General features: G+C 41.5%; 2 protein-coding genes, 1 long non-coding RNA gene and 2 other non-coding genes across 10 annotated transcripts; 2 read left to right on the top strand and 3 right to left on the bottom strand.

Annotated features, from left to right (window-relative positions):
- The first annotated feature begins 32,868 nt into the window (after positions 1–32,868).
- On the top strand, positions 32,869–32,941 carry trnav-uac (transfer RNA valine (anticodon UAC)). Its single transcript has one exon. It is a non-coding gene; the product is annotated as a tRNA-Val (tRNA).
- A 5,661-nt stretch (positions 32,942–38,602) lies between these two features.
- On the bottom strand, positions 38,603–41,464 carry rps16 (ribosomal protein S16). The gene is made up of 6 exons (XM_026147994.1): positions 41,383–41,464; positions 41,241–41,292; positions 40,357–40,458; positions 39,919–40,015; positions 39,775–39,822; positions 38,603–38,795 (listed from the first exon to the last, which is right to left on the bottom strand). Exons 2-6 carry the CDS (start codon positions 41,286–41,288, stop codon positions 38,650–38,652), a joined length of 441 nt encoding a protein of 146 aa, XP_026003779.1. The 5' UTR covers positions 41,289–41,292; positions 41,383–41,464; the 3' UTR covers positions 38,603–38,649.
- A 7,080-nt stretch (positions 41,465–48,544) lies between these two features.
- On the bottom strand, positions 48,545–53,709 carry LOC113009745 (forkhead box protein M1-like). 6 transcript variants are annotated; one of them, XM_026148237.1, is made up of 10 exons: positions 53,482–53,709; positions 52,520–52,992; positions 52,219–52,364; positions 51,940–52,131; positions 51,725–51,853; positions 51,406–51,465; positions 50,943–50,991; positions 50,647–50,819; positions 49,667–50,435; positions 48,545–49,089 (listed from the first exon to the last, which is right to left on the bottom strand). In XM_026148237.1, the coding sequence occupies exons 1-10, from the start codon at positions 53,583–53,585 to the stop codon at positions 48,737–48,739; spliced, it is 2,448 nt and encodes an 815-aa protein (XP_026004022.1). In that variant the 5' UTR covers positions 53,586–53,709; the 3' UTR covers positions 48,545–48,736. The 6 variants fall into 6 exon arrangements, with proteins under 6 accessions (XP_026004022.1, XP_026004023.1, XP_026004026.1 ...); XM_026148238.1 differs by having other exon boundaries at positions 52,550–52,992; positions 53,482–53,708; XM_026148241.1 differs by lacking the exon at positions 53,482–53,709 and adding an exon at positions 53,252–53,398.
- Positions 52,893–54,383, top strand: LOC113009746 (uncharacterized). The gene is made up of 2 exons (XR_003270242.1): positions 52,893–52,953; positions 54,025–54,383. It is a non-coding gene; the product is annotated as an uncharacterized LOC113009746 (long non-coding RNA).
- Positions 54,384–56,717: 2,334 nt separating this feature from the next.
- On the bottom strand, positions 56,718–56,790 carry trnav-uac (transfer RNA valine (anticodon UAC)). The gene has a single exon. It is a non-coding gene; the product is annotated as a tRNA-Val (tRNA).
- Between the last annotated feature and the right edge of the window lie 15,299 nt (positions 56,791–72,089).

Genomic DNA, 72,089 nt, shown 5'->3' with positions numbered 1-72,089 from the left:
CTCCAGCTAAAAAGTTCATTTACACTTTCTTTACATGCCAGTCACACAGGACGTCATATATTCACACATTTGCAACATATATTATATTTACACCAAATGTTGGTGTAATTGATCTGCTAAACTGTTACTGTTATTTTGATAATATGGGGTAAGGAAGCTCGAGGTCATTGTGCTCTAATGCACAGTGCGTAGGCTGGAAATTCCTAAGAGCTTTTCTGCACAGTCTGGAAGAGTGCCATACGAGGCTAAAGTCTTGAACAAACAATGGCTCCTCTCCGTGAGCCAACAGGAACTCTGAGACAGTCAGCAGCAGACGGTATCACGGGCCCTGCTGCCCTCATGATAGCATCTCCCTAATCTTTTTGGCCTGGCTCTCTCCAGTGTGCAGCCTATAGATTCAACGGTGGTCAAACAAAGCAGAGAATAACGGTCTCGTCAGCTAAGCTAACAGACGGGTCCTCTCACTCGTGCCCTGAGCTGTGGGTTAGAGTAGCGTCTTGGGTTTCAAAGGCAAAAGGGGAGGGGACACTGATGGCATCTGCCCTCTCTCTGGTGGACGGTGCAGGGATTCAGTTCAAAGGCTCAGCGGCTGAAGTGCATCAATTAGCGAGGGGAAAAAGCTGGCTAACTTGCCAACTCTCTATGACCTCAGAGCATTACATTATGAGGCACACTGAGAGTGTTGCACACTGGTCAGGCAATATCAATAGCCCCTTGCAAATGGACTGGTATTGATGGACTGGCTTAAAGGGTTGTTCCTGCAAATGGATGCAAAGAATAATACAGAGCGTTTAGCATGGAGAAACTAGGAAGAAACACTAGCAAAGGGTGGGCGGCTTTTGCCAGCTGTTTGCTTGGTTGTTCCATCACTGTTTCAACAGGTCTCCATTGTAGTAAACACTAAGAATGACCCTGTGCGACTTATCACCTGACATCCAATGGCAATTTAGTTTGGAGTGATCCGAAGGCCCCTCCTGATTGATTCTGTCCTCATTCGGGGGAGTGATGGATTAGCCTTTTGCCATTTGGCCGGTGCGTGTTTGGGGCTGTATCCCCTTCTGTCTGCCAGATAGAGCCACTGATGAAGAGTTAGAGGGGGCACTGGCCTTGACCCAGCAGCAAATGATATGAAACCCCTTGTCTGGCCAGTGAGGTGAGGCGCTGACCCCACTGGCCTTAGCCTGTCTCGCCTTCAGCTCTTATTCATGTACTTTATGACTATTGCCTTGCATGAGAGAGTGGCACCATGAGAGGCATTTCTAAAAACTGGATTTTCTTGCATAAAGAATCCAAATAGAGGGTGTTTTTTTAAAGCAGTCTGAGGGATTTCTTTCTCGTCTTTTTGTCCTTCTTTTTTCCCTTTTTGCCGAGTCGCTTTGATGTTAGAGCCTGTAAACGATATGGTGGCGCATCGCTATCATGAATATCACACTGCCTCTGGGAGTCGGGGATGTAGCCAGCGATAACACAAAATGAATCCAATCATCAGCAAGTGTGACTGCAGTCATGGCAACCTCAGGGACAATGATCCACCAATATTAGTTTTTTTCTGAAGTATCTCAGCCAAGAACAAAGCGTGTTTTGTTACATTGAAAATTACACTTTTGAATAACAACAACAGCAGAGTTTTCTAGGGCAGGATAAAGTGTCTGGCTCCAAGAGAAACTAATAGGATATTGATGAATGTCAGTGTTGACGAGCGGGAACAGGAGCACTGCTGCGCTGTATAATTGGTTATATGGGGTTCTATCATTAAAACAACAGATAGGAAGGGCACACGAGCTTCGGCTGGATGCAGGTAATAACACGATAGCCATAAAGTCACAGTGGGTAAAGCGCACAGCCATGTCCGGCTCAGCTGTTACGAAGAGCCTTTGTTATTTAAAACCGATGCTTTATCCTGCTGATTGAAAAATGTAGTTGATGTGATGGTTCTTCCAATGGCGTATCATCCAAAGTCAACATTATTTCACTTGAGCTTTGTGAGGCATTTTCCTCCAAACTGTCTGTGTGACTGCTTTAATCGTCAATCCAGCAACAAAGAAACACATTTTAATATCCTTTACTTCCAATTAGTAATCTTAGATTTCTTGTGGGGCTGTACGTGTTTCTTTTTTTATTTCTGATCTCCATAATGATACACTAAGAGCTTAAATATTGTTAGATATCCAAGGATGATGAAAGAAGTGTGTGTAGATAATATTAGGACTGTAGCATATCACAATCTATATCTGCTTTGCAGATATAATATGGATAATAGTGTCACAATACGGCCGTGTGCAGGCAAGAGTAGGACCCAAACGCAAACTCACAGAGTCAAAAGGTAAACTCAAAAAACACAGCTTTATTGCTGGCGTGAAGTGGGACATGAAAAACAACACAAAATAAACTAAACTGGGAAAAACTAAAGCACAAGGAGCCACAGGGAAAAATCACACAGCTATGATGGAGGACGCAACACTGACAAAGAGAAACATGGGGCTTAAATACACTGAGGGATAACGAGGGGGAATGAGCCACAGGAGGAGAGCACAGCTGAGAGTAATTAAGCAGGACGAGGCAAGGGAAGCAAAACTAGAAACATTAACATAGAACAGACTGTGAAAGTAAAACAGGAAACACACTGACGGAACTCAAGACATGTGGACTTAACAGACTGGGGGAGACAGAACATAGGGATCTGAAACATGGAACAGAAAGGCACAGTAGATCAACATGAACATAACAACGCCACAGGGGAAGAGTAAAACTGAACACGATGAACACAGAAACACCAGACCTCTTCACAATAAAACAGGAAACATAATGAGACGTAGACATGACAACCCAAACTTCACAATGTAAGACACAGACATGAAACACATGAAAAGCAGGGGAGATTTACCATAGTTGGAAACACGAGGGGGAAATAATAAGAACTAGAAACACTTAAGCATGATAACAAATGAACTTAGGAACCTGAAGGGCTTACATAAACTAAAACATCAAAATGAACTAAAACTCAAAACACTGGGTCATAAGACCCAGGATCGTGACAGAGCCCCCCCTTCAAGGGCGGATTCCAGACGCCCAAAACCATGAACAAAGAAACAAACACGAAACAAAACCAAAACAACCCGCCCAGGGCGGGCAGTGGGGGTCCAGGATGGAGGGCCCGAAACCGACCAAAACCAGAGCAAAAGTCCCACAAAAAGGGCGCAAAAAGCCCATGAAAGGCACTAAAGCTCTGGAGACAGTTCTCAAAACTTTCCGGGGGCCGACCTGGAGGGTGACAGCACAAAAGTCCACAGTTAAGTAGTTCAGGGGGCCGTCCTGGAGGTCGATAGCATAACAGTTCATAGTTCAAAGGTTCAGGGGGCCAGCCACGAGGAAGGAGGCAGTGGCGAAGCAGGTATGGCTGGCCACACTCGGGCGGCTTGGCTGGCGGCCGGCGGCGACGTGGACAAGACCCGTCGGGTGGCTTGGCTGGTGGTCGACAGTAGTGTGGATGTGGACGTGACACCTCGGGTGGTTTGGTGGGTTTCCATGAACAGGCTGTTTTGACAGGCCCCAGAAACAGCCATGCTGGACGTGGCTTGGCAGGCGAGACGAGCAGAGGTGTGCTGTCGACCTCTGGCTGGGCCGTGGCAGGACCAGGCGAGGCAGGACCAGATAATGGCGCTGCAGTTGACGGCATGGAAGGATGCTGGACGGGCTTGGCTGAACCTCCAGCTGGCGCAACAGGACCAGGCGAGGCAGGGCCAGCAGGTGCGGAGACCTCTGGCTGAGGCGAGGCAGGGCCAGACGCAGCAGAGGCAGAGGCCGGACCTGGCGAGGCTGAAGACTCTGATGAGGCCGGACCTGGCGAGGCTGAAGACTCTGATGAGGCCGGACCTGGCGAGGCTGAAGACTCTGATGAGGCCGGACTAGGCGAGGCTGAAGACTCTGATGAGGCCGGACCAGGCGAGGCTGAAGCAGAACCAGGTGACAGTGAGGCAGCCGCAGGTGGTGGCTGGACGGGCTCCTCGGGCCCCCCAGCTGACGTGGCAGGAGGCTGTGTAAGTTGCAGCAACACACAGTCTATAGTGGGTGAGATGAGTTCGTATAAGTTCTCAGACTGAGGTGTAGCAGAACCAGGCGAGGTGTCGTCCTCAGGCTGAGGCGCAGAAGCAGCAGGCGGTAGCGCAGCAGGTGGTGGTCCTGCAGGTGGCGGCACTACAGCCACAGGTGGTGAAGCAGAAGGTGGCCGGACGGGCTCCTTGGGCCCGCCAGCTAACGTGGCGTGAAACTGGACGGGCTCCTCGGGCCCCCCAGCTGACGTGGCGTGAGGCCGAACGGGCTCCTCGGGCCCTCCAGCTGACGTGGCGTGAGGCCGGACGGGCTCCTCGGGCCCTCCAGCTGACGTGGCGTGAGGCCGGACGGGCTCCTCGGGCCCTCCAGCTGACGTGGCGTGAGGCCGGACGGGCTCCTCGGGCCCTCCAGCTGACGTGGCGTGAGGCCGGACGGGCTCCTCGGGCCCTCCAGCTGACGTGGCGTGAGGCCGGACGGGCTCCTCGGGCCCTCCAGCAGTGGAAGAAAACTGCTCCGCTGCTCGGGATTGCTGACGGCGTGAACGCCGTTTTCTCCGGGAAGGAGGGGGAGGAGACGTGCCAGCCCGCGAATCCTCGAGCGGACCGGGCTGAACCTCCTCCGAGTCTTCATAGTGGAGAGGCCGATCCGGGCGGATGTGTACGGTGGAAACGAGGAAGTCCTGGATGAGAGGGTTTAGCGTGCCAAATAGCCAGGGAAGTCCAGAAACCATCCTCTGCAGACGGATGGCTAACTCCTCCTGGTACTCTTCAAAGGGCAGCGCAAACCATTCCTGGCATAGAAACTCCACCGCATAGATCATGTCCTCCCGGAGCTCAGCGGAGGGATTATGAGTTGCTGGGTCCATTGTCTGGTTGCGTCCTTCTGTCATGGATCGCTGTGTGGCAGGCAGGATGAGGACCCAAACGCAAACTCACAGAGTCAAAAGGTAAACTCAAAAAACACAGCTTTATTGCTGGCGTGAAGTGGGACATGAAAAACAACACAAAATAAACTAAACTGGGAAAAACTAAAGCACAAGGAGCCACAGGGAAAAATCACACAGCTATGATGGAGGACGCAACACTGACAAAGAGAAACATGGGGCTTAAATACACTGAGGGATAACGAGGGGGAATGAGCCACAGGAGGAGAGCACAGCTGAGAGTAATTAAGCAGGACGAGGCAAGGGAAGCAAAACTAGAAACATTAACATAGAACAGACTGTGAAAGTAAAACAGGAAACACACTGACGGAACTCAAGACATGTGGACTTAACAGACTGGGGGAGACAGAACATAGGGATCTGAAACATGGAACAGAAAGGCACAGTAGATCAACATGAACATAACAACGCCACAGGGGAAGAGTAAAACTGAACACGATGAACACAGAAACACCAGACCTCTTCACAATAAAACAGGAAACATAATGAGACGTAGACATGACAACCCAAACTTCACAATGTAAGACACAGACATGAAACACATGAAAAGCAGGGGAGATTTACCATAGTTGGAAACACGAGGGGGAAATAATAAGAACTAGAAGCACTTAAGCATGATAACAAATGAACTTAGGAACCTGAAGGGCTTACATAAACTAAAACATCAAAATGAACTAAAACTCAAAACACTGGGTCATAAGACCCAGGATCGTGACAAATAGTGAACATTAATTAAATACATGGCTATATGCACTGCATACCAAGGCCATAATATTTTAAATACAGCATCTTTTTACATCTAGGGTTGTAAAAGTTTTTTTAATAACACACCACATCTGCCTTAAAACAAAAACAATTTGAGTATGTAATAGTCAGTAGATCTTCAATGTTTTAGACAATAACCATTTGAAATACACACACTTGGCACTTCATTGGGTATACCTTGCTAGGGTTTGGTCCTCTTTTGCCTTCAGAACTGCTGTAACTCTTTGTTGCATAGACTCAACAAGGTGCTAGAGGTTTTGGACATGATAGCTTCACATAGTTGCTGCAGATTGTCAGCTACACATCTGCTCCAACAGATCCCAAAGGTGCTCCATTGGACTGACATCTGGTGACTATGGAGGCCATTTGAGTACAGTGAACTCATTGTTCATTGTAAGAAACCAGTTTGAGCAATATGACATGGTGCGTTATCGTGCTGGAAGCAACCATCAGAAGATGGACACAATGTGATAATAACAAGATGGACATAGTCAACAGCAATTACTGAGCTGGTAATGTTTAAACAATGCTCAGTTGGTATCAGACCAGAGAACATTTTTCTGATCTCCTATTATCCACATTTGATGAGCCAGTGAAAACTGTAGCTGGCACAAGCGGCACGTAGTGTGATCTTCTGCTGCTGTAGCCCATCTGCTTAAAGTTCGGCGTGTTCAGAGATGCTCTTTTATAATTAGTTACTATATTTGAGTTACTGTTTCCTTCCTATCAAGTAAAATAAGTCTTAATATTCTCCTCTGACCTCTGATATTAACGAGGCAGAGCATTGCCAGTGAGTGGATATTTTCTCTGTATACCCTAGAGATGGTTGTGTGGAATAATCTTAGTAAATCAGGAGTTAATAAAATGCTGAGACCGACCCATCTGTATGCCACAATTATGCCATGTTCAAAGTTTTTTTTTTGTGCCTCACCCTCGCTTGCCTTTTTTCAATTCTTTCACTTCTCATTAGCACATGGGGATCTACCAGACCCGGGAGCCGCTGCCAGTCCCCATCAAGGACGTCCCCAAACTGCAGCTCAATTCTTCATTAAGCTATATGTTTTTATCTACTAGAAAACGCTGCCAAAGCTAAAATCAGGATGTGGGCCCAGCTAGTGAAATGCAGACATGTTTAAGTTACTACCAGGTGACTGGCTAAATAGATATTGGAAAGAAGTTGAGCATGTTTATCTAATAATGTGACATAATCATGGTCACATAATCATTATATGAGTCAGTGAAGAAAGGGATTCTTTCAGGCCTAATTTCATTAACAGTATGAGAGTTGAGCACATTGTCCAGACAAAAACGAATATAGATTGGTGAAGTCAACAAACAAATGTGGTTTATTATATTCGTTCTTCATTTTGAATATTCCACAGAAAACATGAAGTGGACATTTAGAATGTCTTCCTTTTAAAATGCAGATGACAACACTTTTCATGATACTGATGACGTTTATGTTAACTCAATTTTAAAAAGTCTTTACATTAAGATTTTTTTTCATTCGATATTTTAAATTGGATATTGTCTTCACAGCAAAACTCACCTTTAGTGGTTTTAAAGTTTCAAGTTTGGCATCAAGTCTGGCCATCAGTTCAGATAAAGGCATGGCAAAGAGAAGTGATCAATAGTTATCCCACTAGCTAATCATGGCGCATCTATAATTCACTGTGATATTAAATCAGATTTGCGGTGAAGTAGTTATGGGGTCAGCGCCAGGTGGTGTTGATTTGTACAGCTGCTGCATATCTGTTAATCAGCTTTTCCTTTTTTATGCAGCAGAATGATGGAACCTGGAGACATACACACACTATGGAGCAGCCATGCTAGGCTGCACACCAAGCCCAAGAAAGAGAGTTATCTGAGGTGTTGTTTAGAGTGCACTCTGCCATGCTGGGTTTAGCAGAGTACACAGCTTTTATTTGTATGTGTGTGTGAGGGCAAGAGCAAGTAAAATAAACCGTTGCAGTGACTGGCTCTGTGCCAGTCACTGCAACCCATGGGTACTAGAATCCTTGTTGCAGAATGCTAATTTTGCCTAGAAAAACTATCTTTCACTATAACTGAAGGCTGAACTACATGAACTAGAAGCAACCTGTCACTCAGTGATGCAAAATCATTGAGCATCAATACTATTTATGTTGGGAGGGTTATCAGTTTTAATGAAAGAGGAAATGGGGACAGCGCTGGGCTATAAACTTTTTTATTTCTGCTGTAAAGCTGTAAATACATTTTACCATTGAGCTGGTTCACGAGGAAATCAGTAGTTAATCTGTTGACTTCCTTTCTGGAGGCAATGACTAATATTTTAAAGGTCATGGTTTAGCAAGTAGGTATCCAGGCCAGTGGCGTCTGTATCTTTGGGCATAATTCAAAAGGACATAGGAGGGCAGATTAACTCTTTTTTTAAGTTAAATAATAGCTAAATCTTTGTTAGATGGCAACATAATGTTAGATGGTGATGTAATGGTATAAACAATGAAAGGTGGTGGATTAGCCAATTGGTCATGATCAACTCTGGGCTGGACCAATTACAATACATCCGTATTGAGGGGGAAAGGAACGCGATTCATCCCGGACTTCAGCTAGAATGAAAAAAAAGACACAAAGCTGGAGTTATTCTGTCTTTATGCTGTCAGCTGCATCTTCTTCTCTCATTCTCTCCCCTCCCTCTCCTGTTGCTACTTCAATCATGAAACTGATCAATGATCAGCCGATCGTCTCTCTTGTTTGTTTATCTCCCACTTTGCGCCAGAAAGAGGAAACCAGTGGATGTCGCGCTAAACAACAGCAGCACGTTCAAGCTTGATAAGCTGTTGTATTTAATAGTATCAGCTGATGTTTGCTGGAGCCACAGCTGTAGAAGCTGCTGCTCATGATATCAGTTTGGATATGTGGTGAGAGGGAAACATGAAGGTGATATAAATCATACATATATACCAACAAGACAGTGTACATCACTGTCACAACAGCGTTTGTTTTAGTTCAAAGGCTTTATGGTTTTTCCTATAATACCTGGTGGTGTAGTCAGCCGATTTTTTGTCAGTTCATCCTTATATATTATATTTAACGCCAGTGACCACCCGGTCAGCTGGTGGGTAACGAGCATCTCCGAAAACATTAGAGCACTTATGCAAATATGTGATGTCTTGACAAATCGAGCAGACATTTGAAGTTTACACAGCACCATTCTCGCATGAAAATATCTTAAAAGTTTATTTTGTGACCCAGAAAGAGTAATATTTCAAACTCCGCCACTCTGTTTCCTCTGCCACTGCCTCGTTTGAATTTTGGACGAAATGGATTCTGGGATATTGTATTTTTCAGCAAACACTGAAATAAATTTTTTGCAGGCAGCTCAATTTTTTTTTAACTTGCGCTCAGAATAGTGGCACAAAAATAACGCCATAGTCATAAAGGGATGGACATGGTCAGCAACAATGCTCAAGTTGGCTGTGGTATTTTTAAAGGGTGCTTACTTGGTATTGAGGGGCTCAAAGTGTGCCATGTAAATATCCCCAAGCCACTACAAAAACAACAGTACCAGAATACAGGCTGAGCAGGTCCTATAGTTTTTGCAAAATTCTGACCCTACCACAAAAAATTAAGACTTCTCAACAACTTAGCAACTTTTTTCAGTCTTCTGTTGACTCATTTTGATGAGCTAGCACAAACTGTAGCCTCAATTTCCTGTTCTTAGCTGGTCTCCTGCAGCTGTAGCCCATCTGCTTCTCCTTCCCCGTTTTGGGGTCCAAACTTAAAAACTGTGTAAATTCTTTCATCTTTAATAAAATGATCAGTGTAGCTGCTCTACCAGGTGTAACAGTTAAGTTTGACATCCAGGCATCCATGAAAACAGGTTTTATGAAATTTAACTGAGTTAGAAGTTAGCAGGGAGTTAGCTCGATAGTTTCCACCTAAACATAATATACACTGTTTTGACTGAGGGATTTCTGAAAAAAATAAAAAATACAGCTTTGCTATCACTTCCGACATAAATGAAGTCAGAAAAATAAACAACAGTGACTTTTGTGGGGTTACTGCAGCTGGGCTAGCTGGTGTATAATGATGTGCTAGGTGGCTAGCTACAGAGCTATGGTTAGCATAATATAAACACATTAGCACAATGAAGCTGAAGGATGAATGCTAACTTTTTTCCACTTTATGAAAGCTAACTTGAGGGTTCCCGATGGCTCAAATTAATGCAAATATGCTAAACCATATTTGCATTAAGGAACAGTTGAGTACAATGAAATTTAATGAAGTGACTGGTGAGTGAAAAATTAAAAATACATGGCATATGTTAGATTAGTGTGCTCTTTCAACATTTCAAAGAGTTTTGCTTAAAAAGAAAAATCAAGATGATTAATTCTAATGTTGTAATTATGTTTTTGAGATTAGAAATCACAAAAAAATTACAAGTCAAATTCTTACCTGGTCTTAAAGTAGAAGTGAGGACAATTTTGGGAGATAATAAAAGTTGTAGCGTGGTTCTGTGCTCACTGACACTATCACGAATTAAACCAAGTGAAACCCCTTGAAGAACTCAAGTTTGTGGCTTTATTTTTCACCTTGTTACTTTGCCTTCTCTAGGAATTACCTCAAAGATCTTGAAAAAAGAGGACAAAGATCTCAAATATTTTCCGCATAATATGATATAACCCAAATAACCACCAGCACCTTTTGACTTGAATATTTATGATTTTCTGACTTGGTTGAAAGCAATAAATTAACTGAGATTTACAATTGATCCCTACAATGTTGACAAATGGGCCCAGAAATGTGTGTGGCCCTGAAATGTAAGTGAACCCCGAGATTCTCCCTTTTGACACTCGCATGAATTATTCTCAACAGGTTGCTCTCCACACCTAAAACCCTTCAGACTAGCATTACTGTCTAAACACAAGTGAGGGTAATTGAGCACTGATAGTTCTGCTTCTGCAGCATGCCAAGTTAAGCACACGCATTGTGTGGAATGCTCCAGGCACTTTAATCCGGAAGGTGCGTCGGTGTTGTTGGTATGCGGAGCTGCCTCGCGCCACGGCAAAAGGTCTTCTTAAAGCAAACTGCCACACATGTACATGAACACACGAGTCCTACAGCATGCTTGGTGCTGTGCCTTTCACTGGCCCTGAAGGTCATCACCACCTGTTTGATTCAATAAAAAATCTAGTATTACTGTTGTGGAAGTTATTGGGTTTTGAGTTTCATTGTGTGAGTGTAATAGTAGTGCAGGTGCATGCGGGGAAATGGTCCGATGGGTGTAGTATTATTGATAGGAAAGCATCAGTCTGAACTTTCGAGCTATTTCATTTCATTGTCCCATGGTGGGGGGATAACCAGGATGGCATTTACTGAGACAGTGGTTTTGCAGAGAAACAAAAAAAGAGGTTAATGGTGAATATAATGAGTCATAATCCACTGCAAAAATTAATTGTGGATCCAAAATAAAGGTCAGGACAGGCCTGCCAGCTCACACAGAGAGAGAACATCAATTGCTGTGAGAAGAGAATATCTTTTTCCAGAGAAATTCCCTGGCTGAGGTTTTAGGGAATGGTTACCCTTAATGACTTAATCCAAGTTCAGTCTCAGTGGTTTCAGCTCTTTGTATGTGTATGTGTGTCTGTGTAATCCTCACTGTGAGATGGAAGCCCAGAGCTGACCTCATTGTTTGGTTTCACAGGGTCTCCGGGGGCCCGGGGAGGTTCTGGGGGCTGGTCCTTACAGCAGAGTGGTCTGAAATACTGACATGCAGGCCGAGGTCCGTGGGGACTGCCAGCCCCAGCTCCTGTTACCACCAGGTTAGTCACGCTCTGTGAGATTTATGTGTGGAACAGTAGTGAGGGCTTGGGTTGCACGATACCACCAAAGTGTCGCGATATTAATCCCCCCCTGCAGAAATGAACTTGTAATGCCAAAACGTCTGAGTATCATAGATTTGGGGTGACTTTTGACTAATACAATGCATCACTTTTCCTGGAGACACCAGATGGTTTAAATTATGGAAGGAAAGTATGTTTTTAATTAGGTCTCTGCACTTTAATTAAAGCAGTGTTAGCCTTTTGGCTCAAATGGCATTTAGGTGATAAAGCAAAAATAAGGCAGAGAAGAAACAGAGACACATGATTCTTCATTGGTCTGCAGATGTACCAAATATCAGAAAAAATCCCATTAAACTGCATTATTAGCAAATTCAAGAAATCGAAACCAAATATGTTCATTAAACAAAACCGTGGCCTCATATGCTTGTATTAAAACTGGTACATTTTTGCTTTAACTTGTAATTATGATATGAATGTTGATTGCACAATGTAGTGGAACAATGGCACCGTCTGTGTTTAGATTATTTGCCTGTAAAGCTTCACTTTCACCGTGCGCGTCTGTCTGCCGCTGGGTATGAAATCTCCTGGGAAAATGAAGGCTCAATTGTGAAGCCAAAACAGGAAAAGGATAACATTTTTGTTTTTACCCAGTAGCTATCAGCAGCTTTCCTCAGGTAGCAGTAATGGTGGATGCTATAACAACCAGACTAAGTGTGGAAACTCTACCCAGGGGAAGGAAAAGAGGCAAAACAGGTGAACATAGAGAGTGATTAAAGCTGAAACTAAAACAAGAGCAAACCTCAGACAGGCATTTTCTATACCGAGACAGCTCTGGGACTTGAGAAGTTCAGGTGCAACATCCACTGAGCGTTATTTCCTCTAGATCAATAAGAAGTTGGCAAGACCTGGGTTGTTTATTGCCAGTTTAAGGTGGAGACAATAATAACTACAGTGTATTACACACCCTTGGCTGATATAGCCCATAACAATGCATCATATCCCTCCTCTGTAAAGTAGCTAGTGACGTTATCTGTTGAATCGATTAAACAGAAATTGAAAGTTACTATTTATATAAAGAGCATATTAGCAAATGCACTTTGTTTCATCACATTTTTACATTAATGGGGAATATAATCACATCACATTTAAACCCAGTAAGATACAATAGAGTATTATTTGAATTTAAATGGAGGTTTATTGAATGCAAGTGTGGTACTAATGGCAAGTCCACGGTGTGCACTGCCTAAGCAATACCTCTCCATAATCCCCCCTCCACCAAACTTTACCCTTGGCACAGTGCAGTCATGGGAACTGCAAAACCCAGATTCATCCATTGGAATGCCAGACTGAGAAGCGTTATCCCACACTTTGCATTGTGCTTGGTGATATAAGGTGATAGCTTTTTTCACAACTGGACATGTTGTACAAGTGGCATCCTATCATGTGCCATGCTGGAATTAACTGGTCACCTGACAGCGACCAATTATCTCAAAAATGTTTGGAGAAGTCTGCATGTGCTTGATTTTAAACCTGGGGCCATGAAAGTGTTTGGAACACCTGAATTCAATTATTTGGATGGGTGAGTGAGTTTTTAGCAGTATAGTGCTTACTATAATAATACTTCATCTATCTGAAATTACAGTTTTAAGGACTGACTTTAAATATAATCTTTTGGTTAAAAGAGCTAACTCTAGTGTATTTATTCTCAATTAATGCACCAAATCTGTCAACTTCTACTAATTGCAGAGGTTAAAAAAAACTGGCACTGTAAATCCCTGGAATGTTCACTTTGCATTGCTACAAAAGGCATTTGAATGAATATACCTCGGATGTTGATGCTGACACATACTGAAACATCATAAATTGCAGGCATGCAGGATGCACCAAGACCACAAAATTCTTTTCAATTTGAAATTAGTTCAGCTTAAAGTTGTTACTGCTCAGCGATTCGGCCGTTGCCCAACTGAGGATTTCAGGCAGGTTATAACAACAACCCAACAAATATCTAAAAACATAACTTCATGTGGAGACCACACAGTTAGATAACTGGATTGGTGCAGGTCGTTTTTAAAGCAAGCACTTGTCCTGGATGACATTTGGACAGGCCACTAGTTAATGTGTTGTTTCACACTGTTTAGCATTGATAGGGTGGGCTCGTGGTGTGGCTCACCTCTCTGGTGGCTGACCCTGGTCCATCAGGGCATGGGGACAGGTGGAGAAGGACCTCCCATACTCAGCCACAGACCTCCAGTTGAGAGCAGTTACTCCTGTTTGTCGAAGTAGATGATTAAAATGTGTTTTGTGTTGGTGCAAACAAATTTTTAAACCTTAGCATTTCATATATTGTAAGCTAGTCTGTTCCCATTGATGAGGAATGCATTTCCTGAGTCTAAAACATATTTTGGGGGATGTTAGTTTTTTGGAAGCTGGATTTGTCAGCCGCAAGTGGCGGCTAAACAAAAGCTGTGTTATTACACCTCAGTCTTTGTGTAGGAGGTTTTAGCATCCCCATGCTACACAGCAGAGTCATAAGGGATGCACAAACACACACACATGCCTCCTGCATGGATGCAGACCACAAACAGGCAGCATAAACAATGCTGAGTCTGCCTTGTGTTTTATCTCCTTGCCACCCACAGTTTACGCCAGCAGGGAGCTGAAACCTTGCGCCGCCCGGGGTTGATCTGTAAGCCCCCCGGCTAATCACCATACCCGAGCCGATCACAGAGCATGGCTCCAGACTATTACAGCTAAACCTCTCTCTGGCTCCCAGTCAAATTATCAAAACACAAACTTGTAACTTTAAACTGCAATCGCGCATTATTTCAGTTTCCCACCAACCCAGTTCCGCTGCAGGCTGAAAACGAAGCCAGCTCTGTCTGTTCGTTTGCCCCTTTAGAGATTGTTTTAAGAGAGCGGTGCTGATGTTTGAGACCCTTGCGCTCATTTGGACATTCTTTGTGAGTGAGGAGTTCCTTTGGGGCCAGTGTTTGAGTTTTGAGTCATTTCTTCACGGCTCTCAAATGGAAAGAAGACGATCATGACGATGAACAATAGGAGGAAATGGAGTCATCTTGGACCAGTGATTCCCCTTTTTTCCCCCTCAGCTTTTCTTTGGCACCAGTCTGACCTGCTCAAGCCATTCTTAACAGTGCTTGACAAAGGAATGCAAATCCATCAGGGAAAGGTTATTAACACCCTGAATTCATCACCATAGTCATATTTTAGTCCCAAAAGGGATTATTTGCTGTTTCCAGAGCTGTTCTTGAAGTCCTGCCCACTCTTTCTGTATTGCACTGAGCCAGATGAAAGGCGTCATCAGTGGTTGTTGGTTGTGTTTGTCGGACATGTTTTCCTTGATTCCCTCTCCCCGTGTGGTCCCCACTGGCCTGCTTTCAAAAACACACTCTTGAGCCTGGGGAGAGGTAATGACTAGAAAGAAGAGGCCCGGCGTGGCAGCTGCACATGTCACAATACTGTTCTACCAAGGAGCACAACAACACAAAGAGGATACTAAAATCTTTCTTATCACTACATGTAGACATATCAATGTTGTGTAGTAAGAAGATTATGACAACACTAAATTGATTGATTTGCAAGTTATATGTAGTTATACGTTTAAAGTCACACTTTATACATTTTAAAAAATCTCTCCGTTTAGTCAGGGTTGACACAGACCGGAGGGAGCAACTACTACTCCACATCTAAAGGAGAGGGCTGATGTGGTTTGAGGGGTTTGGACATTTACGATGTCTCCTGGACACTTCTTGGGTGACGTGTTTTGGGCATGTCCAACTAAGAGAAGACCCAGGACACAATGAAGAGATTATATCTGTCAGTTGGCTTGGTAATGCCTTGGTGTTCCCTTGTACGAGTTGGAGGAGGTTGCTGGGAAGAGGGAGTCCTTGGCGTCTCTACTTAGACTGCTGACCCTGCAAACCGGATGGAAAATACTTCTCTATAGAAAAAAAATGTGTGCACGAAATCAGATTCACTGTAGGTATCTATACTACCACACCTCTTTATGAATCTGGATAAAGTGCCCCCAGGTGGATATAAGAAGGAATGCCGTCTTTAGACAATTCTGGATTAGCTTAACTCTTTAGACCTGAAGGTTAGTGCCATTGTTTCCATAAAGTGATCATGTCCTATCATTTTATAGTTTCAATGATTTCCAACTTGTGTCATGCCAGGTCCCAGTACTCAGTTTCCAAATCTACATCCACCTACATAATTAACTTTACTCAGTATACCATTTTTTATAGTACAGTTACACATTTAACGTAATATAAACCAGTATGTTATTTTCCATGCTCATCTGCTCCATGTTAACTAATGCTTACATTAGCTGTGTGATAGCGATGTCCACTGAACTGACAATTGAGCAAGTGGACCAGACATGGTCCAAAATCCACGAGACAGGCTTGAAGTTTGTTATACAGCAAGTGTAGGCCAGATGTGGCCCAAATGTCACAATGACACTTGTCCCATCCATGGAGTCAACACCCTCAGTCAAGGCCAAATGTGCAGATGTGAGCCACATTTGGCAATCTCCCGTACTTGGGTTGCTATCACTCATCATGCCACAGTTTTATCATGGAACACCACAGATAACAAGCTACCAGGGAACATGTCGTTAGCATTCATATCACGTAACAGCTTCTGCTTGTTAAGGCCTTGGGTGTATACTTTTAATACGTGTTGTCTGGTTATTTTTTTATCCTTCTTGTCAGCATGAGGTCCTCACTGGGCAAATTGCCACTAGATTTAGTAGAAGGAAGTAGCTGATGGTGGGTATATTGGGAGGAGCTATAGGACAACCTGGGTAAACACAACAGGGTCATCTGAGGTTCAAACCCAAGAAACTGATGGCAAGGGTTTCTCTGTTATTCTTTCTCCTCTATTTTTCAGACACATCTGAAATTACTTTGGGGCCAACATGGGTCCCAATATCATCTTTATCCTCCTGGCTTCCGACTTTTCCTCACACACACACAAACACGCAATAAAACTTTTCCATTACAGTGATACAGTACTCTGCAGAGTCAGTAAATGATGAGTGTATCTGCATTTGATATGTTTGTGCGTGCGTGTGTTACTGAAACCAGTGCACCAGGTGAGACGCTCCTGGACAGAATCCGTGGAATTTCAAAACCCATCTCCTCCTGAGACGAGTACGAAGATGATTTGCACCCATGAAGCTCCAGCTTTATATCACTGCAAAGAAGTCTTCACTTCACTTCGCTGTCCCCCCGGAGTTAAAGTTACATGATGAATGACGGGGCAATCAGATCAACTTTCCAATGCAGCGAGACACAGCCGCCCTTGAGACAGCACCGGAGGAAGAAATGTTTCACAGCGATGCCAAAGGGGCATCCAGATAAAGACGACGCAGATACAGAGTGTGCGACTCAAAAGATAACAACCGATCGGCAACAATACATTTCTTTAAGTGATCGCTTATCTCTTGGGCTTGAATCGATCTTCAAAACCTCATTATCCTGAGAGGAATATGAAGATGTGAGAGGAGGGGGGTCTAGGGGTTTGCTTTGGGGTGATGGGGTTAGAAGGGATTGGGGTGTCACTGCTCTGCTGAGCCTTCATTGAGCACTTGATAAATGCTCTGTAACCAATGGAGATAGAGTGCCCCCATAGCCAGGGCGAACATACAATCTTCTCAGCAGATTAACTCCCATTGATTTATAGAGATTTACCTCAGGGAAGAAAACAGCTGGCAAAAGGACAAATACCAGAACTGGCAAGACATAAATTCAACATAAGAAAAGCCAGCTTATTTGTTTAAAAAGATTATGCTTTTTGTCGCTGCTTGTATCCATGATCTTTGTAGCTGTAAAGCAGATGTAGGATAGAATTACTTAATAGGTGGTATTAAAAGCAGCAGGGCTATGGGACAGAAAGTCATGCATTTAATGACACTTTATTCCATGCATCGTGTTATAATTATTCCTGGCTGAACCTATTTTTCTGCTCAACATTAAAAAGGCAAACAGTTGTGCATTTATACAACTGCAGCCAAATTTACCCTCATTTGTTTCTGTCTACTTGATGGATTTAAATTCGATCTGCATTCTGCTTTTATCTCTTTGCGCCTTGGAAAAATGTCAGACTCTATAGTTAGCACTTTGTTACTTTGCTAACTTTGTTTGTCTATTGCTTGTCAGTGATGCATTGTGGGTTTCTAAGAGCATTTTTCACTGAAAATATCTGCAGGTTTCGCAAAGTTTATTAGGCACAAAACCAAATCGATAAAAATAAAGAACTGTTTGGTTTTATTGCCACTTTAATTACTTATTTAACCAACCATCTAGTTTTTTCATCACATGGTAACTCGGGTTGTCTCGTGAACTGAAAAATAATAGAAACTCATTTAATTAAAGGTTTTAATTATCTAAATGTTCTAAATCTAAGTAAATTTTCCTTATAATCGTATTAAATACAAAAGTTTTTTTACAGTTTAGAAAATAGCAAGATGTTAAATCTTGTTACCAAATTTATCAAGAGCTGCTACAGATGACAAACACATTAAAAACAAATTTTCCCAGAATTTTGGTTACTTTTCAAATGTTGCCTGGGGGTGAATATTTCTTCTCTGTTGGTTAGGTTTTGTGAAAATGATATCCATATCTATGAAAAATATCCCTATATTAAATGGAACTATTTATTTATAGCTAGTACATCCCTCACAATCCATCAGGTGCATTTGCTAAGGATTAAATGCAGATTAAATGGGAGTCTTAGCAAATATGAAACATTGCTTTCTTACAGCTTAGAATAAAACATGAAGAATCTGTAGAAGTGTGTAGTATTTTGATACTGAAAAACATATATTTCTCTTAAAACACGTGATTTGCTCTTAATAAATGGTTGTCAGGTCTGCAGTTTTGGGCTACTTTTAAAATTTTGCTACTGGGTGAATTTGTCTTTGGGTTTCATGAAAATTTCAAAAAATCATATCAATATCTATGAAAAAATATCCCTGTGTTGAATGGAAATATTTAATTATCTGACAGCTTTAGGGGGAGAGTTGGCTGGTTTTCATTGGCCATTTGGTTTGGTTTTGACCCCAAAACCTGGCAACCTAGGCTTAATGAATCGATGTTATAGAAGCTTTCTAGGTTGTATGAACTTGGCACATTTCTCATTAATGTGTCATAGTAATTTTACACACTTCACCTCCATCACAGAGATTTAGGGAAATGAGGAAAGCACGACTCGGGGACATTTTCATCCTCACACACTGACTTGTTACCACATTAAGGAGAAATACAGCCGATACATAAGCTGTCATTTTTCTTTATAAATGTTTAAATAAAGATGATCCATTTGAGTTTAGATGTGGTGAACTGATATATTGTTTATATGACAAATATTGATCAGCGTGGCTTTAACTGGTACCAGTGGTTATGCTGTTATATAGAGACCACACGTTCCAATAGACTTTATTCTGATCACGTGTGAAACGGCCTTCCTGCCAAGTACTGATTTCACAAATTTATCTGGGGCATTAATAAACCTGCCAGCAGTTAGAAGTCTCTGAGAAGGCTGAATAATTCAGGCTCAGATAGGAAGCTATTAAGTATAGATTATCTGAGAAGTTGAAATCAGGAGAGAGGAGTCAAAAGGTAGCTCTTGAGAAAGAAACTTTAAGGGAATCGCTTGGAAAGAATGTAGTTTTGTTTTGTCAAGCCAAATGAGCTCCCTTTTCTCTTTCCCATAACTGCTTCTCTTCTACCACTCACTATTAACACCCCTCCATTAAAGTGAAATATCAGATGCTCCCATGACATCAGCTTCCTGTTTTGGCCAAAAAGCCTGAATCTTTGCCACAAAACGTCCACTCAGCAAATGCTTTATTTTTGCAGGCTTATTCAGACAAAAAGCATAAAAGTTAACTGCACAGGCTTAATACTGGCCCTTTAGTTACTTAGTATCATATCAATACTAAAATTTGCAGTATTGCTCAGCACTAGTGTCCAGCATGGTGCTTCTGTTTTCCCAAGCAAAGCTTCAGACATGTTTGGGCAAGTCCAGTCATGTCACATCAGGGGACGTCCACTGAGTCACCTCACGGCACACAAGCAACATCATGAATGATGAAGTCAGGTTGCATTAATGTTACATTGTGCACAGTGTTAGAATGAATTAGTCTGAACACCTGCACATGCACATTAGAGAAAATTCATCTCATTCATCTCATCTCATTAAGTCACATTTCGCTTCAGGTTTAGATGTGAAATTTCTGTGACATTGCTACGCACGTCAATATGTTATCAGGGTGTTATGCTGTTTATTCTTCTTTTTGGAAATTCTTATATACACACACACATATATATATATATATATATATATATATATATATATATATATATATATATATATATATATATATATATATATATATATATATATATATATATATATATATAAAAACACCCAGCACGCCCCTGCGGGCGGTTTATCCTTCAAGCTCGGGTCCTCTACCAGAGGCCTGGGAGCTTGAGGGTCCTGCGCAGTATCTTAGCTGTTCCCAGGACTGCGCTCTTCTGGACAGAGATCTCCGATGTTGTTCCCGGGATCTGCTGGAGCCACTCGCCTAGCTTGGGAGTCACCGCACCTAGTGCTCCGATTACCACGGGGACCACCGTTACCTTCACCCTCCACATCCTCTCGAGCTCTTCTCTGAGCCCTTGGTATTTCTCCAGCTTCTCGTGTTCCTTCTTCCTGATATTGCTGTCATTGGGAACCGCTACATCGATCACTACGGCCGTCTTCTTCTGTTTGTCTACCACCACTATGTCCGGTTGGTTAGCCACCACCATTTTGTCCGTCTGTATCTGGAAGTCCCACAGGATCTTAGCTCGGTCATTCTCCACCACCCTTGGGGGCATCTCCCATTTTGACCTCGGGACTTCCAGGTTATACTCGGCACAGATGTTCCTGTACACTATGCCGGCCACTTGGTTATGGCGTTCCATGTATGCCTTGCCTGCTAGCATCTTGCACCCTGCTGTTATGTGCTGGATTGTCTCTGGGGCATCTTTACACAGCCTGCACCTGGGGTCTTGCCTGGTGTGATAGACCCCAGCCTCTATGGATCTTGTGCTCAGAGCTTGTTCTTGTGCTGCCATGATTAGTGCCTCTGTGCTGTCTTTCAGTCCAGCTTTGTCCAGCCACTGGTAGGATTTCTGGATATCAGCCACCTCCTCTATCTGCCGGTGGTACATACCGTGCAGGGGCCTGTCCTTCCATGATGGTTCCTCGTCTCCCTCCTCTTTCTTGGGTTTCTGCTGCCTGAGGTATTCACTGAGCACTCGGTCAGTTGGGGCCATCTTCCTAATGTATTCTTGGATGTTCGTTGTCTCATCCTGGACTGTGGTGCTGACACTCACCAGTCCCCGGCCCCCTTCCTTCCGCTTAGCGTACAGCCTCAGGGTGCTGGATTTGGGGTGAAACCCTCCATGCATGGTAAGGAGCTTTCTTGTCTTTATGTCAGTGGCTTCTATCTCCTCCTTTGGCCAGCCTATTACCCCAGCAGGGTACCTGATCACGGGCAGGGCGTACGTGTTGATGGCCCGGATCTTGTTCTTACCATTCAGCTGACTCCTCAGGACTTGCCTGACCCTCTGCAGGTACTTGGTGGTTGCAGCTTTTCTAGCGGCCTCTTCATGGTTCCCATTCGCCTGTGGGATCCCCAAGTACTTGTAACTGTCCTCTATGTCTGCAATGTTGCCTTCTGGTAGTTCAATCCCCTCAGTTCTGACTACCTTCCCTCTCTTTGTTACCATCCGACTACACTTCTCCAGTCCAAACGACATTCCAATGTCATTGCTGTATAGCAATGACATTGGATATATATATATATATATATATATATATATATATATATATGAACCCCCTCAGTGAGATCATTAACAAGACTGGCTACGGATACCGACTACGGAACGGAGCAGTTGTCAGCCACCTCCTGTACATGGATGACATCAAGCTGTATGCCAAGAGTGAACGAGACATCGATTCACTGATCCACACTACCAGGCTATACAGCAATGACATTGGAATGTCGTTCGGACTGGAGAAGTGTAGTCGGATGGTAACAAAGAGAGGGAAGGTAGTCAGAACTGAGGGGATTGAACTACCAGAAGGCAACATTGCAGACATAGAGGACAGTTACAAGTACTTGGGGATCCCGCAGGCGAATGGGAACCATGAAGAGGCCGCTAGAAAAGCTGCAACCACCAAGTACCTGCAGAGGGTCAGGCAAGTCCTGAGGAGTCAGCTGAATGGTAAGAACAAGATCCGGGCCATCAACACGTACGCCCTGCCCGTGATCAGGTACCCTGCTGGGGTAATAGGCTGGCCAAAGGAGGAGATAGAAGCCACTGACATAAAGACAAGAAAGCTCCTTACCATGCATGGAGGGTTTCACCCCAAGTCCAGCACCCTGAGGCTGTACGCTAAGCGGAAGGAAGGGGGCCGGGGACTGGTGAGTGTCAGCACCACAGTCCAGGATGAGACAAGGAACATCCAAGAATACATTGGGAAGATGGCCCCAACTGACCGAGTGCTCAGTGAATACCTCAGGCAGCAGAAACCCAAGAAAGAGGAGGGAGACGAGGAACCATCATGGAAGGACAGAGCCCTACACGGTATGTACCACCGGCAGATAGAGGAGGTGGCTGATATCCAGAAATCCTACCAGTGGCTGGACAAAGCTGGACTGAAAGACAGCACAGAGGCACTAATCATGGCAGCACAAGAACAAGCTCTGAGCACAAGATCCATAGAGGCTGGGGTCTATCACACCAGGCAAGACCCCAGGTGCAGGCTGTGTAAAGATGCCCCAGAGACAATCCAGCACATAACAGCAGGGTGCAAGATGCTAGCAGGCAAGGCATACATGGAACGCCATAACCAAGTGGCCGGCATAGTGTACAGGAACATCTGTGCCGAGTATAACCTAGAAGTCCCGAGGTCAAAATGGGAGATGCCCCCAAGGGTGGTGGAGAATGACCGAGCTAAGATCCTGTGGGACTTCCAGATACAGACAGACAAAATGGTGGTGGCTAACCAACCGGACATAGTGGTGGTAGACAAACAGAAGAAGACGGCCGTAGTGATCGATGTAGCGGTTCCGAATGACAGCAATATCAGGAAGAAGGAACACGAGAAGCTGGAGAAATACCAAGGGCTCAGAGAAGAGCTCGAGAGGATGTGGAGGGTGAAGGTAACGGTGGTCCCCGTGGTAATCGGAGCACTAGGTGCGGTGACTCCCAAGCTAGGCGAGTGGCTCCAGCAGATCCCGGGAACAACATCGGAGATCTCTGTCCAGAAGAGCGCAGTCCTGGGAACAGCTAAGATACTGCGCAGGACCCTCAAGCTCCCAGGCCTCTGGTAGAGGATCCGAGCTTGAAGGATAAACCGCCCGCAGGGGCGTGCTGGGTGTTTTTTTTTTTTTTATAACACAACTGCAAATGTTACATACATTTAACAAGTGCTCCAAAAAATCTGCAACATAATCAAGAATCACAGCAACTCAAAATACAAGTGGCACAGACCTCACATCACCTAGCTTTGTTTAGTGGGGTTGTACGGGGCGGCAAAGTGGGTGTGATTCATCACCGAGGATTGCTCATCTCTTGCTGCATCACTTGGGACTCACAAATCTGTCATACTGTGTTATTGAAATCTTACAGGACTACAGACAGTAAAAATACCAGACAGTAAAGCAGAAAGTTAGAATACACTGCGCAAATACACAATAGAAAAGAACTAGTGTGTATCTATCCACTAAAGTAATGGGCCACGTGCACATTACAGACTGTTTAAGGGGAGCTGCCATGAAGCTCCCAGTCTACAGTTTTTTTGGCACTTTGTGGCTGAATTGCTGTGTTTCCTAAGCATTTCCACTTTCCAATTATAGCACTTAGATTTGATGGTGGTTCTATCTCAAGGATAGAAGGACCCACTCTTTCGTAAATCTTTGTAAACCAGACTGTACGACTATGTGCTTTATTTTAGACACCTTTGGCGCTAGGAGTAGACAAAAATTATTTCCTTCATTTTCTTGGTTTAAGAAAATGAGCATTAAGTAACAAAGTCATTTGGGTACTTGCAGCAATTTGTTTCAGCTTCTATGATCAGACCAATAATTTCTGGATCATCAGCAAATTTAATATTAAACACATCACATGAGTTAGATCAGCATTCATTAGTGTAATGAGTAAATAAAACCAGAGGGGTAAGACTCCCCTGTGGAGCTCCGGTGCTGGTAATAATAGTAAATGGCACTGCAGCATTTACTCTAACACACTAACACGTATCAGCTTAAACAGTATTAAATGCAGATGTAAAATCCATAAACATGGCGTGCATATACATGAATGAGTGGGAGTTTTTAAGAACTCAGCATAATTTCACACCACATTTTCGTCATTTCAAGTCGTCCTGTGCAATGTCAGTTTTTTCACGCTAAAATACATTAAGCTCCAGATGTTTTAAAACATCAGCCACACACACAGTGAGGGGAAAAAACACCTAAAATATAGATAGAGTCAGTTGCCTTTTGGGAAAGGCTTTTTTACAGCATGCATGCCCAGTAACAGCCTGTGTTATGATCCTCGGACTCAGATCAGACGTCTAAAGGGACCAATAAGACCTCAATATTTGCTCAATTGCAGCTCATACAGTAGTTTCCTCCTGTGAATGCAGCCTTGTATGAGATGCAGCTGGAGCTGACTTTAGGTGTGCCTCTCTTGGCCTTGTGTGTAATAATGTTACACAGCTGCCGCTTGACAGATGTGTACCTCTCTTAGTCTGACTCACATGCATACAGATGTGCACTGAGAGAAAAAGAGCAAAGTTTTGCACCCCTCCTCTCCCCCGATTATCCTTCCACACCTTGTTGATGGGACCGGAACTTTCCTGGGTTTCGTCGGGGTGGGCCCTGCTTGACTCATGGGGCTGAATGAGAGGGGTCACGACCTGTGCCGTGAACTGCTTCCTGTTTCTGTTGAAGGGGTCTTCCGAGACCTGCAGTGATCACAGAAGAGGCTGAAGGGTAGTTGGAGTGCCTCCGGTTTGAGGTGATGCTGCCGCAGTAAAAAACATACATCAATGGAGCAGTAGCTGGAACAGGGGAGAAGGGAGAGTGAAATGATGTTATTTACTGCTGCGAAGGCTACAGGGAGTCATACATATGCTCATTCATACTAAGAACAATGTGGAAGAGGGGAGATAGTGTTAGACTTCTGGGCTCTGGGTAACTTGATGAGGTAAGTTTTTCCACATTGCTGCTGACCAATAAATATCAATTTTACCTTTGTAATAAGTTGCAAACACTGCTGTTCCTCAAGTGGCCACTTGAGGCAGGCTCCAAAATCAATAAATATAAATATAGTCCCACATTAAAATCTCCAGCTCTACAGCAGAAATAACTGTATTTACAGCCCTACTGAAAACAGTTTGGTGATTTATAGCTAATTCCTGCCAGTGTGGTAACTGTATCAGGGTGGATTTTTAATATAATTTACCCATTTAAATTGACTTGAGGCTCAAAGTTGAGCAGTATTATGGCGTGCTCTCACCAGAGTTATTATAGTTTTGTATTTTTTAATTAGTTTTATTTCATTTTGACTTTTTGTTTTTAAGTCATTGTATAGTTTTGGTTGTTTTCCAGAGCAGATTTGCACATTTGAGTTTAGTTTTTATTGTATGAAAATGTATAGTTTTATTTTTAGTCTTTAACAGCTTCAGTGTTGGTTGTAGTCTTTTTAATTCTGGTCAACTCAAGTCAAGTGGCTTTTATTGTCATTTCAATCCTGTACAGTGAAATGAGACACCGCTCCTCTGAGACCCTAGTGCTACATATGACATGTAATAGTAAATCAACACAGGACTTCATAAAGTGCAACGTGCATTATTATTATTGTATGGAGTGCATTTGTCAGGTAAGATTTAGGAAAATCAGCAGTTGACTTAAAATCTTACTAAACATGTTCACCAGCACTTCATCAGGTAGGTTGTGATCAAAAGAGTCTAGTTTTTCCTTTTACTTTAGTTTTAGTTAGCTAGCTATGTATAACAAAGAGGTGCCCTGATGCATATTCACATTAAAATATGTTCTGTTGGGAATCTGTATTCTCCTATAAACTTTGGCTCCTCTTCACAACACCTACAATTAACACTGGAGAACAATTGTCAGAGAAAGGTGAGCAAGATCTGACAAATGATATGGACTGCTGTGCCATTTGAGTAGAATGATCTCGTTGTAATGTTAAGGAAACCAGTTTGGCATGATGAGAGCTCTGTGACATGGTGCCCTACACTCCTGGAACAGCCATCAGAACATGGGTACACTGTGCTCAGTAAGAGAGGTACAGGCTCAGCAACAAATTAATCAGGTAGTCTGTGGTGTTTAACAATGCTCGGTTCGGTACCTAGAGGTGTAAGGTGTACCAATCACTATCCCCTACACAATTACACCACCAGCAGCTTGAACTGTTGATACAGGACAGGATGGTTCTATGCGTTCATGCTGTTTACGTCAAAGTTTGACCCTAACATCCGAATGTTGCTGCAAAAACTGACACTCACCACACCAGGTTACATTTTTTCAGTGTTCTGTCAGGTTTTGGTGAGCCAGTGTGAGCTGTTTTCCTCAGTTTCCTGTTCTGATCTAACAGATGGAGCCCCGGTGTCGTCCTCTGCTGCTAAGCCTGATTCGGCAAGTTCGATGCCCTTCTACACACCTTTGTAATGAGTGGCTACTTGATGTACTGTTGCCTTCCTATCAGCAAATCAACAACCATGCCACATTCAAAGTCACGTACATCACATTTTATTCCCATCCTGATTCTCAGTTTGACCATGTCTAAATGCCTAAATGTATTAAATTGCTGCCATGTGAATGGCTGATTAGATGTCTGGATTAACGAGCAGCTGAGCAGGTGTACCTAATAAAGTGGTCCGTGAATGTAGGTTTATTCTTTGAATAAAACATGACTCCAAACAAAAGTATTTTCATCAGGTGTGTCTCCACTGTGGTGAATTCCTCTCACAGTGAAGTGACATCGTTACATAGAAGAGGCCAAAAGTTACATGAAAAAACAGTTTTTATTATCACATTTACAGCTCAGAAAATCAATGTTAGTGTAGAAGTTTTATTAATATCATTAAGTGAATGATAGGACTGTAATTACACTGTAATTACACTCTTTTTTTTATATATAAAGTACACATAAGCTTTATCTCCTAGCTAACAGACCCAGCTGTCCTATGCAATTTTATTTCTTTTCTTTTCTGGCCCCCTTATACTCCACCGACAACTGTCACACACTGATTTAGGATTATTTTTAAATCAGGAGCTGTCGAGGGTTGATGGGACGAGGATGGGATTTCTGTATCCCTGGAGGCCTTGTAAATCTGGACAGTTTACTACGGAGAGGGGGAGGAAATAGCCTCGCTCTCTCCTCGTACAAGCCCGTCAGTAATCCCACCACTTCCTCCTCTTCGCGGGAGGAGGCTCACGCCGTAATGCATTTTCTGTAACTAACAGCCGTTGTTTCCCGATTGTCACGCTCCCATCCCTTTCACTTGGAATGTGCGTGTATACTTGTGTGTGTAGCAGTAGGATAGGGTGTTAGGGTTTAGAGTTGGAGAAACGTAGAAAAGAAAAGAGAACGACTGCAGTGGAAGGTCTGGAAATGCAGTTAATATCAACACCAGACTCCTCCGTTAGAACCTCTTCCTCCTCCACACGGGCCTTTGCCCCATGACTGAGCCCTGCCAGCCGGGCGGGGTGCTGCAAATGTGGGCCTCCTGCTTCCGTCACGCTTGCCCCCTCTCTCTCTCTCTGTCTCAAAACACGAACACATGGGTGTCAAGTCCTCTCGTGCTGGCAGTGTCGAGCCCCTTTCAACAGCCTTTACTCCATTTAATTAGCCATGTCCCTTCATTTCTACACCGAGCACCCATTGCAGGCTGAAACACACACACACTCAGCACAGGATGGCACACTGAGCGCTTTTGGCAGCAGTCAAAGGGCAATCAATTCACAGTCATCTGTCTCAGTAACAATCTTCACAACCCTTCCTCACAGGTCTGAGTCAAGTAGCCCATGTGCTCCACAGCATTTAGAACCTGACTAGCAGCTCAAGTCCCTCACAGGAGAGCAACAGGTTTTGGGGAGCCGTGCCAGCATTAAGTGATGCGAGCATTGACTATAAAACTCACCTGCCTCTCTAATGCTGGTTTTAGCAGGACAGGCACCACTGCAGGAGAAAATAATCCATCATTTTGGAGCATCTTATAAGTCAAGCGGTTTGAGAGGGAGCTAGACCTCTTCTGGGCCCTGGTTTCAGTAAAGATCACCCATGAAGGGAGACTTTGGTCAGCCATAGGTCTTTTTAGACCACATCAGGACAGGGCTGTTTAATGGTTTAAGCAGAGCACCATTTGGGAGAACGTGGTTTAAAAATAAGGTTGAAACATCAACTTCCTCAAGAAGACAGCATCATGAATGGAGAGATTTTTTATTTCTTGGTGATTAGTCATTCATTAAGTTTTTTGCCTCTTTTTTTTTTGGCTTATGTTATAATAGATTTTTTTTAACTTGGACTTTCTAATAAAGGAACATTTTTGCAGTGCTAGAAAAGACATTGAGACACCTAGTTCAAAAGTCATAAATGACTTTGATCGCATTGGCACAGCTGGTGATTCAACGATGAAATGTTTAATGGGTTATATCAGCTGATATATGATAGTGATGTTCATTGAGAGATCCTTTCCCCCCCCCCTCGTGTTCACTTCCCTCCATGCACGGAGTCATTTATTAGTCTCCTGTGCGTCTGACTGTGTGACTGGTGAGCTGCGGGTGGGATTGGGAAGAGAGACATGAGCGATAAAGGAGTAACTGGTGAGTGAGCGGGTGAAGGTCAGATCTCCAAGTCAAATTGGCTGCTACTCAGTGGTGACAGAATCCATGGTCACATGACTTACGGGTAATAATTAGCTTGCTGCTTAAGACTGTTTGTGCTGACAGGAAGTGAACGAGTTGGTGAACAAATCTGAAAGAACTGTTTAGATTAAACTCTTTTCGCTGGGCCGCCCTTTGTTTTACAGAAAACAAACATGTTTTGCTCAATTGTGGTTTATTTCACACCATAAACATTTAGTAAACAATTAAGCAAATACAAGTAATCTGCAGGTAGTAATAAAATAAACTACTTACTCTTTTACACTACGTCCGCACCTACACGGGTATTTTTGAAAACGCAGCTGTGTCGTCCACACGTAAACAGCGTTTCGAATCACCAAAAACAGAGATTTTTAAAACTCATTTTTTGCGTTTAGGTGTGGACAAGGAATACAGAGTTCCTCATGCAATGTTAAAGGTATGTGCCTTTTTTCGCGTCAGCTGTGCACCACGTTATTGCTTACCTGAGAAGAATTGCAGAATGGCAGATAAACAGTATTTTGTCTCTATCTTCAGGTTTTACACTCTTACATATAAACACGCAGTTACTGTCCCTCTATTTAGAAAGGCAGAGGTTCACGGTTTAATTCTTTTACACGTAGTTGTTTTTTTCCTGTGTAATAATATTCAACATTGCTATCAATAATTTTTTTTTTTTAAATGCCTCTCTGTGCAAAATGGGTTTAAAAACATAAACAACTGTCTGTCCGTGATTTAGACAGGGGGAACAAATCGTGGCAGGATCAGCCTGATGTTATTTGTATCCCACTGCAACTTTACTGTATAAAGAGCTAACATCTCCAAAATGTCAGGAGTAGTTAGTCATTACAACAAGTGTTTGTGAACTAAAAATCAAGAATGTGGGATACTGTTTGTCTGTGATTTGAAGAGCCCAGCCCGTGCTCCCGACGAAGGAAAGACCAGTTCTGCAGGGGAGACCTACCTTGGCACTTGTGCAGGTGAAACCAAAGGGAAGATATGCTTCACCATATTTTCTGGTCTTTGGCTTAGAATGAAGTTGGTTTGGAAACATATTCAGCTATGCTTCATCTCCTGCTTTGCGTTTGTGTGGGCGCCCCGTGCTAGCAGTGTCCAAGCGTTGTTTTGTTTTTTCTCTTTTCATGCCGCGCCCCCCCTGCAATGGCTCTGCGCCCCCCCAGGGGACAGGCCCCACACTTTGGGAAGGTCTGGATTCAAGGAATCATACAAACTTTATTCAGCATCACCATCATACACGGGGGGGGGGGGATGCTGCAGGACGAGGGCTTATCATCGTCTTAATAACAGAATCTAGCATGACTCAAAAATACAGCTTTTGCTATAAGTTATTGGTCTCATTTAAGGTGACGACATACACTTTTGTCAACTGCAAAACTTTACAATGAAACATTGGTGCAATCATTGTTTTGAATTGAATCTGGCTGTCATGCAGTAATGATAAAAATGAAAAAATAACTTCAAAATAAAGGTTGAACCGATGCTAGTTTGAGATTGTTCTTGAACACTGAAAGACTGATGTTTTCAGTTCGTTCATTTCAGTCTTTTAAACTAAATGGTGTATGACTTTACTGTTTACCGGTATATTTTGTTCCTGCAACGTTGATGTGGAGCACCCCTGATGTCGTACAATGAAACTGTAGTACTGTCTGCCAAAGCAAGACAACCAGAACACTATAAATAAATACTATATATACTGAATAAAACATACACAGTATGTGCAGAAATATATGCTCACAAGTTACTAATTAGAATAAGAGAGCCTTTTTCAGCTTTGGTTTTCAGAAGAGAATTTTTTATAGCTCACCTTTTTGAATTTTAATGAAGCTAAAAAAGATCTTTATAGCTCCACAGTCGCCTTGATTGACAGGGTGATGCCATCACATAAGACGTTGCAGCTGTTGCTTTGCTGACTGGAATTACTGAATCGTACCTCTTGACCATATTTATGTATTGAGGTAGTAAAATGTTTAGTGTTTGATGTTATTTGTTACTATCTTTTCCTTTATGCATGACAGTGAGATGCATTGCTGTTTGCTGCTAGTGCAATGCCTGTAAGCAAAGTTTTGTACAACACAGTTTGCAGATGGCCTCTAAATGCATCAAATGTAGGTAGCCATAAAGTTACTGCTCTGATAAGAAGACAGCTATAAGTGAAACACTCCTCAAACATCTGTATGTTCAAAGTGTGTGCAGAATTGGCTATACTTGATGATACAGGTCATAGGTCATTACATAATAGTTTTGAACACTGCAGTAAAAACAGCCCAGACACCCCAAAGAAAGCTTATCAACTAACTCAGCTCCTGCAATTATGTGTGATTACTAAACACGCTGTTTAACAAACACTTTTCCTTGTGCACCGCGATGAGTCATTCATCTCAAAAAGAATACACGGGTGACAATATAAAGCAAACATTTCCATCTCCACTCAGGAAAGTTTCTCTCATTTTCCTTTAATCATGACTCTAAAAGAAACAACAACAAATGCGGGGAGAATAAAAAGATAACCTCAATACTTCAAAGCTGTCTGCAATCCCATCTCCTCATAATCTCCTCACCAGTTTTGCCCAAGAGGTGATGGTTTTCAGTGTGTTTTCACTAAAATAGATCCAGGCTGACACCTGAGGAGGGGGGATCACTGCAAGTCCTCTGCAGGTTGTCGCAGGGCATCAGAGTGCCGCAGTCAGGGCTGAAGGGTAAAGGTTGAATGGTGTGAGAGGTAGCCTGTGACCCCCTGATTTGGCTCGGGTCTAACGGTCAAGCTCTCGGGGGGGAAACCCCTGCATGACCCAGCTCACCCTGTGTGCAGTGCCGCAGTGCCACCGACACACTGCCTGCACAAACACGAAGGAAGTAAAAGAGACAGAAGGCGTAAAGAGGTGAGGCAGATTTTGATGGGAGACAAAGGTTCGGCCGTGCGGGCCTACTGGGACTAATTCCGCTTTAGTTCAAGTCTAGGTTAAATGCGTTGGGAATGAGTCAATGCTGGCTGCAGAAAGTGTGACTAACAGAGCGGGTCAGTAACAGGGAGCCCTTTTCTGGCTCCTTTCTGACCAAAAAGAGGCTGAGGGGAGGGCCAGAGTGAAACAGATGAGATGAATCCATCATCGGCTCCATATTCTCACTCAGTCCTTAACGGTAACAAAGTGTACTTTGAGGGGATAGGCGAGTGGGGGAGCTGAGTGGAGCGTGGGATTGTGGAATAAACAAGAGATTTTAAAGATGTCATCCAGATTTATGGCAGACCTCTGAAATGGTAATTTTGAACATTTAGGTGGCTGCTCATTTGGGATAATTGTGCTTTTCCACAGGCATTTAAAAATGCATTACACAAAGTGAACCGATATACTCAGAAACGCTTTGCACACACCAAGTGCTTTTACTTGCGCTTGCAAAACTAACACTATTAACAGACAAATACTTAGCGGTGTTTCCACTCCAGCAAAGATCTTTTATAGAACTAGCAGGCAAATGACCCCAGGCACGATCTCATGTGCATGAAACCCTTGTATGGTGTGTCAGTTACAACAAAATCACTAAAGTAACAGAGACAAATGTAACAAGCCGCCTCATGCATACAGATAAAAACACTCTTTTGTTATAGGTGGAGGAGTTTTAACACACAGAAGGACCCAGTAGAACCTGAATTGTTATTGGTCAAGCAGGCTAAACTATAAGCCTAAAGGATATGTTAGCTTTCTGTCAACAGTCACGTGGCTGCTACAGTTTATGAAGGCCCAGCTTGTGTCACAATCAGCTTGTCAGCTCACGGTTAGTGCAGCGTTCCAAAGAGATGTTCGTGTGCCCTCACTGTGAAACACTACACTACGATGCAAACACCCTTCCAGTGGACTACAAGCTGAAAAACATATAGCAGTAACAACTAGTCATCCATTCTATTTGCAGCTTTCAGCAAGTCGGTCCTTTCTGAGGGTTTGCAGACACATGATCACTAACCATGTGACATTAACTTGTCCTTCATTTTCGACATAAGACGATCTCTGTGACAATCTAGGATCAAGTGAATGTAGTGAAATCGTAAAAGCTTTTTCTTCAAAGTCAAAGTTTCCCTTTAAACATGTTGGTTGCATTGCTGAGGCACAGTTTCCCTAGCAACCGGTGGTTGTGTCACTTCCAGTGGACGTCTTGAGTAATGTGTGGATGACATATTTCCCTCTTTAAAAAAAGAGAACAAGAGATGACGTTTTATCAAACTCACGTTTCATATTTTATGAAATCGTAAAGTATTAGGAGTATGGCCATGGATTGGTGGTGGATACATCTTTTTAGTTGGTTCTATAGTGTAGTGGTAATCACATCTGCTTTACACGCAGAAGGTCCTGGGTTCGATCCCCAGTGGAGCCAATGACAATTTTCATAAGTCATACTAAACTATAACCAAAAAGGATTTGCTTACTTTCCTGTCGAAGGTGCTGTAGTTTCTGAATCCCAAGTGTGAAAAGTCCAACTTATACTTGTATGTAGTGCTCCACTACAAGATGCTATCCTACAGCTGTCTTCCTCTATGGAGAAATGTATAACATATATAAGAGACAACACTATTAAGGAGGTTGGCTGATTTAAATAAGAGATGATGAATTTTGAAGAATGTTTTTGGTTGCAGGACGAGTTTCTATTGACTGATCCAAGACAGTGTTGCTAAACGTCTTTAGGGGAAACTGCATGTATAAAGTATATGCACACAGCACATCTGTTTAGTGCTGCAAGAAGTGAACTTGGTATGTGTTGTTGGCGTGTTCTGATTTTGCAGAAAGGCAAGAAGCAGATGCAATCATCACCACTTCCTTTAAAAGAAGGGAAAAGATGCAGGTTAGCCACTGTTTAAATAGAATATTAAAACACAATATGACAATATGCTCTCTCTCAATATTTTATGTATGTTGACAGTTTCTTGCATCTTTCTACACTCTGCTTAGACTGCTTTGCCTGAAGAATTGTAAAATATTATTATTTCTATAGTTGTTCTATAAATATTTACTATTACTGGTCAATGACAAATGGCAGTGGATTTTTTTAAGTGTTTTCCTTTAGTGAAAGTAGCATTACATGTCTATGTAAATGTCCTTAGGATGTACTCCAGTACATTTAACTTAAAGTGTTAAAGGTAAACATACTTAGTGTTCAATTGCTTAATATTAATGTAGATGTTTAAGGATAGTCTTATTTTAAATGTTTTATAGAATTTATTTTATCTACAGTATGAATTGCTGTAGTGAAACTGTAAAATGTGTGTCTAGCTCATTTCCTTCTTAATTAAAGGGGGGAAATGCCCTGATTCTGCTGGAGGTTTCTTCCTGTTAATAGGGAGTTTTATCTTCCCACTGTCAACAAGTGCTTGCTCATTGTTCAACAAATTGTTGGGGTTTTCTCACTATTATTAAAATGGCAAAAGCTTAGATGCTAAAAACAGGAACCGATTGGTGGTGGCCATCTTTTTATACAGTTTATGGTGCTGGCTAAGGGTGCAGACACAGAGATGGGCAGTTATAGCAAACAGCTGGTTAGCTTTGCTTATCATAAAGACTGTAAACAAGAGGACGTAGGAATCTACTGGAATTTTTAAAAAAATCACAAATTAAGACCTCTGAATGTCATTTATTTAAATGGATGTCAAAACAACAAAATGCAAATCACTTAAATTGACATTTTTTTTACAGAAGCACAAACTATGAAATAATAAAATCTACAGGATCTATCTGGGAAGCTGGGTGACTAACTCAGCGACCATCAAAACTGGTAAACCAAAAACTGCTAATTGTTTTTTATTTTTGCACTCTTTGAGTCACAAAGGAATAAATGGGAGTTCTTTAAAAGTTTTACGCAGCATAAAAGAAATAAAACTCAAAACAAAAAAACAGAGAAGTTTATAGCAGAATTTAAGCTGTGGTGTTACTGAATCTTTGCCTTTACATGCACCCAAACAGAGATCGGCTCCCCTCAAGGACAATGCAGCAGATAAGCACCTAGCCCCTCATTAACACTCTCAGCCCAAACAGCAGTGTGTTGCCTGGCTGGACAGCATTTCATCTAAAATGAAGCCAACATTTGTTGCTGCCTGCCACAGTCCCTGATCTTCAGCCTCTGGAACCCTCAAACAATTGTTTATTCATTTCAGGGAAGAAGACTGGACAAGGATGTGACTGCTACAGGAAGAGAAAGGAGAGCAGTGGACGAACATCCTTCACTTTTGTTTTCCATCTTTTGGCTTGCTGTTTTGTTTTTGTTTTGTTTTGTTTTTTGCATTTCCAGAAAAAATGCCAAAAACTAGGCTTGAAGCCGATTTTCTAAGCATACATTTGGGTGCATTCATATGCTTCCATGTGTTAATTACACTGTGTGTGTGTCTGTTCATAAAAGGCGTCACGAGGAGAGGAGGGCATAAAGTGCAAGTGATGACAAAATGCATCCTGGCCTAACACCTCAGTGTTGGTGTGATTTGGAGACCTAGCGAGGCAGAGGTGTTAACAGAGGAAAAGCAGGTGGTAGGCTCCACTGTGTGTGTGTGTGTCTGTGTGCGTCAGTGCTGGGCCATGAAGGAAGAAACCCCACACGCTCAATTACACAATTTAAAAGATTCATAAAAAACTGTTGTGCAAAAATATTTCAGACGCCTGTTGTGTTCTGGATCGAATTTACTTAATTTACCATCACAGTCCTTCAGTTTTTAAATAACCGCAGAATCAGATTCACAGCAGTGTAACTGAATCAAAGCAAGAGCTTGTTAAAAAGAGGGAAAACAAACCAATACAGCTGCCAACATAGTGCACATTTGCTTTATGTGATACTTTGTGCGCTAAAAATTACAATAAAGTTCACACTGTAGGAAAATTCAATTCCTTTTCTTAATTTTCTGGAACCATGCATGGATTACTTGCCTTTACACGCACCTCTACTAAAACCATTATATACCATTTTTAAATAGATAACCGTGCACAACAAAGTCATTAGCAATCCTAAACCTTTATGAAAGGTTTGGATTCTGCACGGCTAAGCGTAGACCATATAAAAAGCCAAAGCACAATACAATAAACTCACTATGTAGAAAGCTAGTCGTCACTTGATTTATGATTTGTTGTTGTGTTCATTTTGTAAGCATTCGTCCAATTTAAAGTGAAATATGTAATGAAGCTGGGCATGTTTGACAGTCTATAAAGCTCATAATACAACTCTGTTTTTCACAAGTACATAAAGCATTAGTAAATGATTTATTCCACTTTAGTAAAGCCATTTTTGACAGATTGAAGCGTATTAATACAACAAATATATATATATATATATATATATATATATATATATATATATATATATATATATATATATATATATATATATATATATATAGCCAGCAAAGAAAGCGTATATTTCTTGTCAATTGTCCCACTGGGGAGTGAACCCAGGACCTTCTGCATGAAAAGCAGATGTGATTACCACTCAATATAGAACCAGTACATAGAAATATCATCACCACCAAGACTTTGTATGTGAAGGCCAAAAAAAAAAGGAGAAAAACAAAAGAAAGTAGTTTGGGAGTGAATCACTAAAGGTCTGAACTTAAATCTGATTTACATGCTTTGGGGATGACCTTAAACAGTCTGTTCATGCTAGGATACTCTCAAGTATACCTGAAAGTTTTGATAGCCTTTCATTCACTTATTAAATGAAATCATCATTTAAAATCTGCTTTCTTTTTGTTTTATTTACTCAGGCTATCTTTGCCTTATATTAAAGTTGGATGATGTGAAATGTCAAAGTTCAACAAAGGACAAAAAAGAAAAACATTTTGACAGTGCTGGAAGTGAAGGATTAAAATTGAGTTTGAGAAGTAAGATGAAAGGAGTCCAGATTCAGCTTCAAGTGTTACTGAGGAGTTATTAATATTATTATTTTTTTATACATCCAACAGGCCTCTGTGAGAACAGCAGATAAAATAAGCTCGGGAACCACTCTCACAACTTACTGTATGAAAAGTAGTTTATGTTATGACAGTTTACTCTTCCCTTTGCAGTCTATTTAAACAGTTATGCACGGTATACACATTATTGTGGAAAAACCAGAGATGGAGACCAATTTTGCCATTAGAGAGAGAGAAATCAGGTGCAAACATTGATCCCAGCCCAGCATTTTCCTCTTCCCACCTCTGTTCCCTACAGCTTTCTGCATTAACTGCATTAGGTTAGTCTGTGTTCTCGGCGCTGGCGGGAAGGAATAAACACAGATAGCAGTAACAAGCAGTCAACACAACCTGAGGAAACAATGCTGCAGTTTTATGTAAAAATACCGTCCTGGACAAAAACTGGCTACAGAGAAGCAGGCACCATGTAAATTGACTGCGCAGGGTATTCTTATCACAGTAAATAAGACTGCAAAATTACAATAAAACCACCAACCAGGATAATGAAATCTGAAATTTTGGCACACAGAGCCGGGCTTCATTGTTCAGCATTCATCAAATCAGTGTTGGGACACACTGTGGGGTCGCAATATCTCATTTCTAATAACAAACCAGCATGGGCCTGGAACAATAATCAACATTTGCATGAGTATTTACTTACACAGTAGAGACAAAAGGAGAGGGGGAAAGCAAATTTAGATTAAGAAGAAATACCGGAGCCTGACAATCAGTTTTCCAAGCAAGACAACATATGTGGCATCATGCTGGCAAAAACTGGTAATGTATAATCTTCTCTATGCATTCACTGATTGCATATTATCTGAGCTATATGATGCTTTCTGACCAGCTGAACACTCTCTCGGGGCTTTTAGTGGTAGAGGGGAGAAATGTGTTACTTTTCAATGCTTTTACCATTGGTTTAGTAGATGGTGCTATAGCACCATCTACTGGTGGAATGTTGCAATTCCAATACTACAATTGGAATGTTACAATTGTAGTATAAAAATTATAAACAAAAAGAACACAAACATCTTGGAATGCAGAAATAAAAGCTGGCCCTTGGTTTTTTTTGTATTTTATTGTCTCCTGGTGTCTTCATGCGTCTTCTGTTTTCTTAACGTTTTGACGGCTGAAGATTACACACAAAAAATTATCTTGCATCACACATTTGGTTGTTTCGCCTAATTAATAATGCTTTGTGTTGGTATTGTACTGCTTTAAATTATCAGTAAGGCCCAAAAAGGCGTTACATAAAGGTCCAGTTAGACATTTTTACACACCAAGTTAATCAATGAGAGATTTGGAAGCATTATACTCTTTGTTAATATTTTTTGCTTATGGCTGGTTTTCTAGGAGAGTCCTGCAGCCATTGATACTGCACACCCATATAAAGGCTCAACCATGTCCATAGAATTTTAAATAGAGATGTGATATTGAATCAGATTTAAGACCACCAAGTCATCCCAAAAGAAAAGGGAAGCATTTCCCTGTTTTTGCCATTAACATCCATATAACCTATATGAAGAGTCGCCCCCTGCTGGATATTACAATACATGCCTGTTATAGGCACATTTTCACTCACTTTCTACAAGTTGCATCTTTTACAGTCTGTGCACGTTATCACACAGCTAATCAGTGTGCCTCTCAATATTATCTGGTGTCCTTTTCTTATATCAAAACATAAACATTTCTGCTGTTTAAACAGTCTGTAACCTTTCTGAAGACCTATGTAGTGAACTTAGCACTACTAAATAGTTAAGGCCAGTGGTAAATAGCAAACGACTGGGATAAATGCAATAGTTGCAGGTAATTTCTGTGACCACATTAGCAGTAAATACTGTTGGTAGCTTCAGAGAGTTACCTAATATGAGAGCCATGGTTCAGATTGAGTAACATCACAAGTACTAGAGACTGTCAGCAAAAACAAATGCAGCTGCACATAGGTAATCGTCTGTGATATTATTTCCCACTGATTGAATGTACTTGAGCTATTGTGAATAGAAAGTGGCTGCAGGTGCCTAGCAACCAAAACAAATCAGTGGAGCAGTTGTAAGATGACAATAACCAGGGGTGATAACCGTGGAACAGAGCAAGTCAATAAATAAAATCACAAATTTGTTTTCTTTGTTCCTCCAATTTATTATGAAAATGTACACGGGGATTAACGGTAGGACTTCTGGTAGCGAGCGCGAGCTCCAGGTCCACCGAACTTCTTGGACTCGCAGCGACGTGGATCGGCAACCAGCAGGGTCCTGTCATACTGGATCAGGATGTCCTTGATCTCCTTCTTGGAGGCCTCATCCACATCTGCAGTAAAACAAATACAGATTAGTCCAGATTAAGATTCAGAGTATTATGCAGTCTAGCCAAATGTTCTTCACTGGTTCGACTGTTTGCAGATTTCCATAACTGCAGTAACTTTTTCCTTGTGCTACGTTTCAATATTTATTATGAACTTGTTAGAACTACAGAATTTCCAGCTGTTTCATATCCACAATGCAACCCTGATCTTTCCTAGTCATCAAGAGACAGTTGTACATCAATACATACAAAAATCAGATCAATAAAAACTCATTTCTACTCTCACAGCTCCTTTATAAATGTGTGTTATGTCCAACAAAACCCATATTTAAAAAGTAGTAGTTACTGCAGAATGGACGAGTACTCAAGTATCTAAAGCAGAGAAATTTGCACACACGGGGGGAATTTTATTTTTAAAAATTTACCAGATGATAGAAGTCATCTTATTTTTGATTTCCTGCCCTGCTCATGTACTCTGTGAAGTGACTTAGAATAGATGCATATTTTTAGTGAAGTAGTGTGCCACTTCTAGATTGCTTCTGAAATACCTTCCTGTGAATCTCAAAAATAGTTCATGCTGACAATGACCTGCTCTAGTGAGCACAACACAGCAGTTCTATCTCACAGCTCAGCCCACTGCTTATGATCACGCAACAATTCCAATGCAAACAATTAAATAGTCAGTCTTAGTCCAGTTTTATGCAGCATAGAGCAAACACCAATAGCTCAGCAGTAGGCTAACCTACCATAGCATTCAAAAGCCTGGAGTTGTCAAATCAGAAAAGTTCTAATGTATTTAACTGTAACCAAATTTTCTGTACTGTGTTACGGTTTACGATTTTATTAAGAAGAAATGCACCATGGGATTATCAAATACTTTCCACTTCTCACCTATGTGTAGTACTCTGGAGTGACTCTAAACATGCCTATTTACAAAAGAGTGATGTTTGTACAAAAAAAAAAAAAAAAAAACTTCATTACTTACACTTCTGATAGTATGCAACCAGGGACTTGGAGATGGCCTGGCGGATGGCTGAGAGAGAAGAACATGTCGATATTCAGAGCCTTTTTTCAACACTAATCATAAAACATCATGAGCAAAATTATAGAGAGGAAATACTTTGCTTACCATAGATCTGTGCGACGTGTCCACCACCCTTCACTCTGACTCTGATGTCCACTCCAGCAAAACGCTCCTTACCAAGCAAGAGCACTGGCTCCAAAAGCTTACAAAAAGAATCACATATTGATGTCAAATTTATGTCATTGATGTTTCTCAAAAGGAAATCCTTACTATCGTTTTAAAACTGAATTTTAAAATTGTTGAATTCTACATATAGTATTCTAAAATATACACATGCAACTGTAAGTACCAAAAGCAACTCCAATGCAGCTAGATTTATGCTTAAATTAAAAATAAAATAAAATCAATCCCATATGTACAATGTCCAACATCAACTGCCTGAAGAAAGAGCTTTCACGCTCTACTGTGACATCATTTGATGTGCACAAAATTAAATAACGACCACTTACATCACTCATGTTCACCTCTCTTGTTAGGACTCACCTTGTACTGGAGCGTAGCAGGCTCCACCATCTCCAGGGGTCTGCCGTTCACCTTGATCAGGCCATTCCCCCTCTTGCAGTGGGCAACTGCTGTGGCAGTTTTCTGCAACAGAAAGTTCAGATGAATACCACTGAATTTAATATATTGTACTTTTTTGGGGGGGGGGGGGGGGGTTAATTTACAAAACTAAACTAAAACAAAGTAAGTTTCTTCAGCTTTAGTCAAATCTGTAAACATCAGGAGTTGATGCACGACTTCATCGGGTGGGGACAGGCTTCACAAACTGTTGTCGCTCAATTAAAGTAAAATATAAAAAATAAAATGACACGAGAAAACCCACTGTGGAAAATGAACATGGCGAAGTAAATGAGTAAATCTATGGCACATACAAACGTGTTCAATCTGGTGATACACAATTGACGTAATGTTTAACTCTTAATTTCCGCTCATTTGTACGCATCGAGATTCAATTTAAAATCCAAGGTGACAGCAACTCCGCATTTCAAGGTGATGTGACGGATTAGCGATATTTAATGGTTTGGTTAAATACGTTCTATTTGACTGTATGAGGATAAACCTGAGCTAACTCTGTCATTCAGAACCCAAACTTAACACTAGCACCAGGGCTAGCGTGGTAAGCTAAAGAAAAGCAAAACCGTCCGGTGTGTAGCACCTACATCACATCGAACAGTAATTACAAGCTTCAATGAAAGTATTATTACTACTTAATGTTATAAATACCATATAAACTGGCTTATTTACTGCGGAATTGCAGTGTAAAATCAGAGGCCCACCACCTTTTAATATCAGCCATTACAGCTACGACTAGCAAGACAAGTTAGCCGCAACCCCACACGTGGATTAAATTGCACATTTTTACTCACTTTACGTCCAAACACCTGGACAGACTGCAGAGGGCCTTTAGCTGGCATGTTTCTGAAACACACAAAAGACAACACTTACATTAGAAACCGGTAAACAAGTATATTTTTCTATTATTTTGCCGGATCACTCTGAAGAACATACCGTCTTCAGCTAGGGTGCCGTACGAAGAGGCCGATGGGGTTTCACATGCGGAGGTTCAGGGGCTGCTGCACGACAATGCAAGCTGTTTTGAGATAGGGCTTGCGACAGTTGATCTCGCTTTACTACCATCTAATATTGAGCAGATCGGAGAGTTTCTGCTGTTGTTTCACAATGGCAGGGAACAGAATGTACATGTGTTTGGCGTTTGATCTCACGTGTTCCTGTGTTTGTAAATCTAAAAAAACAAAACAAAGGCAGTTTTAAATATTGTCGCATGGACCTCTTGTATAATGCCGGGGGAAACAGGTATTCGGGGTGATATTTACTTTTCATCTTCCTTACATTTTTGTATCTCCTTCAACACTTTTCAACTTAGAAAACCCATTCAACCACCATTAGATTCATCTTCTTTTGGACATGTGTGCTTGTATTTTTCTCATTTTTAACTTTTATATATTTTTTAAATTATTCAACTTTATTCAGCAAAAATCTATAGTGTATTTCAATGGAAGAATCTTCAGATTCTCATTCGACTTACTCCTCTTTCAACTCCAACTACTTCCACATACCTTGACCGACAGATTCCATTCAAACTTTAAAATTAAGCCAAGACATTGAACTATTCAGCTTGTATTTATCTTTTATTATCCTCTTTACTTTTACTTCAGTTCCAGTTTAAGTTTCATGCTTTTTTCATCCGTTTCAGAGTCTATAATGGGTGTGTGTGGGACGGAATGTTGGAGGTTAGAATGAGACAGTTCAACTGCTAGAGTGGAAGCAGGGGAAAAATTGATCTTAAAATCTTCTCTTTCAACTGCTGCTGTGTCCACAGCATTCGGTCTATAGCCATCATTTTACCCTCAAAACGTAGCCATCATTGCCCTCTTTCATCCAATGTTGTTATTATTGTAGTAGATGTTATGGTTCTTTTATAAATGTCACCAACGCACAGCTTCCTCCATCCAACTCTTCCACAAAGTCCAATGTTAAAACGGCTCCCAAAATTTGTCTGAAAATCACAAGTACAGGCTGTCTTTACACTGTCACCACGTCCATATAATAAATCTGACAGACATGAGAACTCCTCGGGTGGGTATGGCGGATGCCCAGTCATTGCCTGTGCCTGTTCTGGTTCCCCGGGTGAGGGCAACTGTGACCTTGCTGACTCCTGCACCCATTTCAGTTCCTCGGGTGGGAGCAGCAGAGGTCCAGCTTGCTCCTGTGCTCCCAGGGTAAAGGTAGCCAGAACCCAGCAGTTTCTTTTATTGAAAAATTGCATCTCAATTTTATACTTTACAAAATCATCTCGGGGGCCAGATTAAACCTATTTGCAGGCCTGATCCGGCCCGCGGGCCATACGTTTCATACCCCTGCTTTAGCTAGAAAAGGACACTGGTTTTTCAGCAGGACTTGTAGAAACCAGAATGTAATTTAAAGGTGTAGATGGCAGCTGCAGCCAATTGACTGAATGTAAGAGCACTGGACATGAATTAGCACATTGTGGATCTCTCATCATTGCTGTGGCTTTGAAGTTGAGCAAAACTGATGGTAGAAGTTTCTTCTGAATTCTTCAATTCAGGGTTCTGAGTGCAACCCATTTGAACAAGCTACCCAGAATGCATTGCAGCGTGAGCCATGGCAGCATGTAAGTCAAATAATTAGTTTTTAAAAATACATATATAAAACAAAAACCATATGAACTATATAAAACACTGGTGCTTGTATATGTTGGTGATTGAGACTTGTATAGCGCAGAAAAAAAACTATCTGAGAACCAGTCACATGGAACACATGGAATTATCATTGATTGTGGAGATTAAAATTAATGATATATTTTTATGTGGTTCAGCCACAACTCTACTAAAACCTCAGCCAGTAATAGGTAGGCCAACTTTTGGACCGTCCAGTTGTCTGTATGACTGCCGCAGTACGTACATCACAATTGCACACTATCAGAAAGTGCCAAACAGCCCTGGTGGAGTGAGGAGCTGTAAAGAGAAGCAGAGTGCTCTGTTTATATTCTAAAAGTGTTTTAAGCTTGTTTCAAAGATTCTGTACAGCAGCTTTAAATGTTTTCCAAAAGCACACATACACTTATCAGTGTTTCTCAAACTTTTTACAGTGTGATACCACCTGAGAAAATGTCAAGCTCTCCTAAGTACCACTATGAAAGCATGAAAGTCATAAATCTTACAACACAAAATTAGTATCTGCAGTAAAGATTTTTTCATACATTGTATACATTCTACCACAGGCAAAGTTGCCTCCATTTTTATATTCTTTTTTTAATATTTTGTAATAATTTATTTGTAATAATTTATTCTGTTTTGGGAGTGTTTTTTATGTATCTGTATTATATTATACATACACATTAAAAGTGAATCTCTGTCTAAAAAATGCACTCAGTTTACTTTTTACTCACTATGAGCATCATTCATTATTCTCCCCCAGTAATTAAGGTTAGGATATGTATTTTTTTTTTCCAATCCATTCTTCTTTTGCAGCATTTAAATAACCTTGATCAGATTTGATGGTTTTGTTACAGACTTTTCAAAAAAAAGTGTTTTGCTTTTCTTTCACAAATGTGGGGATTAAATTGTGGGGATTAAAAGTAAAAAAGGGAAAGGGGTTCACCTTGGCACAGAAACTCCTCAGATGAAAACTGGCTCTTGTTGGCACAATCAGGGGAAGCAACGCAAAGCTACCTCCCCAGCTTGTCCAGTGTGGATGACCTAGGCAGGATGTTGGCACCTTGAGTTGTTGAAGGAAAACTAGCTGCTGGCTGCTAGCTTTTTTTCTACAATCTCCTGGATGTCTTGGAATATAATGCCTTTGTCCCATGGAAACCACTTCACAAGAGTGGGAGTCCTTTAAAATCTACAAATGAAGAGTGATCCCAGAAGAGGGGTGCATGCTGGTAACCTCAGCAGCTGCAAGATAGCTTTGTCCCCGATGCTCATCAGTCGCTTCTGCCACTGATCCCAAGATACAGTAGTCTGAATCAGAGTGTGACCCACAGCCCACCAACAAAATGAGAAAAAGGTGCAAAAGGTGCACCTTTAGGATTAGAACAGCAGCCACTTTCTCCAGCTGTGGAAGTGTGCCTACAAAGACCACGCTACTGTGGTTAGCACATCCTGCTGCTAATGAGGATGCACACACACACCGAAATACAAATTTTGCTCATCGTAGTGGTCGTTTGGTCATTAAATGGCCATTTCTGGCCACTAACACGCTATGTGTGGGAGTTTGTTTTTTTGTTTTTGTTTTTTTTATTCATCAAAAGAAGAAATAATGCCAAAAAGGCATCGTTACTGTTACTGGTGCTGACCTGCAATGATGAGTGAAAAAAATATGAATTTTTATCAATTACATGGTGAAAAAATTGGAACTTTATTGCTATTTTTCCTAAAAAGTTAGTAGTAATATGTAATTTGACTGGTATTTGAAGGCTGTAGTTTCTGAATTTGAAAAATATTTTAGTTTTCACAACAAGGACTGGTGCTAATTTAAAAAATAAAGTCGGGCAAAGTAGAAAAATTTTTGTTTTGTTTTTGCCTGTCCTGTTTGGTTCTTTAGCCATATTTGAATTTTATAACATTTTGTGAATGTAAACAACATGAACATGCTGAGAGAGTTTTTCTCTCATTTGAACTTGTTTTGGTATAATGATAGATATGCTTCTGAATATTTGACAACCATTTCGTTCGCGACTGACCCATCACTAATGTTCTGAGGAGTACAGCGTCTGTCTAAACAACAAAAAGCAGAAGAAGAAGAAGCACCATTTAGCTGCCAGTTAAAAAAGAAGGATCAGGACACGGTGTCAGAAAAGAAAATACAGTACTGTTCGTTTCTTCAGACGATAAGTGATAAGCTGTACCCAGTTCATAAAGCATGCAGATTGTTCATGTTGAGTCTAAGCAAGTCTCCTGATTATCTAGTAAACAACAGCACCCTCTGCTGTTCCTAAGGAAAATTGACAGAGTTTCAAGTGTAACGTCATTGCTGGTTCAGCTGGGGGCAAGGTTGCATCATTAACCACAAGCTGAAATCAGTGCAGAGCACTAAAGCATGACAGGTTACATCCAAAAACTGAAGCTTGGTGCCGCTCCTGCTTCGCTAAAACTCATTTTAAGCCTCTGATGAGTCGAACCACTGAGATCACGTGATCCAGCTTTGCTCGGGGTCGAGGAGCTGATGGGTCAGGGTATGGGAAAAAGGAAGTGGGGATCTTTTTGGACACCAAATATCCAACTGTAGTCCTTACACTAGAGACGGCTTTTGATCTGACCACAGGCTTGGACAGTGTTGACACAACCAAACTAGACCCCGCAGTTGGGGGCAGGAAACTGCGTCCCCTCTCCACTTTCTCATGATTGAACACTGATGTTGCAAAAGCACATGAAGTCTTCAATCAGGGTAAATAACTGCACTCGGATGCCTTCTCTTGAAGCCACGACAAAGAGAGAAACTTGTCAAGACTCTCAAGTACACACACGCACACATCCTTTGGGGATGAAAGAAAAGTGTCAGCATCACGGCACAGTCTTACCCTTAAAGGAGGGAAGCAGTCGGGCCATTCCTGGGCCAGAGTAGGAGAGAAGACAGATAGCATCTTGGGAATCTGTATACAGTGATGTGAGTCATGTGTGCAGTGTGTAGTACCTACGTATGCCTAACATTTATCGCAGGGAGAGTGGTGTTTATAGTGTCGGACACAGGCGAGCAGGCACCTGGCTTCTTTTATTGTCAAAATGCGTACTCCCTTTGGGTCTGCTTGCTGATGAGCTGTTCAGGGGTGTCAAACATAAAGCGCAGGGGCCAGAATCGGTTCGGGAAAGACTCTAATCCAGCCCACTGGACAAAATAGTTTCAGTTTTTCTGCTATTTACTACAGAAAGTATCTATACCAAATAGAAAAAAGTGCGAAAAAAGCACTTTTTCTGTAATTTTACACATTTATCAAGTTTCACTGGTTCGGTCCACTTCAGACCAAAGTGGGCTGTATGCAGCCCGTGGTGTAAAATGACTTTGATGTGTCAGTTCTAGATGGATAATGAATTTGACTACTTTTAGTCTCTACTTCAGCGCTGCTGGCAGCATTCACAAATTCAGTCTACTGTGCTGCGTAGGAAGCTTCTTTATTCATGCATATTTCTACCTAATTTCACCTGCTTTGTTTGACAGCAGGGTTGTCACTATAGCCAGGTTTTTACTATGCTTGTGAGTTTTTTTTAAATGAGATATAAATACCCACTCATTCTTATATATGATAATATTGCAAATAATTGTGTAATTGCTTTTGTAAGCTTTTGTATAGTTTTAGTAACCTGGTGGTGGCTGTAGCTCAGGTGGCAGAGCAGATCAGCCACTAATCAGAAGGTCGGTGGTTCGATCCCAGGCTGCCTCCTAGCTGCATGCCACGTATCCTTAGGAAAGATACTAACCCCATGTTCGCCTACTGGTGGCGGTCAGAGGGCCCGGTGGCGCCAGTTTGTGAATGACTGAATGTAGTGTAAAGCGCTTTGGGGTCCTTAGGGACTGAGTAAAGCGCTATACAAATGCAGGCCATTTAACCACTTCCACAAACATGTATTTACTCCTTCTGTTCTGTTTGAAAGGAGACGATCTTGCCATGCAATACTACGTTAAACGAATCCGAGACCCTATCATTGTTGTTGTGTTTTTAGAAATCTCAGTAGAAACATAAGTGGAGAAAGTTTTGTGTGACAGATGGGTAGAATTGAATTTCCAACTGAAAGTTCAAGGCTGGAAATTAAAATATATGTTTGAAGGCTATAATTTCTAAATTAAAAAATATTTTGGTTTTCATGACAACGACTGGTGCTAGTTTAATAAATCAAGTTTGTCAATTTTATAGCCCTTTGGGAATATAAACAGGAGGTGGCCAATTTTGCCCATGAACAACCTGAGAGGGAGTTTTTCTTGTTATCTTCACTGCACAAAAATGTAATGATGCATATATAATTGTTTTGAAGGAAGGCTCAGAGGAGGTTGGAGGTTGTTACCATCATGGGTTCATCCGATCAGAATGAGAATGAACAGTCATCAATCACAGGTTTCTCCTTTTATTTGAATAATCAGTAGGGAAAGACACACATGGACTGCTGATTCACAAAGGAAACAAAGTGTGATTTAAGTCACTCTGGAACTCAAAACGTTACATGAACTCAGGAGACTCAAACAGAAACTCACCTCAGCTGCCGCCCCATGTGGGAGTGAAGAAAGAGTGAGCTATTTGCAAAAAGAAAATAGGGATTTTATGGTTTTTATCTCTTTGTAGATCATTACATTTATGTAATCTAACTGGTATTGAAAGGGTTAAAATTCTGAACTTGAATGAAATTTTGGTTTTAAGGACCAGAACTGATTCTTATTTAAAAAAATCAAGTCAATGAAAGTAGAAATATGTTTTAATATATTTGAATTTTATAGCATTTTGTGAATTTAAACAACAGGTTGGCCATTTTTGGCCACGAACAAGTCGAGTGGGAGTTTTTCTGTCACTGTGCAAAAATATATTAATGCATAAAAATCATTGATACTGTTAATTATTGATATAATTGTAGTTGCAGTGACGGTTACAAATAAATCAGGTTGCATGTATTACTTGGAAGAAAATGGGATTTTATGATTTTCTCTGTTTATGAATACTTACAAATGAACAAGCTGAGAGAAAGTTTGCTCTATTTCGCTTTCCCTGCACAAAAATAACAATAGAAAAAAAAATCACTGTTGATGTTAATTAATTACACGTCCCAGACTCTGCTATTAATAATACAAGAAAATCCAGTAGCAATGCAAATATATGAAAGTGAGTTTTGAGGTTGTCTTCCAACAAGTGCATTGTACAAACAAACTGGTGTTTCAAGGTTTAAAAATGTAAAAAATAAAGGGTTTTTTATATTTATAAAAAGAACTGATGTTATAGTTTAAAAATGTATGCAGAAAAATAGCACAAAAACCCCACAAAAAAATTATAAAAATTACACACCTAATCTGTTGCTGGACACTTTTGGCCAAGAACAAGCTGAAAGGATAGTGATTTTGAAGAAACCCAGAGGGTTAGTTAATTAATTAAAGACACATTTATTTATTTATTTATTTATTTAATTTAAAATGTAATTAATTATTGACACATATAATAAATTCCTTCAAGAAATGAATTCATGTCCTTCAAGAAGACAGACAAATACAGCAAAAAAGGAAAACCGTAAAACACAAAGGAGGCCAAATATGTAAAGAAATTCAAAGAAAGAACGATGTTACACTTTTCCCCTTCAAAAACAGGTGACACTGGTTAGCAATAGAGTCTGTGTCGGCCCTCTGACTACTTCAGCTGAGGGAACAACTCAGACCAGCTCATGTTTGCCATACCAAGTTCATCATCATCAAGACTAGACAAGCTAATATCCAACAATATCTTGTTCAGGTTGTTGTTCAAGGTATCTGAGACGAGGCCCTCTGTGATTGAGGGACTGGCTGGTGCGCCTCCTCCCCACAAAAGCTTTCTGGAGTAACTACTTGTGAAGCATCCGGTGGGTGACTCTGCTGGTCCGGTCACTCTGGACGGAGCGGATTTGAGAAGCTCAGTTGGGGAGTTAAACAGAGGCAAGTCTTTAAAGGGAGTGCTGCTGAAGCTGAAGGTGGTGTTGTCGTGTTGTGGAGTATCTGTGGGACCACCTGGTGTATGAACAGGAAAAACCATCAAACGGTAATTGAAACTGGAGCATCCCTGCAATCTATTTAACTATGTTACATTTCCCCCTCATGTGGTAGCCAGAACCCTCCAGCAGCAAAGCAAATGTAAAAGAAATTTGAAGCTAAAAGCTCCTAAACTACTGCAAAAAGGAGGTCTGAATAAGTCTCCAATAAGAAATTTAAAATGATAGTATCAAGTGGGCCTTATTTGAACTTGTTTTGGTATAATGATAGATATGCTTCTGAATAGTTGGGTAAAACAGACAACCAGAGTAAATTTCTAGAGCACTAGGAGCGTGATATTTCTTCCTACATCAACAGCCTCGCCTTCTGTTGAGAGAAATCCTCTTCAATATGGACAGTTCGGATGGTTTAAATAGTGTCAGATCTAAATTTGTTTCTGTCTTGCTGCTTTGGTGTGGGCCTAATCATGTAGTGTTTACACAAAGAAAAAAAAAGGAAAAAGAAACAGGTGACACTGCTTAGCCATAGAATGTGTTTCGGCCCTCTGGCTATTTCAACTGAGGGATGAACTCAGACCAGCTGATGTTCGCCATACCAAGGTCGTCATCATCCAGACCAGAGAAGCTAACATCCAACAATATCTTGCTCAGGCTGTCGTTCATGGTATCCAAGACGAGGCCCTCTGTGATTGACCGATTGGCTGTTGTGGAACTGCCTCCCTGCAGAAGCTCTCTGGAGCAGCTACTTTTGAGGCATTCGGTGGGCGACTCTGCTGGTCCGGTCACTCTGGAGGGAGCAGATGTGAGCAGCTCTCTTGGGGAGTTAAACAGAGGCAAGTCTTTAAAGGGAGTGCTGCTGAAGCTGAAGGTGGTGTAGTCGTGTTGTGGAGTATCTGTGGGACCACCTGGTGTATGACTAGGGCTGAAGTCCAGAATATTTTGACTTCCTTTGCCCACCGGGGTCACTTTAAAAGACGCAACATAAGAAGGTGGCTTGCTGGGGGTGGATGAGGTCAAATGGCTTCTACTTTTTATCTGGGTTTTGAATGAGAACTCCCTATCTGGGCTTTCCTGCCCATGCTTGTCTTCATCCAGCTCAATATGTGGATTGTCCTGGAATGTCAAAGCATTGGAGGCTACGCCAGAGTCAAAGAAATTACTTTCGTGGCAGAGGAGAACAGGCTCTTCATTCACAGAGAGAACCAAGCGCTGTTTGCGCCGTGAGCTGCTGGCTTGTCTCTTTGGAGGAGCTTTGGGGGTCTCGCATTTAATTGGAACACATACCAGCTCCTCCTTCACTTCTACCTTAAAGTCCGTATTCTTCTGAGGAGATATCATCACAGCTGGGGAATCACTTTGTGTCACCTGTCAGACATGCAACCATTCCCATTAAAATCTTAGTGGTATGGGTGAAGTTCATACTCATCTCTATGCACATAATGTTGTCAATGTAAACTCTAGGGAGTTCCAAGAAATACTTGTTTTGAAAAGCAGTTTGCAACTTGCATAGCTTATGAAGTAAAACAACAACAACAACACATTTTAAAAAAGCTGAAATATATGAGAAATTCATTACCTTCGGTGCTATGCGGACTCTCTTTGTTCCTCGTGAATTGTTCCCCTTCTGCTGGGAGCAGGGCGGAGGAAAAGGGGTAGAAGTGGATGGCAGGTAGACAGAAGGAGTGACGGGGAGCTGTATGGGCACCAAGTATGAATCGGTTCGAGGCAGAAGAGGTTTCATCTTTCTCTCTGAACACAGAAAACACATCAACATTGCACTACACATTTCCAAACTAAACAGCAGTTTGTCAACCTCTGATCTTTCTCAAGTCTCAAATTTATAAAACAACTCATACATTTCTTTTAACTCACCAGAGCTAGTTGGTGTTTTTCTTGCATCTGGAAGTGTCCTCTTTTGGTGCTGTGAAAAGTAAGATGAGACAGAAATTATATCAGTTAGGAGCCTTACTGTGCTGCCACCTACCAACACTGTAACTTGGCGTTCTGTCCAAAACTTGTCCCTTGATAGCTGACCCTACATCTTTACCCTCAGGAAAGGACTAAAAGGAAGTTTTATGATTGTATGGATACCAGACATTAGGAGAAACAAGTGCTCTTAAAGCACATTAGCCTTTCAGACTGACTTCAGCCTCTCTGCTTCCCTGCTGCTCTCGTCTCCTCCTGCAACAAAAACAGGTGTAGCTACACTGTGTAGGTTTGAAAGTCTGGTGACAAATAGATTCATGAACGTTCAGATTTTTCTGAGGTTGTGACTTGAAGATGGCTCCTGAAGAACTAAAAGAAAAGAAAAAGAAAGGGGCTAAATCAGTCTTACTTGATTAGCCAGTAAAAGCATTGGCACAGGAACAGTGGCAGTCACTGGATCACAGCCCGGCTACAGAGAGAGATGTGAAGTGAGATTAGGGGGAAAATAAGATGAAAAACAATATGAGGAATCTCAAAACACTCTCAAGGTGTCAGCCATGAAAAAAACAAAACAATTGAAAAACAAGGATCCAAGCAAAATCATTATATAAACACAAGGTAAAACAATAAGCATTTAACAAGCATTCTTGCAACAAAACATTCAGGCCAAGTACCACAAATGTTCCCAGATATCACCGATGTAAAAGCAACGAGTCAGCTGCACTCACCTTGTACACATGATCAAGTGTGAGGCATCGATTGGCTTCAGGTCGGATAGTCCAGAAAGACATTTTACCATCTGGAGACGTTTCACGAATGAACAGGTCATGCACAGAGAGGTTATGGCGGATGGAATTCTGCAATTATAAATGAAAAAGTATTTGAAAACTGCTGCTTGCTGCAGAGCTGTGAACATATCACACTTTCAGCAGCTCTGAAGTACCTTCCAGCCTGGTTTGGCCACATCTCTATAGTAAGGGAAGTTGTCCTCAATCCACATGCAAATCTCTTTGAGGGTCATCCTCCTGTTCTTTCTGCTATTGATAGCAAACTGGATCATGACCATGTAGGAGTACGGTGGCCTCTCTGAAATGGGTTGTTGAGGAGCTTCTGCACTGGTATGTGTATTGTGTGCCTATATGACAAAAAACAAACAAACAACAGTCAATAAATCTGACAGTGTAACTATTTTCTGTAATCAGACTACTATTGCTGTCTGAACCTGAAAAGTCTGTAAAGAGTTCTGGTTCTCCTTGCTGCTGAGCTGCTTTGTAGAATTTGGCTCCAAGGCACATGTGCTCATCCTACCCAACCACTTAAGGTCGGTAAGGCTGTCGTCAAAGGGACCGCAGTTTACATCCTTATTCACTAGTAAAGTAAAAGGGGAAAAAACATTGTTGCTTAAACAGAGGAGGAGTTAAATACAGATTATCAAATCAGACAGAGAGAAAAACAAGCACTAAATTCCACACTTATACTTTAAGTATTATCCTAAACATTAATAAAAGAATTTTTTTCCGTACATGGTTTAATTTCAGTTAGAAGTTTGTCACCTGGGAAACTGCGTGTAGTTTCAGCTTTGACTTTATGTCCTTCTGTACTCCTTGTAGCAGCCGCTTCAGCAGCAGACTGAGGATCAGCTCCATAGTCCCACTTGTTGCCACTCCCACTCAGAAGAATGAACTTGTTTGGGCCCTGGGCACCACATTCATTGCCTTTAGCTGTGAGGTCCCCAATAACGCTTTGAGCTTCTACTTTTTCGGGACTGACAACCACCTGAGTATCAGACTTGGATGGATGGTCCATGATGCGGATACCACCAGGAAAGCTCTGAACAGCAGCTGGTATTGACGGATCTTTGGAGCCTGATTCTCCAGGCTGTGAATCCGTCGCATTTTGATGAAAAGGCAGTTTTCTTCTTTTGAGAATCCGGGGTCTCGTCGGGCTCCGTCTCATGGTCAGATCATTGAAATGTGCCAAGTTGTTCAGGGGTATTCTGCACAAAAAACACAAACGAGCCTGAACAACGGAGATTAACTGTTACAACAAGAGTTAACAGTAACGGTAACGTTTAGCTGGGAGATGGAAATTATCAAGTCAGTTACTGGCGTTAGCCATCAAGTCCGTTCACAGCAATTCAGTCTAGATCAACTCGGAAAACTCACCGATTTAGCTCAAATACTGATCATAATAAAATACTAAGCATTTAACGCTAAACGGGTTAAATGTTATCTAGATAAAACTAAGGTCCGCACCTTCTTTTTATATCGTCAACTCCTCACTTTAGCGGCTAATTTCCTTCGGTTAGTGACGATTTCCAGCTTGTAGAACAAAAGACGTTAGCCAATGTTTTTAACTGTATGAAACGTTGCCAGGATTATATTTATTAGCAATCAAGATGTTCGTATATAATAGCTACGACACTAGAGAATTTTTGTCTGGATAACTATTTTGACAATTAATGAAACATTACCATATAACTTACATTAAGGTTAAGTATTTTTCCCGATGTAACAAGTCAAAATATATTCTAGTGAAAACCTCAATAGACTCAAATGACAACTTCAGACATAATTTGCGGTAAAACATACAGCACTCCAGACATACTGCGCTATCCTGGGAACCACAGAACCATCCTGTGACTACATTACAAACAAATAAATGTAATTAAAATATATTGATGTCGCGGTAAAATTGACAGTTTTACTACAGATTTAAAGTAACTTTTCCACACATGAAGTCTTGATTAGGTGATGAGATTAGAAATACTTTATGTATTCTATATTTAGGGAAATATTTTTGTTACACCTGTGAAAAGACTGATGATATAATAATCATAAGAAGAAGAATATTTGGCAGATGACTCTGCCAGACAGATGTATTCTATTATAGAGAGTGAAAGCATACGATATGAAAGATTTCCTGCATGTGTGTTTATGGCAGTGGAGTGAATCAGATATCCAGTTTCTAACTAATTCCAAAGCCAGCCTTCCTAATATGTTTCTTGACGCTTTCTTGATGTCACCAGGTCTCATGCTGGCCCCCCAGCAGACCACAGCAATGCTGACAGATTGGAAATCTCCAAGTTTTTGCTGCACACATTGAAGGATCTCAGCTTTCTGCGCTTCCCCATTTTATATACACTCTCTGTGCTGGTTTTCCAGTTCAGCCAGTTGTCGATGTGGGCGCTCAGGTACCTTTTACTCCCCTACCACATCACCATACTGAAGAGACAGGCCTCCCAGACGACGCCACGAAATCATCCAGGAGTGTTTTGGACATTATTTCATACATCATAGTTATTTCAGGAGTACTTTGTTCTGTTATCTCCCATTTATATTTTGTATAATAATAAAAGTGGGACCAAATGGGACCCAGTAAAATATAGCAGTGAGTGTTTTTGGTCTATGTGCTTTCCAGGAAGTTTAATGTTCTGAGGAGGACAGCGTCTGTCTAAACAACAAAAAGCAGAAGAAGAAGAAGCACCATTTAGCTGCCAGTTAAAAAGGAAGGACCAGGACACGGTGTCAGAAAAGAAAATACAGTACTGTTCGTTTCTTCAGACGATAAGTGATAAGCTGTACCCAGTTCATAAAGCATGCAGATTGTTCATGTTGAGTCTAAGCAAGTCTCCTGATTATCTAGTAAACAACAGCACCCTCTGCTGTTCCTAAGGAAAATTGACAGAGTTTCAAGTGTAACGTCATTGCTGGTTCAGCTGGGGGCAAGGTTGCATCATTAACCACAAGCTGAAATCAGTGCAGAGCACTAAAGCATGACAGGTTACATCCAAAAACTGAAGCTTGGTGCCGCTCCTGCTTCGCTAAAACTCATTTTAAGCCTCTGATGAGTCGAACCACTGAGATCACGTGATCCAGCTTTGCTCGGGGTCGAGGAGCTGATGGGTCAGGGTATGGGAAAAAGGAAGTGGGGATCTTTTTGGACACCAAATATCCAACTGTAGTCCTTACACTAGAGACGGCTTTTGATCTGACCACAGGCTTGGACAGTGTTGACACAACCAAACTAGACCCCGCAGTTGGGGGCAGGAAACTGCGTCCCCTCTCCACTTTCTCATGATTGAACACTGATGTTGCAAAAGCACATGAAGTCTTCAATCAGGGTAAATAACTGCACTCGGATGCCTTCTCTTGAAGCCACGACAAAGAGAGAAACTTGTCAAGACTCTCAAGTACACACACGCACACATCCTTTGGGGATGAAAGAAAAGTGTCAGCATCACGGCACAGTCTTACCCTTAAAGGAGGGAAGCAGTCGGGCCATTCCTGGGCCAGAGTAGGAGAGAAGACAGATAGCATCTTGGGAATCTGTATACAGTGATGTGAGTCATGTGTGCAGTGTGTAGTACCTACGTATGCCTAACATTTATCGCAGGGAGAGTGGTGTTTATAGTGTCGGACACAGGCGAGCAGGCACCTGGCTTCTTTTATTGTCAAAATGCGTACTCCCTTTGGGTCTGCTTGCTGATGAGCTGTTCAGGGGTGTCAAACACAAGCGCAGGGGCCAGAATCGGTTCGGGAAAGACTCTAATCCAGCCCACTGGACAAAATAGTTTCAGTTTTTCTGCTATTTACTACAGAAAGTATCTATACCAAATAGAAAAAAGTGCGAAAAAAAGCACTTTTTCTGTAATTTTACACATTTATCAAGTTTCACTGGTTCGGTCCACTTCAGACCAAAGTGGGCTGTATGCAGCCCGTGGTGTAAAATGACTTTGATGTGTCAGTTCTAGATGGATAATGAATTTGACTACTTTTAGTCTCTACTTCAGCGCTGCTGGCAGCATTCACAAATTCAGTCTACTGTGCTGCGTAGGAAGCTTCTTTATTCATGCATATTTCTACCTAATTTCACCTGCTTTGTTTGACAGCAGGGTTGTTACTATAGCCAGGTTTTTACTATGCTTGTGAGTTTTTTTTTAAATGAGATATAAATACCCACTCATTCTTATATATGATAATATTGCAAATAATTGTGTAATTGCTATTTTTGTAATCTTTTGTATAGTTTTAGTAAACACTTCCACAAATTTATATTTTCTCCTTTTTCTAAAACAGACACCATCAAAACTGCGACGACATTATGCTGTTGTTGCTCAAGCTTTAAAAATGACGTGATTCACAAACCAGTGGGTGGAGGGGCAGTGGCTAAATCATCAGCTTAAAACAAGCTTTAAAAATGACCCAAAAGGCACAGAAAACAAAGTTACAGTCCAGTGACAAATTAGGTGTGGCGAAGCCTTGCAGGCAGCTAGTGGTTGTAAGTGTTAGAGTGGGTACCGTCTGTCAGCTTAAACTATCTATCTCATTATAATGGATAAAGACTTAAGAATATTCTCAGTTTTTGTGGCCAAATGTAAACATGCTCTTTTTCTGCGGTAAATCTGTGCATTTTAATGTAAAAGTCTGTGGAGTGTGGGACCAGCCGCAGCACTTTTCTCTCCCTCTTAGACAACTAAACGCAGTAACCCTTCTTTCATTTTTTCTCAACCAAGATGTTTCTGCCATGTTTCAGTCCTGCTTCTCTAACAAAACGCATGAGAAATTAATGAGATTGTTCTCACAGCTACGAGGGCTAAAGATGGAAAAACCTATTTTAATTTAATGGTCATCAAACCACATTTTTATTTCTATATCTACCAAAGGGTCAAAACTCATCACTATGGGTGAAGATGTCTGTATGTGGCAAAGATGACAGTCATGGTACTGCTGGGGATTGAACCCAGGACCTTCTGCGTGTAAAGCAGATGTGATAACCACTACACTACAGAACCAGATGGACTGCCAGCCATTGTTTTTACCTGATGAGTTGAATCCCATGCTGCTGATTCCTTATAAATATGTGGAAATATGTACATTCTGTGCTGCAGCTTGAAGGGGATGTTAAATGATCAAAAAAATAAAAATACTGTAAAATGCAACTTTAAATCCACCAGAAGTCATTTCAGAGCAGAATATTAAGAACAAAGTTATATGAAATGAATAAAGGCACACAGCAGGCGTTTGACACTTTCCCCCTAATGCTCTTGTGTTGACAAATTGAGCCTGCTTCTCTGAGGAGTCGTTATATGACAGACCTAGTCCAGAACCCAGTCTACCTTTCTATTTACCTTTCATTTTATGCGTGACAAGTCTGAAGACTTTATTAGCCAACAGATAAATCAAAGGGATGTAGCTATCGACTAGCAGTGCCAATATCTACAAAAGAGACAAACAGAGGAAACACTGAGTGGGAACCCGGAGCTGAATGACAAGCTTTCCGATATCCCTGTGTTTGTGTTATTGGTCTCAACAGCAACCCCCCATTACTGTCTGCATGCATGCTAAGACTCTTGAATTGTCCCTGATTTCCTGCTGTGTTCAGCAGTTCACGAAGGCAGACAGTCCTTCTGTGTTACTGTCAAATTCATTTTACAGTATCCAGACCACTCAACCATTTACATCCTGAGATTACTGCTTCGGGTAGAGATATTTTCAGCTTCGGCCAGAAAACTGAAAAACGTACACAATCACATCATAAGTTATTCTGTAAATACACAATAGATAAAAAAAAAATCACATCATAGATCTGAAGAGATCCAATCTCTTAAATCCCTCATGCACTCAGGGGTTGATTGCTTTAGAAGAGGTGCAGAGCTTGCAGAAGGAGGAGATTCTGCAGTCATCCAGTTAAAAGAGCCAGTAATAAATAAAGACCACACCATATATGTGCATTTCCTCTCCGTGGACTTATGGAAACACATCACCTGGAGGAGCAACCCCTGACCTTGTCTTGTCACAGCACTCTGAGCATGAGACAATGTTCTCAGATTTACAGGGGAGGAGATGCTGCTCCTGGCTGGCCATAGTGTTTCATTTGACCATAATAGGCCTTGTAGTGGTTGAAAAAGTGTGTGCTGGTAATCAAAGTTTCCCTGAGCAGAAAGACAAGATTGACTAAAACCAAGTAGACGGAGAGAGGACTGGAGGGGCGCACAAAGGTTTTGTAAGGTATACAGAAGTACGGTTGTCATGGTGATGACGGGAAACTCTTTTGTGCTTACGAGGCAGAAAAGTGTCTCCCCCTGGGAAACAGATGTGAGGCCAATGAATCTGCTAGTCAAAAGAAATACAGCTAACCTTTTATATCCATAAATTGTAATTTCCCTCAGTGTTACGCTTACTCCCATATCTTCAGCTTATGTTCTGTTCCTTTCTCGCATTTCTAGGTTTACACAGAAGTTTTAATGTTATCTTGTTGCCCTGTTGCCTCATTTCGTGTCAGCACTTTCATCTGCTTTTAAATTAACCCCTAATGACTAACAAAGAGATTCTGAAATTCAAAAAATATAAAAATAAAACTGGACAAATCAAGCTTTTTTGAGCTTGTGTTTCACATGAAATTTAGCATTTCAGAGCAACATGCTGTATGCAAGAATTCTAAGAGCTGGAAAACAAGACCCTCGTTTAGTTTGGTCTGCTATTTTTAACCTTTTGCATTTTTACAGTAGGCTTGCACACGCGTCAGACTTTCCAATACACAACTAACGAATGGGCAACAGCACTTGCAGTATTTCTGTCACATTCAGACCTCTACTAAGAAACAACAATCCCAAGGTGGTGCACCAACGCACCACAAAGGGGGGATTTCCTGACAGTGGCACAAAGTCGCCCCTGTACCAAAATGGCTGCCTCCTCCTCCTTTCTGCCTCTCGTCGTGCCATGGCAGCAGTAAATATTGATGTCTGGCTGACTGGATAACAGCTCACAGCACTAAAATGTAGCCTGATATTGAACCCTGGTTTGGACTTGAGCCCCTTCTATTAATTTGGCTATTTCAGCATGCATTTACCACATAGCAGTGGGTCTCGCAGCTGTCCCATGCTCTGTCAACTTCCATCTGGCTTTGGAGTTGGAGCTGCAGTATAAGTCAGAATGCAGCCCAGCACTGTAATTTCTCCTCTCAGAATGCAATTTGTCGCCCAGCAGTAATAAGACTAGACCCAACCCAGCAACTCATTCACTTATATACATAAACGTGGCCAAGATGACCTGCTAAATTTCAAACCAAGCATCAGAATCGAAATCCAATAGAACACCTTTTAGATGTTGTGGAAGAAAAGATCCATTTGTTCAAACTGTGAGCTGTTATGTTGGGGATGTGTATTTAACCACAGTTTGTGAAATATCAGCTAAATACTACCTTCTTTTTGACATGCAGAAATTCCTCTGTATTACGCAAGACCTTTGAAATTTAGCAATTAAACGTGACTACAGACGAGGCCTGAATTTTGTGCTCTTATTCTGAAAGGGTGGAAAGTAATTGGTGATATAAATCATTTAAATCAAATAGATTTGTAGTGCTCATTTGATTATTTGTTCGGTGTTAAACTTTAATTCTAATTCTAATGCGTTCAAGTTAAAAGTTGTGACTTTTTTTCTTTCAGGAAAGGCTAAAATTTCAGAAATTTGTTGACTTCATTTAAATGAACAGCACTGTAACGTGGAATCAGATTTGGCTGATGAAAGCAAAATGTGCCCGTTCAGCTTACTCTAAAAGGCTGATCATGTATTTCAGACAGGCTTATTGTTTCCAGAGAAAGCTGAGGAGCTCACTTGAAAAGCTGAATTCACGCTGCTGATCTGGCATCAGCACGGGGACAAAACTGGCCAACATAACAAACTTTTTCATTCTCCATTTGTCTGTGCTGTCACGTAAAGCACCGGTACTTCCCCTCAATCAATCTCTCTCACTTGCACACGCTCAGTTCGCCCACACCGTCTTCACTATCACCCTCCTTCATCTCCTGCTCTTTCTCTGTGTGTGTGTGTTTGTGTCTGTCTGCGTGTGTGGGGGTGGACTTTGGTCAAGGTTCATGTGTGAGGCAGTGGGGTGAGAATGGGACCATGTGGGGTCTGGCTGACACTGGCAGTAATACATCCAGAGAGGGTCATCACAAGACAGCAAAGACTTCCTTATTCTACTTTTTCTTTTTCTTCTCCTCTCTGAAGTGTTTCTATCAGATGGGCTCTGAAACGCTGAAACAACGTCATGCAATACAATAATGAATATGATCACTGTCAGCAGCTGGGACCTCCTCATCCCTCAGTTTCTCGGCTCCCTCCAAAAGAACATGATAAGCGCTTGTTAGAACTCGTGCTTTCTTTCTGTCCAAAGCACATACAGCAGTTGCTTTCATTGCCATGCCACTGTCTTGTGTTTTGTGTATTTTTCCTTCACTATCTTAGTCTGTTTGTTGCAGTATTGTGCTCAGTCACTCCGTGTTCCAGGCTCCCAGGAGGGAAAGTAGACGAAGCTGGGAAGCTTTGATGGGAAAGTGGGCCAGCGCTCTCAGCCCTCCACTGGAGAGCTCCTTAAAAGGCCTGGAGAGATGATGTCGTGGACTCTTTCCTTTTCTCTCCTTGTGTTTTTTTTCCTCCCTCCTGCAGCAGCGGAGAAGCCCGGGAGCAGAGCGAAGGCTTTGGCCAAACTCATCATGCACATGAGTGAAACACACGACACTGATGACTTCACCGAGCTGAAATAAGGCTTCCATCCATCACAAGTCTGGAAAGGCTTGTTATGAAAGATAGGATTTCCCGGAGTGGGAGTTATTCTACCTTGTTGTACTCTGTTTGAACACTTTTTTGCTCTTTCTTTTTCTGTGTTACTAAATATTGTGGAAGTGCTGCAAAGTTCCCTTTATTTTCATGCAAAAGCAAAAATCGGGAGGAAATGATATACCATGAGAACAACGAGAGATGCAGAAGTAGGTTTTTGTAATTGGCTGTTGGTTAAGAATGAAACCTTATATTTAGACACTTTTTGCATACGTCGACTTGAACTGTTGCATCACACCAATCAGAATGCCCCAAAGACATTAAGCAGCAGATGTCTTGTCACGCAGCTGCCGGTCCTTATGTGTTTCAGCAAGCCACAGTAATTTTTTCCATCCTATCCTGTGCACTAGGGTTCAAGAACCACTTCGTGTACACAGTGCGTGGAAGGCAAAAAGCAGATCCCTGTGCCCCCGCTAACCCCTCACAGACCATCATCTCAGAGGCTTTTGCCAGGTGAGCTCGACTGAGACGCATCAGGCACGTGTGGGCGAGCTCTTCACCCTCTCCTCACAAGGCTTTAATCTACAAGCCATCTGCTGTTATCTGGGGAATGTTCTCCACACACTTCATGGACATATATGTACCAGCGCTTTGACGTCTTTGCTATTTTTAGCACCAGCCTGCCACTGGAGGTTGTTATGATGATGTCATGCAGGCTTTCAAAATAGATCTGATTGTTTATCTTGGGTTACACTTCCTGTCTTCTTTTCATGTCCTGTTTGTTTGTGTCTGTTTATCTGTCCAACTGCTCGTCTTGTTTTGCAGGGACTTGTTTTGCCGGTCTTGCGTCTTGAGTTTAATTGTACAGTCTTCTCAAAGCAAAGTTACTTTTTTCTTTGTTTTTTTTTAGATCAGATCTCCCTTGTTAATGTTAATTCTGTGTAAAATCCTATCTAGACTTCCAAAGAAATTTCGTTTAACGGAGCAGTTAAACATTTAGGGAAATACTCCTATTTGCTTTGCAGTAGGGAGGTCAATGTGAGCTAAAACACAAGATGAGATCACTGATGCCCTCACATTTGTGCAGTAGATATTGCTAATACTGTCAGCACTCACTTAGCTCCTATGCTCCAGCCAGAAGGGAGTAAGTGTAAATACGTAGCTGGAGCATAGACTGTATATAAAAGACAGATACAGCCATTCTTTCCAAAGACCAGCAGAAGACAACGTTTCCAGTTAGGAAATAAGGAAGAAAGACTCTTCCTCTTACTTTTTTTTTTTTTTTTTTTAAATTTGTGCACACATTTTGTGCTAGCTGAAAACAAAGACCTTCTAAGAAAAATTATTTGAAATGCCTTTGGGAACTTTTTTGGCAGTTATTTTACATAAATGAACATTAATTTACAGGAAATGGTCACTGTAGCATTAGCAACAGCTAATCATCTTGTATCTTTTGACGAAATATGGTCGCGATGTGTTGAATCACGGTGGCTACTTTCACCTTTTGCGTGCCTATGAGCTGAAGTTAGCCTAGACCCCAGTCACACAGGGGAAGGGAGACCAGCTGACGACCGTCTTGAGTTGCTAGGTAATCCCTTGCTCGCTATCACTCAGTGAAATCAGTTGCAAAGAGGCCAGAAACCACACTGAAATCTGTTTGGTCGCCTAGTTTCCAGCTTGTGTTGCACTCTTCATAGTTTCACTATGGCTTAGCGAGGTTTTTGTGACCAATTCGGCTAACGACAGTAAGTAACCTTCCACAACCACTCACCAACCAGTCAGGGAACACCTATTTTTTCCTAGCGACAAGTGGTTACCAGGGGAGGTGTGATTGGTTCCCCAGAGACTCCTCACAACCAGTCACAGAAAACTCATTTCTCTCCACTTCCACAGGTTGGGACCACTGACTGGTCCTTGCCTACCATAAAAACCTGTACGCCATTTATCTTCCATAAAACCAAAAGCTGACATTTTTTAATCCCAAAAAGTGAAACTATCCCTTTAATGTTCACTTCAAAGTATGGCTTAATTCAGGTGTCAGGATAAGGAGATCACCTACAGTGAACTGATAAAACCAGGCCGCACTAAAGTATGCTGATCGCATAAGGAAGTTGAATTATCCTGCTCTTTCTCCTTTGCATTTGGTGGATCCCAGTTAGGGAAAGTTACGTTGATTCTAAAAACACCACCACCATCCCCCATTTGCTCTATCCGTTCCGTGCAGTTACGACTAGATTGAGGCAGTCGAAAATACCACATGTGGTAAAAAGCATCAATCGTCACCTTGTCAGTTGCAGCACAGGCACACCTTGTGTGCGAGGCCCACGCCTAACAGATAACACAGCAGAATCGAACACTACAGAAGGTCACCACGATTGAAATGACACAGTTTCTATCAGCACAGTGCTCAGTGTATCCTGGACCTTGTACACAGCGTTCAAAATGCCTTTAATTTACATTCCTCTGGCTGCACTCTGGACTTGGGAGACTGGGACTGTGAATATTAGCACTAAAACTGCCTTAACCCAATTTATAGCTCACTCTAAATTTAAACTACATCACAGAGAGCATTTCAATCATCCGGCTCCTGCCGCTGCATCAAAAACTAAAGCCTGCCTGTATTTGCATGGTACGTAGAGGAAAACTCTCAGAGGACTTAAAATTAGATAATCTGTTCTCAAAAAAAATGTCTGATTTCTTCTTTCGCTGCTTTATTCATGAAAAAATCTTTTTTGCTGTGTTGCTGATCACATGTGGTATTTTTTAAACTTGCCTCTTATGAGCAATAATTGATTGCACCAGCAGCTGAGCTAAAATGACAAATGCTTATCATATTTTTCTCTCCTGCAAGCTTTATTCTAGTGCCTGCAGGATGCTGCAGAACTTGGTGCTGATAATACTGTCAAATGGCTGCATAGAGGGTAATAATCATATGTGGGTGGCTTCACTGCAGCTGAGTAGCACAAGTAATACTTATCTATTTTGGGCTTCTGCTTGAGGGCTTCCTTTGTGAAGTGTGTGGATGGAGCATAAGTGAACATCATTTCTGTATAACAGGGGTGAGTTAAAAGCTAGATTTTCAGGCTGGACATATTTCTGGGCTTTAAATCATAATTATTAGATCCATTGTCTTGATTTAAAGGCCTTTACATTGTGTATCAAGTGCAGTTTTATTCTTTGGCTGAAACATTCTGAGCAGAGGAATACCATGTTTATGTTATACTGGCCGAGTTAGATGACATTTCCAAAGTTAATTCCCTTGAAACAGCCTTTTGTCTGTGACAAATGAGACGATCTGTGACCTTTGACCTCGGAGAATGCACTCACTGGCCTTGCAAACCCTGACTGTCCACAGGGGTTGAGCTTAGTTCTCAGCGTGTAAGTGATATTTAAACCTGATAGGGCAGAGGCTTTAAAAGACTGAACGCAGCTCTCTTTTTCCGCTCATCCTGCTTCTCATCGAGGTGAATGGAAATAATGAGGGCGGTGGGTTGCTTCACAGCCTAAATCAAGAACTACACAACAGGATAACTAAAGCCCTAAAATAACTTAGTACTCCCATTGGACATAGGAACCCTTGAAGTCCTTGAAGTCATATGTAAAAGAAATAGAAACGTTAGTCTAAAGATACTTGCAAAAAAAAAAAGTTCTCTTCCTGGATTCAAACCTGCTCATCAGCCTTCCTGTTTGGAGTTTGTAGCCTTGGTTCATACGTAATTCTTATAATTATGTTGTATAATGTCTGTGAAGGTTCTCAGTCATTCAGGTCATCGTAGTCTGAGGAGCTTGAAAAGAAAAGCATCTGGACTTCTTTAAGTTGCTTGAAGACCTTTCACCTCTCATTCGAGAAGCTTCATCAGTTCTAAGGTCAAATGGTGGAGAGTCCCAGATTTAGACTGTTGCATGATCATATCATGTCGAAATGGACGAAACACAGCTTCTTAGGTCTTGGAAGATGCAGCAGGCTACTAAACAGTAAAACAGTATAAATATCTAGAATAAATACTAAAAATATATAAAAACTAAGCACTAAAATATAAATATGGATCTTAATGAATGTACAATATTGCAAAACAATGCACAACTGTCCTATGCAAGTGTATACGAACTATGACCATAGTTTTCTGTTCTTAGCTTACAGGAGCAGGACCAAGTTTTGCTGCCAAAGTCCAATTACTTCAAGGCTCAGTGTTCTGTGAATTCAGAGATGCTCTTCACCTTAGTTGTGACATGTGGTTATTTGATTTAACTTTGCCTTCCTATGTCCTATCTCTCAGAAGCCGCCTGGACAGATAAGTGCCACGCACTACAAACTAGGCTGCAGCCACCCTGGTGTTCAGTGATAACTGAACATTCAAAAAAGAATGCTAGCATCTTAAGCCAGATATTTGTCTCTGAAGGTGGTAGTTGAAGACCTGTAAAGACCTGTAGCTGAAATGAGAGTCAGTTGGATACAAACACAGATGTAAATGAATGCCAGTGTTTCATATTTACAAGAAGTGTCAGTGGGCTTGGTAACTGTTTGCTGACTGTTAGCTTTCTAAAGCTGTGTCATTGTCAACTAAAGCAACTTACACAAGAAATATAACCTAACTTTAAAGACTTTTTCAGACACTAAAGAGTCTGAAATCTGTTTTAACTGCTTCATGTGACTAATTTCAACTGCTGATGTCTCACTTTAGCTTGGCGCGCTGTCGAGCCTGACTCTGATCTCTTTCCTTGGAATTACTTCAGGAAAGAACCTCATCATGGCTAGATATGTGTGGGCATATGAGGGTTGTTATGAAAGACTTAGACTCCTTTAATACAGCTGTTGTTTGGCCTTTTTTAAAACCCTGCAGTTTGTTTCTTTACATCCTCCTCCAGATTCATCTGAATAAAGATGTAAAACATCTTCATCTTGCTGAACCATGATATGATATTTATTTCTGACAAGAGAAATTGATGGTCTCTTTTTTCCATGGTTTGCTTGGCTGGAATGATTCAAAGTAGCTTTTAGTACAAACCCATTACAGGCTTCACCACAGCTCCAGATTTTGGCCTATTATTAGCCTCTTTTCTCCAGGAAACAAGGTCACTCAAATAGCCTTGTCTTATTAGGCTGCCACTACTCATTTGGCCTTAAAGAGACATGCATTTCAGAATTACATGTGTATTCCTCACACACTAAATCTACTATTCATTTGCACATGTCTGACCTAATGCAGTCACCCTACGCTAGTTATCACAATCAAACACCCATTGTTATCATGCCAGTATAATGGTGTGGGACTGAAAGAGTGCAATCAAGTGATGTTCTGGCTGTATAGCCCCTGCTAAGTGAAAGCGACTGCCCTATTTCTGTCCAGGGTTAGTGCTCAGCTGTCGTCTGCGAGTAGATCACCTCATATACTCTCCCCAGCCCTGTACTACAATGCCCTGTACCGCAGTTTGGGGTCCAGGATGCATGTGGATGTTATTAGAGGCCATTGAAACTACAGGTGATAGCTCTCACAGTGCACTGGATCTGTGTGGCAAAAACTCTTAAGACGGCATAGAGAAGCTGCAACAAACTACTATGTACATTTCCATCTTGAGCCAGAATTGGAAATCATTAACCTTGAAGTGACTGAGTGAGGTCATCCATCACCCCAGCTGTATATGTTTATGCATGGAAGTGATTTTTTTTATATCATAAATTTTAAAATAAAAAAAAAAAAATTATATATATATATAGATATATATATCTATATATCTATATATATATAGGTTTTAAACAATAATTTAATAAAAATGATTGAAACAAATGCATTTTGATAAGGTGTCAAAGGCACACTGTCTTACTAAATGTGAAAAAAAATGCACTAGAAAACTTTATATTATGTGTAATAGGCCAAGAAACAATGTAGAGTCATCTGACAAAGAACATTTTCATAGACTCTAGACTTTGACTGAGCTTACAACACATTTTTGGTTTTGTTTTCTTAATTTTCAGCCATCTTGTTGGAGGTTTGCTGCTCTGTTTGCAATCCCAACGTTGCCCAAGCTAACAGATGGCCCCACATTTGACTCTAGAACTCCTCGGTGTATAATGGTACACAGAGGAGTTCATGGTCGACTACAAGGTGCCTAGTTTCTATGAGGTGTTTGTGCCGATGTGCTGTGTTCGGTCTTTGGCACGCAGGTCACTGCACTCCGGTCTCGTCTGTTCAAAAGACATTATTCCAGAAGTCTTGTGGTTTCTTTCAGATACAACTTTGTAAACGTAAGTCGTGTTGCTATTTTCATTTTAGAGAGAAGAGGCTTTCTCTTGGCAATGCATCCAAACAAGCCAAACTTGTTCAGTCTTTTTCTAATTGTAATGTCATGAACTTTTCCTGTTGAATGCTAACTGAGGTCTATAGAATGTGATATGTAGCTCTTGGATTTTTTTGTAGTTTCTTTTTGCATTGCCTGGCTTTGGGGGGGATTTGCAGGGATGTCCACTTCTGGGAATATTATGCTATTCTGATAACACACACACCTTAATGCTCCAGACTTGGCGCAAACTGTCAAAACCTCTGCTTTTATTGAGTTAGCCACGCTTGCTGATGTTCAGTTGATCAAGTGCATTTGGCTAGCAGCACCAGGCTGCTCCTCTTAATTAAGGGTATAACACAAACAAGCAGCATTGACAGCTGAGTATAAGGTCACACCATCTGACCACTGGCCAGTTACAGTCGCTGTAACAAGACAGTTACTGTCTTTATGAGAATGGTTTGAAATAATATGCACTCCCCCCCCCCCCCCGCCCTGTGACCCCACCTGCCTGTCACTCATCTGCCTTTTCTCTCACTTCGTTTTGCTGCCAGTTGCTTTCTGTTCATCCACTTCACTGTCTGACATGACTGGCCTTGAACTGAGCATGTGATCTCATTTTGCTCTGCCTGTAAATACTCTGACAGTTGAAGCCCCCACTGTGACATTGGATGGGAAGGTGAAGTTCTCCACATAGCTGACTTGCAGTAAAGTGTAGACCTGATCATCAGGGGTGCTGGGTCAGGTCCAGTCGTTGCCTAAAAACTTTTCAAAGAAAACTATTTTTGGATTTCAATATAATCAGACCTTTCATTGTCCACTGAGCTCGGCACTCTCTCCTTATTCCACAGGTTAGGACAAGCTTTTTCATCCACCGGTGACTAATTGCATCTGAAGAGCTGAGCAAGCACTATCAGTCTTCCTCAACATCATATTTTAGGCGTCTTAGGATAACATCAAAGCATGACTGTTTCTATCTACTCGGTAAAGCTGCTGTCTTCCCACAAGTTGGGAAAGGAGATGAGTGTGTTAGTATTGCAGGCGCCAACAACATGCTCTGGGTGACATACGAGCATAGGAGCATTATGTCTGGCTTTTCTCAGATGGGGCTGAGATGTCCGCACTTCACCAGACACCACTCAGTGAGTGCTGCTTGTCTAGGTCACTTGCACTGACATGCTGGTAGATATGACTGGTTACAGTTACTCTATGTGCAATAAAAAGAAACAGGATTTTCCATGTCTAATCTCATTAACTTATTCATTTATCAGTCACTTCTAGTCTGAACTGACACCAGTGACAAGTGGTCTTATTTTAAGTTTCTTATTACAGTTCAGTTTCCAGAAAACAATTTACTGCCACCAGCTCATTTAAAATATCTGGGACTGTGAGGAATCCTCTCTTTTGTTAGCAACACTTTGCAAGCCGTTGGAAACCGAGGCAACCAAATGATGTAAGTAGCGTTAAAAGTAAAATGTTTTCCTTTTCTTCCTTGAAGTAAGAGTTGTGGGCCGTCTCCATCATATTTTTCACTTCATAATGTGCTAAATGTTTTCAGTTAGTAACAGGTTAGAGCACCGGGCGGGTCACTTTAGCACCCAGAATCTGATTATGGCACCTGACTGTTGTAAGGCATGCAGGATGTGGTTAGGCATTGTTTTGCTAGGTGTGGCCTTTTCTGAGAAAGAAGTCTGAATACTGATCAAAAATCTTTCAGTATTAATGAGGTCTTCACAGATGTACTATGCATGCTAATGTATCTTCACATGCTATCATGGATGCTTGCACTAAAGTGAGCATATATTTAAAAAGAAAAGAAAAAAAAAAGAAAAGAAACATTTGGCCTGAAATGTAAACACAAAATATCAAATAGAAGTTCACCAGAGAAGAACAAGTTTAGTTTAAGGAATAGATAGCATTGTGCTTTCTTACTAACTGTATCATAGCTTTCTGCTACAGCTAGCAGCAGATTAGCTTTAGCATAAAAAAAATTCATCAGACATCGTGGGAACTAGGGACTAGGACACATAACAAATAACACATATTACATTTTCTTGCAAGCACCTCTAAGGCCTGATAGAGGCAGAGCTACTGCTGGTTGTTTCTTTGTTTTCTTTCTGTCTTTATGTTAAGCTAAGCCAACGAGGTGCTGGCTAACCTGGAATATACTCCATTACAGACACACACAGATAGCAAAAGACCTGATGGTCAAGCAGTCATTCCTGTTATACTTATTTGAAATCCACTTATGCGGCTTCATAATGTTTGATCTTGGACTGAGACACAAATCAGTCAGGAAGTGTATCTGGTATAAAAATCTGCCAAATCAAAACATGCAGACCTATTTGCCCTAGCAACCCCTTGTGAATAAGGGAGCAGCCAAAGTCCACTTGAAGTCTGCTGCCTGGGGCACAAGCATAGCTGGTGCATTGTAATGTAAATTCTTGCACAGTTATAAAAAAACAGACAGGCAGGCAGGCATCCCTACATAATCTTGCAACAATTATTTCTTTGGTTGTGAATTCTTCCTAAACCATCAGGAGTTGAACTACCTTAGCTGTATCAGATATTATGACACAATCACATTGGCTAGAAGTCAACAAGCATTTACGCACCCCAGTGCATAAATTTTCATTTTAATTTCACAGCCAGCAGCAAAAACAGGACAAACAATTATGTAGCATGAGCGTATATTTGTACATGTAAATTTAGCAGCCTGAGAGAAAGACTCAAATCAATCTTCTCCATAAATCTTTGTGTTTGTGTGTTTATATGAGCATGTTGCTCTAGTGTACACGGGAATTATTATAGGAACTGTAGGAACCTTTAGAATACCGTATGGCTGACATCAGGCTGGATAACATCCAACGCAGCCTGTCCAGTAACATATAAATACATACACACTTAAAGAGGCACACGCTCAGGTAAACAACCCTCGTCAACCTCTCCAGCTGTCTTTCCAGGACACTTGACTTGCACACCTCATCTGTTTCCACAAACCACAAACGGTTCACAGCGGAAATACTCAGTTAAAGCGGTAAACAAGCGCTTCCTCTCAGGGATAAGTCATAGATGCAGAGGGCCCTGACGCTGGTGTCGTGATGCTTGGAACACGCCTACACTGACACAACTTTGAGGTCCGTCGCCGGGTTTTAATCATGCACGTCTCAGTGGCCAGAGACAAACAGTGAGAGTGCACCATTGTAATTTTGTGGCATCAATACACTTGAATCACTCCCAGACAGTTTTATCCCCTCAAGGAGCAGAAACAGAAGCAAACAGTCATAGGAGATCAAAGTGAAGAGTAATGAAAGACAAGAGTTTGCCTGGCAAATATACAATGTGACAGCCCTCTTAGTCACATCTGCATGTGAAAGGTAATGCTGACAAATGATTTTTGTCTCAATAAAGGATTTACGACTCCTCTCACATCCCATTAATTATGATCAGCCGACACTGTGGCAAAAGTCATTTTACTGTTAGTCAATAAGCGCTCTGTGTCACTGGCATTACTGACATAAATACAGCTGCTGGGAGGGAGGGGGTATAGTAGGATACATAAACAGGATGCATTCAAGATATTTAGTGGTGTTAAGTGAAGGATGTGGATATACATTGAACAGTTTCCAGGCCTTCAGCGCGACATGGGGCCCCCTAACAGTGTAGCTGACGCTGTAGACTTTAAGTAGACTGTAAAAAAAAGAGACTAATGGCAAGAACATCCCTGAACGACCGACACTGGCTACAACGAAGAGCTAGCAAAGCAGCACAAAAGAGGAATCCTATTATTATTTCATCAGTTTCACACATTACATACACATTTTCAGTTCACAACACTCATTAAATACATTTCCCTACATTGAAAAAAGAAAAAAAAAAGTAGACTGTAGCAGGCAGATGCATGGCACTTATAAGAAGTTCAAATCAATTGATGCTTTTCCATTGTTTTGGTTTCAATACAAATTTAAACATGTTTGGCAAGACAAGCACAACCAAACCTACATCCATTTTGGACGTAGTAGTAAGTAGTAGCTGGAACCTAGCCCAGCTGTCATAGATTGCCAGTCTATCACAGGGCTAACATAGACACAGGATGCCATCCACACCTATGACCAACTTAGAAATGCCAGTTAAGCTAACATGTATGTTTCTGACTGTGGGGGAACCTGGAGAACATGTGGACTCCACCCCGTCACATATTCAGAGCCTGGTGTTCATATGTTGACAGGGACTGGAAAAATTAATCTTACGAAACAATCTTTTCAAGCAACTGAACCAAAACCTCCAAGTAAGCACATTTTTTTGCTGTTTGTGCTGTCTGGAGCTCATAAACTCGCTGATGTATCACACAGATACACAAACACCTACACACAAGACTCTTATTAAATTCAGAGCTGGAAGTGACCCACAGCGCTCGCCTTGTTCTGTCAGTCACTGTGAGGTCGGCTTTCCCTGCCAAACAGCAGCTTGCACATCACTTTCCCTGCAACCCTCCTGGTATCAGCAGACTGAAGCCAGTGGCCAGCAACTTCCTGACGCTGACGCTGTTGGTGTTCCATATCGCTCTGACTCATTAGAACCGTGCAGATTTCCCATGACATTTGTGTAACAGCTGAGCTGAGTGTCTTCTAAGTCCGGTTTACTGTGCTTTTAGGCAGTAAATGCTTCTGAAATGAAATAATATTGGGTTTACGTGTACACACTCCACACAATGGCTCACCGTGGCAGTTGTATAAATGTTTTGGTTCATGATTTTGCTTGAACAGATTGTTATTCAGGATGTCAACTTCAAGTTCAGTTGGAGGGGGGCACCTAATTACGCACAGAGATTATCTTTCTCATTTTTAATGTCTTTAAACAAAAAAAAAACATCATTAAGTGACACCTTGCTGTAAAGAAAACAAGAGCGACTGCATGCTTCATACCTACAACTTGATGGCAACACCGCACCCCCTGCTGAGTACACATGAATGTCTGCCAATAATAACACATGAGGGTGCCAAAAAAAACAAAACAAAATAAAAATCACATGCACTTTATGTACCACCCTGTTTTCACTCCAGATTGAACTGGACCACCCTGGTGCTTAAGTCTACTAACACTTCAAGTGTTCCCCATCAAATCATTGCAGGTACTCTGTAATAAGACGGCTTCCATTTCCCTTTGGGGAGCGATGTCTTTTTTATGACATGGAAACTAAACGCGTTACATCGTTGGAAAAGCCGTTTCGCGAATCTGGGTGGAAGAAAGGGGGAAA

Source organism: Astatotilapia calliptera, chromosome 17 (assembly GCF_900246225.1).
Source record: "Astatotilapia calliptera chromosome 17, fAstCal1.2, whole genome shotgun sequence".
In the NCBI taxonomy this organism is placed as follows: domain Eukaryota; kingdom Metazoa; phylum Chordata; class Actinopteri; order Cichliformes; family Cichlidae; genus Astatotilapia; species Astatotilapia calliptera.
The sequence above is the reverse complement of the archived record's forward strand: the minus strand, read 5'-3'. Positions and strand labels throughout refer to the sequence as shown.

Bases quoted from the DNA above. Each gene is read 5' to 3' on its own strand.
- rps16 (XM_026147994.1), bottom strand. From the start codon at position 41,288: ATGCCAGCTAAAGGCCCTCTGCAGTCTGTCCAGGTGTTTGGACGTAAA. The intron at 40,459-41,240 runs GTGAGTAAAAAT...TTTCTGTTGCAG, and splicing joins TCCAGGTGTTTGGACGTAAA to AAAACTGCCACAGCAGTTGC. The intron at 39,823-39,918 runs GTAAGCAAAGTA...CTTCTCTCTCAG, and splicing joins ACACGTCGCACAGATCTATG to CCATCCGCCAGGCCATCTCC.
- LOC113009745 (XM_026148237.1), bottom strand. From the start codon at position 53,585: ATGTTTTACCGCAAATTATGTCTGAAGTTGTCATTTGAGTCTATTGAG. The intron at 52,132-52,218 runs GTTCAGACAGCA...TTTGTCATATAG, and splicing joins ACTCTTTACAGACTTTTCAG to GCACACAATACACATACCAG. The intron at 50,820-50,942 runs GTGAGTTAAAAG...TTCTGTGTTCAG, and splicing joins AAAAACACCAACTAGCTCTG to AGAGAAAGATGAAACCTCTT.